This window comes from Gekko japonicus, unplaced genomic scaffold, assembly GCF_001447785.1.
Source record: "Gekko japonicus isolate JY-2015 unplaced genomic scaffold, Gekko_japonicus_V1.1 scaffold1793, whole genome shotgun sequence".
NCBI classification, from domain to species: domain Eukaryota; kingdom Metazoa; phylum Chordata; class Lepidosauria; order Squamata; family Gekkonidae; genus Gekko; species Gekko japonicus.
Genome location: NW_015165874.1, coordinates 208,820 through 262,114, shown reverse-complemented (window position 1 = coordinate 262,114; position 53,295 = coordinate 208,820). Strand labels below are relative to the sequence as shown.

Below are 53,295 nucleotides of genomic sequence, written 5' to 3'. Positions count from 1 at the left end.
GAGCGACAGCTTACTTTGCCAGGCTCTCTCAATTGCACTGCAGAGCTACTGTGCCAAGCTTCTCTTCCCTCCATTGGCTAAGGCTCCTCCCTCTTCTCATCCCCTAGGGAGGAAGAGAGGGGGAGGGAAGGAAAGAGCAAGAGCTTGCTTTGCCCAGTTCCCTCAATTGCACGGGAGAGATACAAAGCACCTTTACGACTAACAAAGTTTTATTCAAGGTATGAGTGTTTTGTTGGCTCATTATGCCAGGGCTCTCCTGCTGCAACTGGGTTCCCCTCTCCTTTTTCACTGTATTCATGCCCTCATGATCCAGCCTTTCTCAGCAGGAAAGCCATGTGAACTATTTAGATGAGGAATAACAACAAGCCAGTGAGGTGAATTAGGTTTAGTGTGTGTGTCCAGACGAAGTTCAGCCAGCACATTTCCTTCGTAGGCTGGGGATTTTGAACTTAGACTTCCCAGATAGTAGGCTGATACTGACCACTATACATTGCTGTCTCTCTGTTCTTGCAGTGCCTCATAGGAGTTGTAGTTATTTCTCTGGGGAAGACTATAGTTTTGTAGACAAACACATAGCCTTCAGTCTGTGTCATAGTGCCTTTCACATGTTCTTGACCAGCACACAAAGCAACTTATGTACAAAAGCTCTCAATGCCCAGCCATTGCATGTTTTCCCTTGGATCTTAGGCTCAGAGCATTGACCGTGAGATTTCTGTCAATAAATTAAAAGTAGGTTTTCCACTTGTAGATACACACCTGAACAATACCTATACATCATACTGCTACAGCACATTGTCTCCAGATTTTGATGCAATAATTCAGAACAAATGGTGTCAATTATCATTTATTTGTTTATTATTTATTTATTCATTTGATTTGTCCCCCGCCCTCCCTGCAAAGCAGGCTCAGGGCGGCTGAATCAGTCAAAGGCTGAATCAGAGACTGTTAAATAAACAAAATATTGCAAGAGTTATAATGTTTTAAGCATGTTTTATTTTTAGTTTTAAAAATATTTAATTGTGTTTGTCTGTGTCCTTTATAAAGTTTATATCTCTGCTACCTGGCATTACATTTTATGACACACATGGCCTGGCCCGACAAGGTCTCATTTATGTCAGCTCTGGCCCTCATAACAAATAAGTTCGACACCCCGGTCTAGCCTTTGACTGATTCAGAAAACTCTTTTCTTAGTAAATTTAACTGTCACTTCTTAATTTTAGAAGACCTACAAAAGCAAGGGGATTCCCCTTCTCCTGTCCTGTGATAATTAAACTGCTTCTGTGAGCCTGTGGTGGTGATGATAGAAGACAGTGCATGGGTAGAAAAGGGAGTGGAAAGGAGCCTATAGAGTGGAAGTGGAGTATTTAAGAGGGGTAATAGGAACAAGAACAAAATGAGAATAATACAGGGTTTGGTTAATGCTGTAGACCACGTATGCCTGATTGCATGCGCACAAAGGTTCTTGGGGTTAATTCAAATCAGTAGGTGATCAGATCCAAAGGTGCCCCGGTGTGAAAAGAAGCAGTTATTATTCATTTATAACCCTACCTTTATCCCTTTATCAACTCAAATTGGCTTACATTCTTCTTCTCTCTTCTATTTATCTTCAGAACAACCCTGTGAGGTTTAACTTGAGCAAGGAGGGCATGCGATTTGTTTTAATTCCCCACTTAGGCTGCAGCCTTGGTTGATGTATCCCACAGTGTACTGCCACAGTGGCACGACTCAGCGAGTCAACTGAGAAGGCATATAAATGCCTTCTCAATTCACTTGTGACTTGTGCCGCTGCCATGGCAGCAGCACAGCTTGCAAAAACCATTTAAAGGGATCCCTTTAAATGGCTTTTGTAAACGGCTTGGAGATGACATTTAAAGAGACCGCGGTCTCTTTAGATGCCTTCTCCAAGCCCCGGCGCCAGCTTGTCTACCAACACTAACCACATGAACCCACCTGATTGGTTTGTGGGAGGTTCATGGGGCTCATGAGGGTGGGACGCCACTAACCAGGACTAGTTTGTGACGAACTTTGGTTTGTAATTTGGTTTGTGCCCATCCCTAGTGTGGACTAATAGTGTGGACAGATCCAAAAGGAACTGTAGAGGATGGGCAAGTGGGTATCAGCATGGCAAATGGGGTTCAGTGTGGCCAAGTGCAAAGTGATGCACATTGGAACCAAAAATCCTAACTATAAATACACATTGATGGGGTTCGAACTGGCAGAGACTGATCAAGAGAGAGATCTTGGAGTCGTAGTAGATAACTCACTGAAAACTCACTAGACAATGTGCGACTGCAATAAAAAAGGCCAATGCTATGCTGGGGATTATTAGGAAGGGAATTGAAAACAAATCAGCCAGTATCATAATGCCCCTGTATAAATCAATGGTGCGACCTCATTTGGAGTGCTGTGTACAGTTCTGGTCACCACACCTCAGAAAGGATATTATAGCATTGGAAAAAGTGCAGAAAAGGGCAACTAGAATGATAAAAGGGTTGGAACACTTCCCCTATGAAGCAACGTTAAAGCGCTTGGGGCTGTTTAGCTTGGAGAAACGACGGCTGAGGGGTGACATGATTGAGGTTTATAAGATTATGCATGGGATAGAGCAGGTAGAGAAAGAAGCACTTTTCTCCCTTTCTCACAGTACAAGAACTCGTGGGCACTCAATGAAATTGCTGAGCAGTCAGGCTAGAATGGATAAAAGGAAATACTTCTTCACCCAAAGAGTGATTAACACATGGAATTCACTGCCACAGAAGGTGGTGGCAGCTACAAGCATGGATGGCTTCAAGAGGGAATTAGATAAACATATGGAGCAGAGGTCCATCAGTGGCTATTAGCCACAAGGTATAGATAGGAACTCTCAGTCTGGGTTAAGTGATGCACTGTATTCTTGGTGCTTGGGGGGGGGGCAACAGTGGGAGAGCTTCTAGTGTCCTGTCCCCACTGCTGGACCGCCTGATGGCACCTGGTATTTTTGGCCAGTGTGACAGAGTATTGGACTGGATGGGCCATTGGCCTGATCCAAAATTGGCTTCTCTTATGTTCTTATTTTCTTATGTTAACACACGGTTTGGGAACTTTGCTGACAGAAGAGGGAAATTTTGCCTGTTTCCCTCTGCAGCCATCTGAACAACATGGTTATTAGTCCATTTGAGTGGGGAATCAAACCCGGTTCTCCCAGATTAGAGTCCGCACACTTAACCACTACACCAAACTGGCTCTGAAGTAAATTGTAAACTGAAGTAAGTTGTAAATACTCTGTTCCGTTTGATGATTTCAGTTTTTCTTTTTAGGTTATTGCAATTAAGAATGAACATTGAAGATAAGCTGGGAGGATTGTTTCTCAAATGTGGTAGCATAGAACAAATGCATTCATCCAGGGATATGGTTGGAATGGGTGCCTCATCCGACCAGTCAGCCATTTCTGGGGAACGGCAAGAAGCAGTGCTTCAAGACCGGGCAATGGCACACCAAGACATTCTTTCTGCAGATGAAGTGTTACAAGAAAGTGAGCTTCGACAACAAGAAATGATACCACATGACGAACTCATGGTGCATGAGGAGACAGTGAAAAATGATGAGGAGATGGAGGCACAAGACCGACTTCCTCAAGGGCTTCAGTATGCAGTTAATGTCCCTGTAAGCATTTTCTGTAATTTGCTGTACACCTGCAGTCGAGGACATCCTATCATTAACTTCTACCAAAGTATGAATCCTTAGAGTATGGCAGGAACAACAAATGAAGACTAAAGTAATATATTTTTTTACAGTGCAATCAAGAATGCTTTCATGGGAGTAAGCCCCATTTTGAAGAGCTAAGTAGGATTCTTAGTAGATTTGCTCAGGATTGCTCTTTTTACAGTGCAGTCCTAAGACAGAGAGGAGCTGCGGTGGCTCAAGTGGTTAAGACGCTGAACTACAGGCTGTGGAAGGTCGGTAGTTCAGCAGTTCGAGACCCGGGTGCTGCATGACGGAGTGAGCTCCCGTCTCTGGTTCCAGCTCCTGCCAACCTAGCAGTTTGACAGCAAGAAATCGCAAGTAGATAAATAGGTACCCCTTCGGTGGGAAGGTAACAGCGTCCCGTGCACCTTGGTGTTTAGTCATGCCGGCCACATGACCACAGAAACGTCTTCGGACAGCGCTGGCTCTTTGGCTTTGAAACGGAGATGAGCCCCGCAACCCTAGAGTCGGATTCGACTGGCTTTCGAGCAAGGGAACCTTTACCTTTTACCTATGACCACTAAAGTCAGTGGGCTTAGAAGGGCATTACTCTGCTTACTATCGCACTGTGTGTTACTTTGCAAAGCTTTTTTTTGGGGGGGGGGGCTTTAAAGTCCTTTAATCTGTTAAATTTCTGATATTGTCTTATGTGATTGAGAATCACATAATCAGAGATTGATCCATACTATAATGGAAAAATTAATGGCGCATAGTGACCTATTCCATCTTCTACAGTGATGATCAATGACAGATCGCATTTCAGAATCTCATTTTTTTTTAGTGACCATCAACAAGGAGAGGTGGGAGAGGATGAGTGCTGTGTTACAAGAAAATGAACGTCAACATTTAATTATTTTTCCTAATAATAATGATCATGTCTAATGTTGCAGAATAAGGCTAAGAAACATTTTCTAATAGCAAATATATATACTTTGTAGACATTGCTTATTTGATTTTGAGTGTCTGCATTCATCCTCCACTTTGAGCAGTGATAACCACTATGAAAGGTTGTGGTTCTGTTTAGAAATACTGTAGGGATGAGGTTCCCGAACTTTTAAAACATTTTAAAGTGCATTTAAAAGTAGTAGAGTTCACAAAGGTAATTATAGACATGCAAGAAGATAATTATACACATGCTTCTTGGACTGTGAGTGAATTAAAATACTGTTTACATCAAAAAGGCTTTACTATAAAAATCTTTACAAACTATAGATAGGTAAATGCAGTGCTTTAAAACTAGTAACATTACAACCTAAATTCTCAGTGTAATTGAAGAAATTCAAGATTTGACAGTAGATATAATTTTTTTTGCCAAATTATTAATCATGTTCCAGTTGGGAAATGTAGAACAAAAGTAGATATCCTGGCACCAATTCTTTGCACTCCAAACATGTAGAAAGAGGAGGCTGAATGGTATGTCTTATTTTAACAAGTAGGCACATGGATGAGTAGTGTAAACCTTCCACCCCCTTCCACTGATATACCTCCCCATGGCTGTTTTTCCCAAGCATTTTGTCCCTAGAAATGTTCCAGTGTTCTCAACTACAGGTGGATGAAGGATTTGGTGGTGCTTACCCTTTTACCACTTTGCTGTAAAATCAGACCCTTTCTTGAATTTCTTCAATCACTATTTCTATGTGATTAGGGCAGTTCCACGCTTCCGTCCCATTTTCTTTGGTCTTTAAATCTATTTGAAATTATTATGTTACACAGTGCTTCCTAAGCTGTCATTCTGTATGCTAGCTCACCTGTGATCTTAGGTGTCACCTATTCCTTGACTCAGTTACCACTGTAAAATGGGAATAGCATTGTTGACGTCAGAGGTATGAATGAGATGATTATTAAGTGCCTCGTGTGGTGAAAGTTCTATTTTAAATGTTTAATTACATAGTAACAAAAGAGCATCTTTGTTGAAAGGTATTAGAAAGACGAGTGCATCAAGGTAACACTCTAGAAACAGGAAATTTATAGCAGTAGTTTCCCCCACAAAAACAGCATTAAATAAGTCAATTATTTTAAAAGCTTCCCAAAATGTCTCTCATATGTAATTAATATGTTATCTGATGTTGGCACTTGGTATCTTAGCAGATAAGCGTAAAACAAGAAATTACCTTTACTGACGTAGCAGAACAGCAAAAAAGGGACAAAAAACTACTACGGGAGGGGCTAGATTTGCAAAAAAAGAAGAAAAGGAAACAGCGGTCACCAGCAAAGGTAAGACAGTGATAGGTGGAAATCAGCCTCAAGGGCAGCCTGGTAATCTACCAGGATTTTTTAGTATTTGGAAATAATAGTATTTGGAAACCATGTAACCATATAACTGCAATCCCAAAGTACTGCCACAGATATTTATAGTGTGTTTCTTTGAACTTTTTACAAGTTGACTATTCAGCATACTTTTAATATCAGCCTTCTTAGGCAGTTTCTTTTACAAATATTTTGTGCCATTTTATTGATGAAAACTGTGTTAAATGAATAATAACACAGCTTTTGTAGGCACTCTGATATTAGGATTAATCAGATAAGAAAGTGGTTCTGATAACTCTTGTTTTTGATCAGACTTGCATTAGTGCTGAACTTAATTATTGTGTACATTTGAAATTAAGTGATTGCCTTACATCCATGGGCATTTCATTTGAAAAGAATATATAACAATTTTTAAAAGTGCAAAACTCGATTTTCAAGGTTTTCTTGAGTTTCTTCTGGTGAAACTCAACAAGTGCACACCTCTGAATGTATTAGCAAAACTTGAATTTTTGCAGCATGACATTACTTTGATTTGTTTTAGGTTTCGTGTTGTGCAACTAACATTTGTAAATTCAGGCTCAGATTTGTTGTCTTCATTGGTTTCCACTGAGAAATGCAGCTTTGGTATCACAGATTTAGTAAATATCTAGCAGCCTATGAATTCCAGTGGTGTTCCTATTAGCCATGCCTGAAGTAAGCAAATTATATGCAGCAATAATCAGCAACTGTTTCCATATGGCTGGATCGTTCATATTTTGAGACTGATGCAGAAACCTGCTCTCCTATTTGTGACGTTGTCCTTCAAATCTTCCTAATAGTGTATAGAAAAAGAGGTTACAACATGGACAAGGAGCAGGTTGGGTACTGAAGAGACATTTTCTGGTATTGGGTTTGCAACTTCACCTAACTGGAGCATAAAAATTTATATACATTCCACTGCATAAGGAAACTCTGTAAAGTTGTTGAGGGTGTATTTATTGTCTGTATGAGAAATAAGGCAGAAGTCATATTGATAGCTGACTTTCAAAACAGACTAGATTGCTTCTAGAGGCAACGATCACTAATGATGCAGTTTTTCTGCTGCTAAGTGTACGACTCTGAAAACATTATGTGTTAGTTAAATTGCAAATTGTTACATGTAATTAAGACTGAAACATTATTTATTTATTTATTTATTTATTTATTTATTTATAATTTACTTCCAATTTATACCCCGCCTTGCCGGTACAAACTGGCTCAAGGCAGCTTACACAAGTTAAAATACAATAAGATCAATAAATGCCATAAAATTCATAATAAAACAATTCCATAAAGTGCTAGTACAAACAGTGCAAACAGATGGCGGCGGTTTCCTATACATGATCCAGTAAGAAAAGACCATCCAACGTTATAACAGGCCTGTGGCATGTTCAACTTACGATGGTACATCTTATCTTAAGGTTGTCAACGGAAAGCACAGCTGATAAAAGTACACATTTGTCATTGCATAACCACATATATAATTCTGGTCACCAACATCCGTTTACAAAAAAACCCCTCATTGTTTCAGTTTTGAGGTAATAAATAGATAAAACATGTCTTCTAAATTTCATTGTCTCTGTAGAGTTCTGCTCTTTTCTATGACCATTTGAGTAAAAACTCCCTTCAGGACATAATTGTATATGAGATGTTATGGTCCTTCTATAATGGAAGGATGGCAAGTTACCGGAGCCTGAACAGTATTCTAAACCATTTTCTCCTCAGGATAAGCATTTTATTTTTAGTGTGATATTTTTCATATTCATCCACGTGTTTCAGATTTATGCAAATCTGAAAAAGATAATGTTGAGAAGCGTCACTTGAGGAAATAGTCACCTGAGATTATGTCAACAGCATCTCTCTGCTATTTGGCATTGTGGCTTGTTTTTCTCAGTCATGAGGTCATTTAGATCTGATGAAATCCTTCAGAGGGTAATGTAAGACTAAATGTTGCCCTTTTCAAAATAGATCCTTACAATAAATGAGGATGGATCACTGGGTCTGAAAACTACCAAATCTCACATTTGTGACCATTGCAACGCTGCCTTTAGAACCAACTACCATTTACAGAGGCATGTCTTCATTCATACAGGTACTGCTTGAATTCATGTTGTCTTTTCTGTTACCTGAAGAACGACTGAGTCTTAAACAATGCACTGAGCAATGGATATTAATGTATATTTTATATTCCAAAGTGCAGGAAACCTGGCATCTTATCTTAAGTATTCCATGCACCAAAGTGTCAAAAATACCAGGAAAGAAGTAATGTTACAATTAATTTCAGAATCACTTTCTGTACACAGTATGCTCACAAATAGCACAGTTTCTAGTGTTTCCTTGTTTATCAGATAGGCTCTTTATTCTTATTTGGCCAATGAGAGTCTGGATAACTGGAAGAGATGTTTAATAGTATACTAAATGTTATGTCATATTCCAGCATTTTGCAATGCTGATTTTCTTCTGAGTGTTATTTTTCTGTCAGCATTACAGGCTCACAGGATTTGTAGTATTTACCATTTTTAGGTAAGCTTTTCTGTGCTAAAATAGTTTGGAATCCACTCACATGCTGGATTGCAATAAGCAACTGTCTTATTCCTCAACAGTATTTGTTAGAAACAAATGTTTTTAGCTTTTAACTTACAGATGTGGAATTATATTGTTTAAGGTGAAAAACCATTTCAGTGCAGTCAATGCGACATGCGTTTCATACAGAAGTACCTGCTACAGAGACATGAGAAGATTCATACTGGTGAGTATAGCTCCTTGAGTATCTTTACTGGTGTGCATAAACAACTTTTCCTAAACACAACCAAGTAGTAGGAGATGAATATGCAGCTTTTATTTTGATGTATGCAGTGCAGACCTCCTGTCAAAGAGAAACTTAGACTTCTGTGTACTGCGGCTTTGCTTCTCTTTCCATCTCTCTCTTTCTTTTGCTTTTTTGTTGCTGGGTTACTGTTAACTGAAATGTGCAAAGCTTCTAAGATAATATATTTTCTATTGGATAAATAGTTAGAAGAACATTTTCAGAACTACAATGGCCAAAATGCCTAACCCCCTAGGTATTGTTTTGCATCCCACTTTAAAAATCACTTCCAGAAAATTATACTAGAGAGGTTGAGCAAGACAAATAGAAGAAATGTTAAAGCAAAAATAGTTCCTTTGTATTGGTTTATTTTAAAATTCTCCTTTTGCAAAACCACATTCTATAAACAGGCTTGGCTTCAATGGGTTTTTGGCATTTTGGTGCATGGCCTTTCATTACCACTGTAAATATTTACAACTACAACCTTTTGAGCTGGATGCCAATTTTCAGCCTCCTTTTCAGAAAAACAGAGTTTGCAAATGCTGTGTGTTGCTTGGTGAAAACTTTCATATCTGCTAATTACTAATGGTTAGTACTTTGTGTGTGTATGTGAACCACAAGAAAGCAAAATTACAATATGTCTTCACAGCAATGCATAGTAATTTATAGTCACAATTATTTGGTACCCACATAATATTTATGTCTTTTCTTACTATTGCACTGGTTTGGGGCAGTGTTTGGACTCACTTTGGTAATACCAGACTCCTGCATTCCTTCAGAGCCATGCTTTCCTCTTTAAGTCCGGATTTCTTTCTGCTGCATATAAATGTTGGGTCTTTTTTACAAGTGATACTAATATATTTTTCACTTCGTGAATTGCATCTCAAGTGAGATAACATTTGACATAGAAACAGTTATTTTCCAGTGCATTAAGAACACTCAGAGGTTTGGTGTGTTCTTGGTTAAAACGTGTTCTTAATGTCATTTGAGGAAAAATACCTTAAATGTACTCAGATTAATTAAATAAATTTCTTTAAAAATGGCATACACTGATTTATTTTGTTGTTTTCTGATGATGGTGCATAAAGGGGGAAAAGAAATCCATGTGGTAAAATCAGTATTTTAAAGAGAGACGTTAGGAATAATGATATTGAAAAAATAAGCTTTGCTGTGACCTTAAAAGGACAGCAAAAGGTTAGAAGGCTTTTTTTTTAAAAAAAAAGAAAGATAAAATTTTCATACTCTGCTGGCCAAACTGTGTGCTATTTAGTGTTCTGTGTGATTTACCTCAATTTTCTAGTCAAAAGTAACCACTGGAGAATGCAGTCAGAAGTAGAAAAAAGGCACAGGCATAATGGCAATATTGCATGGCAGGATCCCTGCACTACTGTGTTTATAGCATGTACCATCATCAATCACAGCTGGCTCCATCCACCATATTGTATGTTTTTCGTTCTGTATTTGCTGCTAAAAACAGGGCTGATCCTGCCCAGCAGGTGGATTAGGCAACAGTCAATGAATTTCCCATACCAAACTAGAAACACAGAAGTGTTTGTTACTGGAGTATAGAAATAGAAATACTAGTTTCCACACTGTGCATCCAAGCACTGCTCCAGACCTCAAACCTGACTCTCATTGGTGTTAGCCAAGTCAGTAGGTGTGGACATTGGTACCTTCTCCGAAGGAACTATATGTCCTTTTTTGTTCGTAAGCCACAATGCAGCAGAAAGCTTTTGTAGCACACCACCTACTTAAGTAGCTAGTCTATGCCCATGGAAGAATGTGGGGGAGGGGGAGAGTTTCTTGACTCCCTTCCTAGGTCCCTGCCACACGAGGGGAAAAAAGGATGGGCAAAGTGCAGCTTTTAAAAGCCGCACCAAAATAGGCACGCGGTGGTGGGATCATACAGATCCCGTGAGCCGCCGTGCAATTGCTCCCCAGCACGATCAGATGCCGGGGAGACCAGGAAGGAAGCCACAGGAGGCTGCCGAACTGCGCATGTCTGAGCATGCGCAGTTCGGCCAGGAGCCAGGGATGCGCCGGCGGAAGAACGCGCCGGCGATCCCACGGCCGGCTTTGATGCGGCCGTTCAGAAAGAACCACCTCGGTAGGTGGTTCTTTTTTGCTGCGGATTATCGTCAGAAGAGCCGGATCGGGGATGGGCGCGCAACTCTTCCCAGATGTTGCGGTGGGATCGCGCCCGTTTGCTCCGCCCCCGATCCGTCCCTCTCCCTGCCCAAATCCTCTCGTGTGACCGGGGCCCTATTCTATTAATTATTATGCTCAAAATTGCCCCTCAGGCTGTGAAAACGTATCTTTTATACTCCAGGGAAAAACTTATCTTTTATCACTCCAGGGAAAAGCAGCTGGGATGGGAAATTTGAGAAGAAAAACGGCCAGCAGGCAACTAGGGTCCTATACTTCTTCCCCATCCTATTTCCTCTTGGTTGCAGCTGTTAGTGACTACATTTCTTTAGAGCAACAAGAACTTACTGGGAAACTAACATGTAGTTTGGCTCTGTTTCAAACAGGGTCCCCAGAGAATTTTAAACTAACCACATTGCTTACATGGAAGCAGCATTTTATCCTATTCCCTGCTTTCCAGCAGTTTCGTATATATCAGCAGTGTTCTCTGTGAATGGCGGACAGGTTATATCAGAGGTTGTCTCATTTTAATACGTTAAGTAACTACAAATCCCAATGTAGTAATTGTGTTTCTTTGAGCCTGTTCAGTTTTTAGATTCTCAGGAGAACTCTCATTTTAGAAATATGCTGAGGCTTGAACTTTTGTAATTCTTCAAGGAGTAGGATTTGCATAATAATGGTGTGGTAACCAAGGCTGCCTGTCTAGACTTAGAAAACAGGTGAGATAATGGGAAAGTTGTATTCTCAGTTCATCTTTGAGATCATGATATTAAGAGATATGCAGAACATTGCTCTCTTCCTCACTGTAGAAATTTAGATGGCAAACCTCTTGGGGCAAGGATTTAGATTTTGAGGGTGGTCAGCAAGGGACCATGGGAATTGTATGGTTTTAAAATGGACTTTGGTATAGTTGTCCCTTTTCTTTGTATTTTATCTGATTTATGCTTTAAAACGTGTATGTGTGCTTTACAATGGTGCTGAAATGTTGTAGTTATTACTACCAACTGATAAGCAATATAATTTCATTAAACAAAATAAAAATGTGAGCATTCTGTTATATCTCGTAACCTGGAGTATTGCTGTGGGAGTTACATTACCCAGTAGTTATACAGTCTTTTTGTACAGAATCAGAAGAATTTACAGAGTGTACCTATAGATAGTGAATGCGTCAGTGTTGATCCATCTAACTGGGTTATTTCCCCAGACACAACCATTGTGGGATTTGAGGGTTGTTAGGGAACAGTGTACTACTAGATAAGGATATTCGTCTTGGGTACAAAAGCTCTCCTGAAAGAATGCAGATTTCCTTGTTAATCCAGTCTGGTTCTTGCAGCTGCTTATATGCCTTGAATTTGCTAGGGTTGTGTTTACTTATTCTGCTTTGAGTCCTGGAAATCTATACCCTCTGAACACTAGTAATCAGAAAAACCACCAAGTATAGCAAGTTTAAGAACAGTAACTGGCTTGATTCATAGTAATGACAAATACTAAGCTAAGTATTGCCTGTTGCAGGACTGGGAATATAACTTTATTTATTTATTTATTTATTATAAGAGTTATACCCTGCCCTCCCGGCCAAAGCCGGCTCAGGGCGGCTTACAAAGGAATAAAAACAATGAACAGACAGTTTAAATGATCCTAAAACCATATTAAACAATCCAATATTAAAAGTTGCTAACATTATAATGCTAATAATTATCAAATTATTCACTGAAGTAAAAGATGGCGGCCAACCTTCAGTACTCTATCCTAGCGGTCAGCCCATAGATCTGATCTTTATTCAGCTAGCACAGGCTGTTCCGATGTCTTCAGGAAGCAGGGTTCTTTGTTGGGGGCGGCTCCTAATTGAAAGCCTGGTGGGAGAACTCCATCTTGCAGACCCTGTGGAACTGCATAAGGTCCGCAGGGCTCTGATCTCTTCCGGGAGCTCATTCCACCAGAGAGGAGCCGCCACCGAGAAAGCCCTGGCCCTGGTTATAGTCAGCCTGGCATCCTTGGGTCCGGGGAGGGGTCAGTCGGTTTTGGGACCCTGATCGCAGTGCTCTCTGGGGAACATGTGGGGAAAGGTATGTAGGTCCCTGATCATGAAGGGCTTTAAATGTATTCATTTATTTAAACATTTCCTCTTTGTTCAAGGCAGCTTACAATGACAGTTAAAACATCCATAGCTAAAAAGAAAGATAAAATAGCAAACCCAAAGTCCCTGCCCCCTTAAAAGATGCTTGCCAGTCCTGACCTTGTCACATCTCGGAAGCTAAGCAGGGCCGACCCTGGCAAGTATTTGGATGGGAGACCTCCAGAGAATCCCAGGGCTGAGCGGCCAGAGGCAGGCTATCAAGCCACTTCTCTGAATGTCCTCTGTGCCCCAGTAGGAGTTGCCAGAGTCGCCATGACTTCTAGGCATGGGCACATAGACTCACACACACAGAGGGCTTTTTTTGTAAAAGAAGCCCAGCAGGAACTCATTAGTATAACAGGCCACACCCACCAGCACAAACTTATTAGCATATTAGGTCACACCCCCATGCCTTCCCTTGGCCGGGCCCCCGGCGGGCGGAGGGCGCCAAAAAAAAGCCAGCCCTTGGACAGACTGAGGAAGGCATGGGGATCCTTCCAGGCCCCCCCTGGCCAGCCCGCCTCAGAGTCACTGGGGGGGTCGCTCTCCAGGCCTTCCCTTTGTAGCCACGCACTTAGAGGTTTTGGCTGTAGTGGACGTGGCCAACTCTGAAGCCGTTCCTGTGCGTTCCTGCCCAAAAATAGCCCTGCACACACACATGCACAAAGTACAACCCCCCCCCCCAAATGCCTGTCATTTAAACCCCTTCAAAAGCCCTGCAAGCAGGGAGGCCATACAGTACCATGTGAAAATCTCTACACAGGGCCCCCATCACCTCTTCAGGGAGCCCATTCCACAGAGCTGGAACCTTGACGGAAAAGGCCTGGGCTCTGGTTAATGCCAGACAGGGGGGAAGTAAACATTTTAATTGTGCTGTGATTTTAATCTTTATGTATTAGTTGTCCCAGGTGTATTTTAACCTTGCTGGTCTCAACCGTAATAAATTTGATTTGATTTGAATGCCAGACAGGCTACCCTAGGTGGTGGGATAATCAACAGATTGGCACACAGAGACACATCGAAGGAGACAGTCCTTCAAATATGTGGGCCCCAAGTTCATGCAGGGCGTTAAAGGTAATAACCAGCACCCTGAATTGAACTTGGCCAGAGTAAACCATAATTCAGCTGTAGGATGGCAACATTATTTTAGAACATTTTCTGGGATGGTTTGTTTGGTATGATCTAGGCCTAAGCACATTAACATAACATAAAAAGAGATTATTGGATCAGACCAGTGGTCCATCTAGTCCAGCATCCATTTTCACCGTTGGCCAGTCAGTAGCTCTGGAGGGCAAACAGGGTATAGAGGCTAAGGCCCTCCCCTGCTGCTGCCTGACAGCACTGGTATTCAGAGGTTTGCTGCCTCTGAATATGGAAGCTCCCTTCAGTCGCCATGGCTAGTATCCATTTATGGACCTCTTCTCAATGAACCTCTTCAGCCCCTTTTGAAAGCTTTATATACTTGTGGCCATAACTGCCTCCCTGGAAGTGAATTCCACAGTTTGTTGAGTAAATAAGTATTTCCTATTGGCTGTTCTGAACCTATTTCCCAAAAATTTTGTTGGATGCCTCTGAGTTCTAGTATTATGGGCAGGGGTCATTTCCTGCAGGAGCGCACAGGAGCGGAGCTCCGGCAGTAAAGAGCCCAGGGGGTGGGCACATGCAACAAGCCCCACCCCCTGCTCCCAGCAGCCCTCAGTCAGAGCAAGAAGCAGCCAGGTAAATTGCAGAGCCGGCCCCGGCCCCCGCCCCCCAAGTCCAAAACAGTCCAGTGGCACCTTTAAGACCAAGTTTTATTCAGGTATAAGCTCTCCCTCCTCTGCGAGGACAGATCTGCACATCCCCCCCCCGCCCCCCCAATAGCTAGCAATCCAAAACAGTCCAGTGGAGCCTGAGTGGTGGGTGTTGCCTTCTGACACACTTCCGGTGATGTCAGGGGGTGTGGCATATGCAAATAAGTTATGCTAATGAGCTCCTGCACCTCTTTTTCTACGAAATGACCCCTGATTATGGGAGAGGGAGAAAAAGCTCCCCATATCCACTTTCTCTGCCCCATGCATAATTTTATAAACCTTTCATGGTTTCCCCTTACCTGTTTTTTCCAGACTCTCCAGCTTTCCCTCATAGGAAAGGTGCACCAAAACTCCCAATCATCTTGGCTGCTCTCCTTTGTATTTTTTCCCAGTTCTGCAATGTCCTTTTTGAGATATAGCAGCCAGAACTACACACAGTATTCCAAATGAAGGCACACCACAGCTTTATAGAAGGACACTATAATATTAGCTGTTTTGCTTTCAATTCCTTTCTTGATAATTCCTAGCATGGAGTTTGCGTTTTTCACTGCTGCTGCACACCTTTGCATTGCTCTTCCCACAATAACCCCAAGATCTCTCTCAATCTCAGTCTTAGCCAGTTCAGAACCCATCAGCATATATTAAAACTGGGATTTTTATTTTTTTTGGTCAAGGATGTGTCACCTTATACTTACCCACGTTGAACTTCATTTGCCACATGGTTGTCTACTCACCCAGTCTTCACAATCTGCCTTAGATTTCACCAACTTGAATAAAATGGTATCATCTGCAAATCTAGCTACTGCACTGCTCACCCCCAGTTCCAAATCATTTATGAATAAACTAAATAGCATTGGTCTCAAAACCAATCTTTATGGGACCCTACTGCTCACTTCCGTCCATTGTGAGAACTGTCCATTTATTCCTCTCTCTGCTTCCTAACATTTAAGCTATTTATAATCCATGACTGCTAAATTACTCAGGAATCTTTGGTGGGCTATTTTGTCAAAAGCCTGATGATCGTCCCAAGTATATGGTGGCTACCAGATTGCCCTTATCCACATGCTTGTTAACCTACTTAGAGAACTCCAAGAGATTGGTGAGGCAGGACTTAACCTTTGTAGAAGCCATGTCGATTTTCTGTCAACAGTCATTGTTCCTCGATGTGCTAACCAGTTTCTGAACATGTGGACAAGGGGGATCCAATAGATATTATTTACCTTGACTTCCAGAAAGCTTTTGATAAAGTTCCTCATCAAAGGCTCCTAAGTAAGCTCAAAAATCATGGGATAGAAGGACAAGTCCTTTTATGGATCAAAAACTGGCTAGTTCATAGAAAACAGAGAGTGAGTGTAGGTGGGCAATTTTCTCAGTGGAGGGTGGTAAGCAGTGGGGTACCGCAGGGATCAGTACTTGGTCCACTGCTTTTTAACTTGTTCATTAATGATTTGGAGATGGGAGTAAGCAGTGAAGTGGCTAAATTTGCGGATGATACAAAGTTGTTCGGGGTGGTGAAAACCAGTGAGGATTGTGAGGCACTCCAAAGGGATCTGTCAAAGTTGGGCGAGTGGGCGTCAACATGGCAAATGGGGTTCAATGTGGCCAAGTGCAAGGTGATGCACATTGGAGCCAAAAATCCTAAATATAAATACACGTTGATGGGGTCTGAACTGGCAGAGACTGATCAAGAGAGAGATCTTGGAGTTGTAGTAGATGTCGAGACAGTGTGTGACTGCAATAAAGAAGGCCAATGCTATGCTGGGGATTATTAGGAAGGGTATTGTAAACAGATCAGCCAATATCATAATGCCGCTATATAAATCAATGGTGCGACCTCATTTGGAATACTGTGTGCAGTTCTGGTCACCACACCTTAAAAAGGATATTATAGCTTTGGAAAAAGTGCAGAAAAGGGCAACTCGAATGATAAAAGGGTTGGAACACTTTCCCTATGAGGAAAGGTTAAGGCGCTTAGGGCTCTTTAGCTTGGAGAAACGACGACTGAGGGGTGACATGATTGAGGTTTATAAGATTATGCATGGGATAGAGCAGGTAGAGAAAGAGGTAGTTTTCTCCCTTTCTCACAATACAAGAACTCGTGGGCACTCAATGAAATTGCTGAGCGGTCGGGTTAGAACGGAAGGAAGTACTTCTTCACCCAAAGAGTGATTAACACATGGAATTCACTGCCACAGGAAGTGGTGGCGGCTACAAGCATGGAAGGCTTCAAAAGGGAATTAGATAACCATATGGAGCAGAGGTCGATCAGTGGCTATTAGCCACAAGGTATAGATAGGGGCTTTGGGGCAAGTGATGCTCTGTCTTCTTGGTGCTTGGGGGGGGGGTCAACAGTGGGAGGGCTTCTTATGTCCTGGCCCCACTGGTGGACCTCCTGATGGCACCTGGTATTTTTGGCCACTGTGTTGACAGAGTGTTGGACTGGATGGGCCTTTGGCCTGATCCAACATTGGCGTCTCTTATGTTCTTATGGTTCCCTTTTGGGGCCCTTTTTAAAAATTGGTGTGACATTTGCTACTTTGGAGTCATCCTTGCCTGTCTGTGCATCACAACCCTGGTATTCTTTGGTGGTCTCTCATCCAAATACTAAGGGAGACCCTGCTTAGCTTTTGAGAGCGGTCAGGCCAGCCAAGGCTGTATGGGCCAGCGCATTTGCTATTTTGCAGTCATCCAGTACATAGGCTGAATGTATTACTTTTATTCATTAGTAGATCAACAATTTCATATTTGAGTTTTTAAAGAACCATTGAGTATGCCATCTGGACCTGCAGACTTACCGGTTTTCAGTTTGTTTAGTAACCCTAGAACTTCGGCTCTCATCACTTCAATTTGACTCAGCTCTTGTGCCCACCAGACACAGTATTGTGGCTTACTAGATGCTTTTTGTAAACCTCTGCAGGAAACAGATGCAGGTGATTTATTGTCATTCTCCCCACCACCACTTTGATTAGATTTAGTGGATTACAAATCGTCCCAGCTAGGAAGGAGACACGTCGCGTCGGAATTTGTACATGAAGGACTGTCGCCTGCCATATAAACCGATGTGCTACTTAAAATAATCAAACCAACCACTTTTCAGCTATTCTGCCACCAGATCTTGGACCTTTCCGGTTTTACTTCTCACTCTGTGAAATGGAATGCCAGAGGTTTGCTACTAGCAGATTTTTGAAAAGAAGTAGAAGGTGGTGTTGTTTTCCAGAGCTTTTAATTATTTTATTTTTTAAAATTTATTTAAAATTTCTGAGCTGCCTTTCCATTTCAAACATTTAAAAAGCATTTTAAATATATATATTTAAAACATACACAAAAGCACCCGAAAATGGAGGATGGCTAATACAAATTAGTGAAGGAACACCAAACAAACAGAAGTCTTCACTGGCTGGTGGAAGACAATGATAGAGGAACACATTGTTGGGGAAGGAGTTCCAGAATTATCAGTGCCACAGTTGAGAAGGCCCTTTCTTGGATTGCTATCTATCTCGTCTCAGATTGGTGGGGCACCCAAAGCAGGGCCATTGATGATGACCAGAGCGGTTGTGTATGTTAATATGGAAGTAGGTGGTCCTTCAGGTATGCTCGCTCCAAGCCATATAAAGCTTTAATGGCCAACACCAGCACCTTAAATTGGACCCAGAAGCCCAGTGTAGATGGAACAAGACTGGAGTGATATGGTCCTTATGATCCACTCCAGTCAGCACTATGGCTGCGCATTCTCTTGGTTTTGTTGAATTGTATTTTGGGGAGTATTAACCTGAATGTAGGTTTTTTTGAGGGGGGGTCTTTGGTTTTTATTTGTTTTTAGTGTGTATATTTAGAATCTTTTGCTTTATACCCCCTGGGGGTTATAAACATAACACTGAAAAATTAACAAAATTGTACATGTGCTGAATCAGATATTAAGGAAAACAAAAGCGAGCAAGAAACGTAATGTGAAAGGGGGGTTGGAATCAGATAAGAGCTAGCCCCACTGTGAATTAAATCATTCTCTGGCAATGATGTGCTTACATTCTTGGGGAAGACATTTCTCAGGGCTGGTGTTCCCAGTCTTAAAAAAACGGGATAAAGGTTTCTGGGCTATCTTAAATAAACTTTTCAGTTATTATATACTGTACTATGTGTGTGTGTTAACTAACAAACCTGGCTTGATTCATTTTTATGAATTATCTGCTTTGTCTAAATGTATAAATTCCTAATCCATCATTTAATATTAAACATTAGCCATGTGATTCTATGCAAGTTTATTCAAAAGTAAGACTTTATTCAGTAGAACTTATTTCTGAGTAAATTTGCATAACTATGGGCTGTAAGGCTGCAATGGAAGGGAAGAGGGGGCCATTTCACCCTCCTTCTTGTGGTCTCCCAACCGAAGTAGCTTTTTGCCCATGTGAATATGGGTCCAGCACTCTGATGCAAACCCATGAATTAAAGTCCATGCGGTCACTTTCAAATCAATGGGACCACCTGGCTTCAATGCAAGGAATTTCATCTTAATGTATAATGGGTTGGAATAAGACAGTATCATGATTTTATGCAAAGGAAAACAATCGCTTCACAGCTTTATGGCTAAAGTCAGGTATGGTTATTTGTTCTGATATGGTTTTGATTCAAGAGTTGCAGATTTAATTGATTTTTTTAAGATGGAGAGATGATCTGGGGAGCTTGCTTTACTTCCCCCATAAATCATGTTGGTATTACAGTACTTCCAGAGATGGTGCATTTCCCTGCTTATCCCTCCCCCGACTAGGGTTGCCAAGTGTAAATTCCTTCCGAGCAGGGGACTCCCGTCCGGCGTCTGGAACACGCGTGCCACACACACGTTACCCGGAAGTGACGTGACGCTGCCGGGCACGCTGGGGGCGGGGCCACGACCATCTGAGGGAAAACCATAGAGTTTTCCCTCGGATGATCATGGCCCCACCCTCAGCGTGCCCGGCATGGTTGCGTCACTTCCGGGTGACACGCACGTCGGGGTGGGGTTCCCCCCGGGGGTCTTGGCAACCCTACTCCCGACAAAGAACACAAATTGAATAACTCATAACTTGCTTCAGAAATATGTTTTATTTAAATAAAATGTGAAGGGAAATGAGAAAATGAAAATTATAACAAATGAAGATTACATTGAAAACTAATCTTTAAAGCAACTTGCCTTTAAAAATAACAGCAAGCTAGGATATTTAGTAACAAATGTATGTATTTGTAAAGATTTTTGTAAGAATGAAAAAGATTCCACTTGCCAGCCTGAATTTTAATTAGCTGTTTTTAGCATTAGTCTTTAAAAGGGAAACTTCATTGAATGTTCTCTAGTGCAATAATGAAAAGCCTATTAAGAATGTTACCTTTGAATATAAAACCAAAGTAATGTTGTAATCAGTAATGCGTACGGTTATTTATTTTGTGTATTTAATTTTTTGCCCAGTCAGACTATTTCTCTTCCCAGTGTGAAAGGAAAGTAAGTCTTGGGTTCACTGATCTTACCCTGTCCTGGAATAACTTATTTCCCCCCTCCCCGATCCCTGGGTTCATTATCTTCCTTTTAGTCCCGGAATAGAAAGAGGATTGGTAGACTACTGTGCCAAGTTGGATGACACCTTCGGGTGGGGAGGGGCATGCATAGACCCAAGATTCTCTTTCTTTTCATAGTGGATAAATAAATGAATGTATGAATAGGGACTTCATTGCCATCAGGTCAGCAAAGTTATCTTCTTTTTCATTAATGGCTCAAGTTACAGTACATTCTGCGTTTTTTAATTACCAAGTAACAATATTTAGCAAAATTGCGTGAGATGTATGTAACTAGCCCTTGAGATCTTGTGAAAAGTCTCCTCTGTGTCTGCCTTCACCTGCAGATGTGAAATGGGTCGTTACCAGGGGTAGGTAGGGCCTTCTCATCTCTATGCTGGCCCCTCATCTCTGGCTTTGTCTCCCTATATTGATCTGCCTGGTGCTGAATCTACTCTTAATTGAGTTTTTGTTGTTGTTTCATTTGACTCCACCCTTTTTTTGTCTTCTGCTATTACTGTTGGTTTTACTATCTGTTAGAGAGTTATGTCTGATTTTGCTAAGCTGCTCACTATTGCCTTCTTGTTCATGTTTTCTGATATTTGGTATTTTTATTACATGGTTTTCGGCTTTGTTTTAACTTAAGATGCACATAAAGTCTGAAACTTTTAGCATGGAAATTATAATATAGTAGAGAAACTTTTATGCCATCTTTCCCTCTTTAGAAATAGCAAGGTATATATTGCATCTCAGAATTAAAATGGATACTATTCCATTTCCCCATCCCACCCCCCACCCCCATTATTTCCATTGTGAATATTGCACTCTTCTGTTTTTATGTTGTCATTTGTCTTTTGTTTGATATTTGATTCCTACCTGTATATATATCTTTTGGGATGATGAGCCATACTCGTGTTGAGAACAGACCCGTAGCTTATTTTCTTGCTTGTAGATCACAGCATCCTGTTGTAAGTTTGTTTTTAATGGTAAGAGTTACTAATATAAACATTATGGTGATCTGTATGCTGTTGGGCTCTTTGCTCATTTTATTTAAACAATATATTGTCTTGTTAATTTTTGTTCTTAGGTGAAAAACCATTTCGATGTGACGAATGTGGCATGAGATTCATACAGAAGTATCACATGGAAAGGCACAAGAGGACTCATAGCGGAGAGAAGCCTTACCAGTGTGAATATTGCTTGCAGGTAATTAAAGGGAAAAATGTTTCATAAATATGATTTTGAGTGCCCCAGGTGAATATTAAGCTTTACGATTCGATGCGTTGATTTGGTCAGTATTACATGCTTGTCTTCTGAATGTCACTCATTTTGTTGTGGATATTTCTAAAAATAATCTTGTTCTCATATTTGAAAATAATTGTGATTCATCAATATAACAAACAGACTGGGGCCATGAGGCACTTTTGGGAATTTACCCTCTGGTCATATGCACCTCAGTGTGCCTCTCTCCAGGTCTGTATAAACTGTTAGGGGTTTCACCAGGCTAATTTCCCCTCCCTTCTGTTTATCCCACTTCCAATTTAACTGACTTTTAACTGCTGTCAGCATTCCTTACTGCCTGAGGTATTCTAATAAGTCTATTTCTTTTTCTTCTGGTTAATTTACAAAGTCATATTAGTCCTCTAAGTACATAGGAATCTTTGTGTTGTCTCAGGTTGCTTTAAACATTCACACAGAGACCAGCCAGTTTACTACTATGTATAATCTACTATGGCTGCGGTCACACGTAACAGAAGCCACACAAGTGAGACGGAAGACAGCCGGAGTTTCCGGGCGCGATCTCACCAGCACATCTGGGAAGCGTAGCACTCCCGTGGCTCAACCGAGGCTTCCAGCCGAAACTGCGTGGCAAAAAACTAGTACCTTGGAGGTACTAGTTTCCGGAAACTGCGGGGCAAGGGCGGGTGTCTGATCGCGTTTCCGGTGGCATCCGGCGCCCGCCCATGTCCCCTTGCAAATAAGGTGTGTTTTTTTTGTCCAAGTCTCTGTGGATGCGCATGCGCACCCAACGGAGCATGCGCATTTGTCATGTACACAAAAATAAAAAAAAATTTGCCGCGGCGCGCGCTTCTTCGTTGTGCGCTGGCTTGTCCTGTGATCGGCACCTCTCCCTTGCCATGGAACCTCCATGGAACCTCCACGGTACCTCCACAGGAGGTCTGATCACGTAACTGCGCAGTAGTTTGCCCCAGAGCAAACAGCCACGCTTCTCCTCTGCAGTTTCCTGCCCGTGTGACCGGGGCCTATGTATATCTATCTAGATATATCTATCTAGATAGCTATATCTATTATGTATTATCTAGGAGCTGCGGTGGCTTAAGTGCTTTACACGCTGAACTGCAGGCTGTGGAAGGTCGGTAGTTCAGCAGTTCGAGACCCGAGTGTGCTGCATGACGGAGTGAGCTCCCGTCTCTAGTTCCAACTCCTGCCAACCTAGCAGTTTGAAAGCAAGAAATTGCAAGTAGATAAATAGGTACCACTTAAGTGGGAAGGTAACAGCGTTCCGTGCACCTTGGTGTTTAGTCATGCCGGCCACATGACATGGAAATGTCTTTGGACAGCGCTGGCTCTTTGGCTTTGAAACGGAGATGAGCACTGCAACCCTAGAGTCGGACTCAACTGGCTTTCGAGCAAGGGAACCTTTACCTTTATAATGTTATGTAATGTTATCTAATGTTACATTTCAACCGTGCTCTTCCTCCAAATGCTCAGGGCAGCTTTCCTGATTCTTATAGTAGCCTCAGTTTGATGACAACAACCCATTGAGGTAACTTGGTTGAATGTGAAGCATGACTGGCCCAAGGACACCCAATGAATGTCATGACAGACTGGGGATTTGAACTCAGAGCTTCTCATTCCTAGTTCCACACTCTAAGCACTATATAACGTAGTGTTCTGCATTTCAGTCCAGAAACAAAATGTATATCTTTCTCTACAACATAGTAAAGAAAGACACAAAGAACAAATATTTCTGGTTGGATGGAATCTTATGGGTCTGGTGCTCTCCTTTCTCGGACGTTTCAGAAAACTGTTGTATCAGTGAATAAGCAGAAAGGACACCTGTGCATTTTATTAATATTGACCTGTTAACATCGACATAAAGGGCTAGATGTCAAGACTGAAACTGTTTGAATTTGACAACTAATTTGCACATCTTTTGACATGGTAACTGGGTGCAGATCATTCTCTAGGGATTTGAGGAGGGTTCTTCCCTCCCTACTGAACTCCCCTTCAACCAAGCTTGATAACCCATATCTCTAATTTTGATTACCTGTTTTTCCATTGAAAAAGAAATAAGTCACCAAATATTTGCCAAAAATGCAATATGGTTTGCATTTATTTAAAAGATTTTATGTGTTTCTGTGTAATATGACCTATTTGATATCAAAGGGAAGGTCTGTGTGGAAAAGCATTCAGTCACACTCACTGACATCAGAAGTCATCGTTCATTTTATTACTTAATATTTTCAGAGGTTTTTTTACAATAACCCAAACAGCATTGCTCCAGTGATTCACTCTGCTTAACCCGCCGTAGTGAGGCTGACTGGTGCTTTCAAAAAAATTTTTTTTTAAATACATTAAAATGAAACGTGGTCAGTTATGTCCGCATTTCTAATTTTATCTATGTCAGGTTAATTATATGTGATGACCAATGTTCCCTCTAAGCTGTGGAGTCTTGTGAGCAAAAATTCTAGTTAGTGAGCTACTGGCAATAAAGTTGTGAGCGAGGGATTTGGCTACTACATAAATTAGTTTGCTCTGGAGCCACCCTTCCTGAGCTAAGACACAAATGTGTGAATCAGAGGCTAAAAAACTATGAGCTGACTCACACTAACTCAGCTTAGAGGGAACACTGGTGATGACCCCCCCAAAGCAGCCACCACCTTATGTTCCATCTCTCCCACCATCAAACCTCAATGGCAATTCTATAACCACTTAGCCATCTTTACTTCTTGCCACACTATTCTCTGGAGACAACCTCCATTCCCTCACCTAAACAGTTTCCTTAATTCCACCTCTCCGGCTTTAATGCAGTATACCTCCACCCCCAGCGCGGTCCTCCTTTTCCTTCCCTGTTGTAGTAGTTTCCCTGTGGCCTATCCTGGGTTCTAAAATAGAGATAAAATGAGTGGCTGGAAGACTGCCGTGTTGCGCTTTCTTCTCAGCTCTACTCGGGAGAGAAGAGGAGCCAGAACAGCCAACTGGGGCATAGGGCTTTTGGCAAGTCCCAAACTGGGGAGGGGGGAGTTAATGGGTCCATCTGACCAGGGCTTTAGGAGCCTGAAGGATGCTGAAGCTGAGCTGGTATAAGCCCATTTCCATGAGGGGAAGACTGAAACAAAATTGTAGGATACTGTGCAAACTATGTACATATGGTATGTCTAGATCTTATTACGTTTACTGGGATTAAACAGAAGCCGTGTTAGACCACACTGAACAAAGAGCATTCTAAATACAGCTGCTGGTAGTACAGGTCCTCCCCATCGCAGATATTCTAGGCCAAAGAGCCTAGGTCTGGGAACAGGCTGTTAGTTGGTAAATTTATAGTTTCTGGAGGTGACACTCTCCCTGCCCGCCGCCCAGTGTACACATTTGTACTTGGCCTGTGAAACAGAGGATTAGATTTTCCAGTATATTCCATAGATCCTACATGGCAGAAGCCAGTTTTTCAATTGAGGTGCAGATCCCCCCCCCCCATTTTTGCTTTCCTGTATCTCTTCATTTCTCCCTGTAGAAGTTAAACTGTTTTCTCTCTCCACCCCCATGTATTTTTCTCTTCCAGGTGTTAAAATGTGGTCCCCCCTCAGTGTTGCCTTACTCTTCCCCACAAAGTGTTTTCATCTCCTCCTTCCCCCTCCCCCCCCCCCAATTGTGAGGAGCTGCTTCTCAAGCTTTTCCTCTGTCTGTATCCTGCTCCGCATTATGGCTTTATTGCCTCTAATCCCATGCGGAAACATGGTGTTGTATATTACAAGTCCAAAAAGTTGCTAATGAGGACTTCATCATGTTACAATATAACGTGTGAATAAGCTGCTGATTTTTTTTCTAACTCAAAAATATCCTCTGCAGTTTTTCTCAAGGACGGACCGCGTACTGAAACACAAACGCATGTGCCATGAAAACCGTGACAAGAAACCCAACAGAAGTGCCACCAAAGTTGGCCTTTTGACATCTGATGAAGATCAAGGCTTCCCTATGCCTTTGAAAGACAGCTCTTTGCCAAAGAAGAAAAGGCAAAAAATTGAGAAATCAAAGTCTTCAGGGCCGGACAAGGAAAGTGGGACAGATAAATCCGAGCACAAGAAAGATAAGAATGATTTCTTGCCTTTGTATGCTGCCAGTGCTAAGATAAAGGATGAATACATGGTAGCTGAGTATGCAGTTGAGCTACCGCATTCTTCTGTCAGCGGAGGGCACTTGCAAGAACCAAACTCTGGCGAAATACACCCGCCTAAATTGGTGCTCAAGAAAGTTAACAGTAAGAGAAATCTGAAACAGTCCCTAGAGCAAAGTCAGACCATTTCATCATTAGCCTCTTATGAAGACAGCAAGGTTTCAAAGTATGCCTTCGATCTTGTGGATAAACAAAGCCTGTTGGGCTCTGAAGGCAATGCTGACATTGACCAAGTTGACACTTTACAGGAAGGCCCCAGTAAACCCGTACACAGTAGCACAAACTATGACGATGCAATGCAGTTTTTAAAGAAAAGAAGGTATCTCCAGGCAGCTAATAGTAATAGCAGAGAGTATGCCTTGAATGTCGGCACCATAGCCTCCCAGCCCTCAGTCACACAGGCTGCTGTCGCGAGTGTGATAGATGAAGGCAGCACAACATCCATATTGGACACAGCAGGTTTGAATGTGGAGATTAAAAATAACCATGACAAAAACGTCATTCCGGATGAGGTACTTCAAACTCTGTTGGACCATTATTCCCATAAAGCGAATGGCCAGCATGAAATCGCTTTCAACGTGGCTGATGCGGAAGTGACCTCCAGTATATCAATTAATTCTTCTGAAGTATCAGAGGTCACACAAACGGAGACTGTTGCATCAAGCTCTCAAGCTTCCTCATCTGATAAAGCCAGTATGTTACAGGAATATTCCAAGTTTCTTCAGCAAGCTTTGGACAGAACTAGCCAAAACGATGCCTATTTGAACAACCCAAGCCTTAATTTTGTGAGTGACAACCAGACTCTTACAGGGCAACCAGCATTCTCCTCTATAGACAAACAGGTCTATGCTTCTATACCTGTCAACAGTTTTCGGTCAGGAATGAACTCTCCGTTAAGAACAACTCCAGACAAGTCTCATTTTGGACTTATGGTTGGTGATTCCCAGCACTCTTTTTCCTTTTCAGGTGATGAGCCAAATCATTCTTCTTCTTCCTCTACCCAGGACTTCTTGGATCAGGTGACTTCTCAGAAGAAAGCAGAGGCCCAGCCTGTTCATCAAGCTTATCAGATAGGCTCCTTTGAACAGCCATTCAGAGCTCAGTACCATGGAACAAGAGCTGGAATATCATCTCAGTTTAACACTGCTAATGGACAAGTGAACCTGCGGGGACCAGGGACAAGTGCTGAATTCCCAGAGTTCCCCTTGGTGAATGTAAATGATGCTCGAGCTGGGATGAACTCTTCACCAGATGCCACAACTGGCCAGACATTTGGCTAAAAGAATCAGTAGAAATAAGATTGGCACTTTAGCACAGGTCTGTCAGAAATGAGTGTGTTCTGCGGAATCCTATACACATTTAAGGCCTTGTGTTATAACAAAAAAGTGAGCTGGTACAGCAAGTATTGGTTATTGTATTCGTTTGGTTACTCGCCATTCTTTTAAAATTGCCTTAGATGTGGGCATCCACTGAAAAGGCAGGTGGTTATTTGCTTATTTGAGATCAGGAACTTGCTACATTGAGATTTAACACAAGACAAAACAAGCCAAAAAACAACAAAAAAACTCACATAAGATTTCTTTCCTATAATCATTTCCTAGTTTGGTATCACTGAATATTTTTGGGAGAATGATAATTATGAGATTATTCGTATTGGGATTTCCTAGTTAGTCTAGCCATTGCACTTCAGCAGGGAATATGAATAGACTGTGTAGACAAAATAAACTTAAAAGTTTAAATGTTAGGATAATTATGGCTAGACAAATGTAGTGCATTCTGGAAAACAGATACAATTCTGTCACCGCTCTTAAAAATAGTTCACAAGATTCCTTTCGTTGTTCTCTTTGCATTTCCTTTTACTACACCTTGGGAAAGGTGACAATGCTTGCTAGACTCACTCCCCTATTTAAATGTCAGATTTAATTAAAAAATACTTAAAGGCAAAATACCTATTATTAATACTTCCTTATTGAAGTATTGTAAATTTCTTTGTATGTGAACATAACTTTTTGTCCTCCCCCCCCCCCCCAAGCTGGCAGGTATCATGATTGTTAGGTTTTAGTTAAAATGCTTTGTAGTCTACATTCCCAGTTTCATAATGCTTATATGAATGGTGAACTCCATGATTTAGAAGTTTAATTGTATTTCATCCTACAGATCTGCAATAATTAACATTAGAGCACTTAGATTATTTTCAATATTTTTCTGCTTTTCTCAAAAAATAAAATAAAACTATTTTAGACTTTTAGGTTTGATGTGGCTGCATCATTATGATCTCTTATAACAACAGAAGATTTTATAAACAAAAAAAAAATGAATGGAATGCCTTTACCACAAAAAGTGTATTTTCTCTTTGAAAATGTTGGCAATTCAATTTGCTTGCATTTTATGGTAAACTGCCCCAGAAAGTAAAGGAAATAGACATTCTCACTGTGTATTACCTTTATGAACTGTGGTGTTGCATTTTTGCCAACCATAGCTGCTGACTAATGACATTGACCAAAAGATGAATGGTCAAACTTTTATTGCATTTCACACATAAATAAAATGTAAACTTTATCCTTCTCCCATGAAAATGTTTTAATAGTAGTTTGTCTTGAGTTATACAGTGTGGTGCAACAATTAGTTCAATATTCAGTTTTAAAATGGTGTGGTTTGACTTAACATAAATGTTGGGATAATTTAACCATTTTTAAAATTGAAACTTTATTTTCGGTCAGTTGTACATTCATTACTGGGATGTTTTGAGAAGACCTTTAGGCTGTTGTTTCACCTAAAGATTGAGTAACAGATAGGTAAATTGTTTTTCAAAAGGTGTTAAGCATCTAGATAAGGAAGAGGGATGCTCTAATTATTTTAGAACATTATACATGCCCACCATTTCTCAAATAACTCAGCTGGCTTGAATAGTATCTCTCCCACCCAAAGAATTTAGTTGTGGCAAAGATATTCTTTTAATGCCCAGAGAAATCTTTTTTTAACTAATTAGAATTCAGATTCTTTTTTCTTTCTTTCTTTGCTCTTTCAGTGAATTTTGGGTCTATCATATAATGCACATATTAAATTCATACACGGCTACTTAAGTTTCATGCCATGTAACTTAACGGGACATGCCATGACTAGCTTCTATATAGCTTCATAGCTCACAAAATGCATTCTCATTCTTACTAGACAAACAGGCTGTCTCTGTAGCTAGTTGGAATTTTATCTTATTGTTCATTGCAAATGGCCTGAAGATTTGATACATAGGCAAGTAAGTGAACACATTTGCAGTGTCAAGATAAAGTAGCTCTTTTACTAATTTATGAGTGCATAAAAACTTAAAATACAACAAATCATTGCTTCCAAACTTTTTTGGTTTTAGTTTGTCTCCTGCCCCACACCAAGAAAAAGAGCACGTATTGATTTAAATGGAATGACTTTAGCAGAATGTTCTAGTATTCTTCTGTGTTAATGTTAACATTGCTCCAGAAAAGTAGCAAGAATGGCATCTGATCACTAACATATTGCAAAATCAGTTCCTTATTAAGAAAAGCGAGATATGTATCCCCATTCAATAAGTGTAGGGAAACGGCTAAACATGGAATGTGCACATGGATGTGGCAAGAGCATGCCCGCTGATCAAAGTCAGTGCATTGAGTTGGGTTATGGTGCGAAGACATGGGAAGGTAATAGGAATTTATTTTATTTATTTATACATTTGGCTTATATACCGCCCTGACCCCGAAGGGTCTCTGGGCGATTTACATACAAAGTCTAAGTCTACTTTCCCTATCTACGGCCACATGGTACAGGGGCAGGGGCTGCCTACCGGCACCCAGGTGATAGGGCTTGCTGTTCTCCGGCTCGGCTCCTACTTCTTCTAGGAAGCAGTAGAAAGAACTGGCTAGGATCAACACGAGCCTTTGTGTGCAGTCAAGCACTTCCAAGGAAGCCATACAGGGCTGTCCATATTTAATATTCGGACAGAAACTTTTTTTTTTGTGCAGAATTGCAGATTGCTCCAGAAGGAACTTAAATTGCTGGAGGGGCTTACCAGGGGTGTGAGGGTCTATGGATGGAACGGGGAACAAGGAGCCCTGTAGCGTATATAGACTCTCCAAAGTCTGTGCAGAAGCTGTACCTGTGGCTTTTTGCTCTTGAAAAACCTGTACAACCCTACGAGAACCTGCTCCCGAATTGCTTTTTAACCAGAAGCAAATTAATCAAGTCATATTTTTATCCTTGTTGATTATCTTACACATTTATTTTGTGCACATTAGGAGATAGTACCAACAAAAATACTGCCTTATTTTGGTGGAGTAATGATTATTTAGGGCATCTTGGGCTACAGCTTCATTCAGCGCAATGGTATATCTGCCACTCAGCTGACACTGATGTCAGGTTTAATAGACGGTTTTTCTCTCAGTCTTTGACCAGTTATATTTTTTCAAGTACATTGAAACTAAGTGTCTGGTTTAACACTAATTTTTCTGTCCTTTTTTACTATGGCTATAAATGTGTTGATGAAGGAATTGGCTTTCTGGCTTACAGCTGAAGGAGTCACATTATCTTCTCTTGGTCTTACTAATTCAGGGTAAACGATTATCAGTGACAATTTATCTGGAGAGAAAAGTAGCATCACATACTGCAGTGCACTAAAGTTTTGACAGATATTTTAGTTTAAAAGGTCTTTTAAAAAAAAATTATTTGAATCACTGCTTACTGCCTCTCCTGAAATCAGTGTAAAACAATTATTGTATATTCCCAGGTATGACAGGTTGCCAGTGTTTTGGAAAAGGAAACAGTGCAGAGAAAATACAGTGAAAGCCTGAAAGTTTGCAGATTGCTAATGGGAATGCCTGATGATACCCACAGAGGACTATTTCTCCCTTGTTTTCTTCGATGGTGTAAAGCCATGTAATTGAAGTCTCACAATAGTATGACTAACCAAATACATTGCATAACATTTATTCATATACTATGAACTATAAATACTGCAAATTAAGCCACATGAAATGTCATATACTTGCTTTTGTTAGCCTGTTTTGTGATTTATTTTTTTAAATGGGTTTTTCAAGTCATTAATGAGAAATAATGAGATTTTAGTGTAGCTCTTGGGTTTCAACTCCTTGGTTTGGGGCTCTGAAAAATCTCCACATGGATACATAAAGCATATTCCATGCAAACTATTTATGTGCCTATCATGTTGCATAAATATTTGAAGAGAATCCAGTGTGGATCCAGGATCACTTTGCTTAAATATTTCAGTATTAACTTGCTTTGTACTTGTAAAACTTCTGCCTACAGTTTTGTTGGGTATATATTTAAGTTCCTTTGCAAATTGCAGGGGTATTGCTATTACAGTAGAGCTCAAAACTTCAGTGTGCTTGTAATCTGGATATTTCAGTTGGTAAAAACTCATGTAATTTCCTTTCCCAATTGACACAGTTAATAAATTAAAAACTATTTTTATGTTTTCTTTAGAAATTCTGCTCAACAGAAGCCTTGCAACTTTTGGAAATGCTTTCATTTTATGTTAGTGCATGTTTGTTAGGTATGTAGCAAATTCAAATACTCTTTGTTGCAAAGAACATATACTGAGAAAGTATTACAGTGAATGGAAAACATCATGTTAAAAATTAACTTTCATTATTTTAAAACTACTTTGTTTCAGGGAAATTTTCTAGTTGCTTTTGCTATATCTATATAAAATCATTGTTTCCTCTTTTGAATAATAATTTAACAAAGAGAGAATTTTTGGTAGTGAACACAAACTGAAACAAGCAAACCTTTCTCAGACTTGTTTCTTGCTTTCTTTATCCCAGTGGATGGAAAGGTAAAAATTGTGTAAACGTTATTTTATTTTTTTATGCAATATCGTTCTGTAAATATGAGTTATCAAATAAGGATGTACCTATGATTGAATCTCTGATTCTGCACAGTTAGAGTTTATATATAAAATATAAATGTGTTTTGACAATCAAGGACTTACTGTCAGTCTTCCTTTACGATGTTTTATTAATGTTATGCATTCCATTTGTTAGACTTGAGTACCAATGTGGGAATTTGTATTGTCTGTAAAGTATGTAATGTTTTTACAGCTTGTTTTAAAAAAGGAAAAAAGAACCTTGTAAATGTATATAAACAGAACACAGTACTGCTTTATATCAGGAGGCATATGATGTACTGTATGTAAGCAATAATGCCTAACAGTGCTAACTTTACAAGTAGCATAAAGATAGTTCCAAAAATTGTTTGGGGAAGATGATAGCTTTGTTTAAGTTAATGAATATTCTTAATTGTTTTTAATCAATAAATTCAACCATTTTCCCGTTGTAGTATACAATGTTGTTTACATGGTACAATCTAAGTGGCAGGGGAAGCAGTCTTTAAGAACTGTGACTACACCCGTAGACACACATTCATTATGAAACGAATGGCGTGACTGCACTTCTGCGAATTAAGGAAGACTGCAAGACTTATTCCATATCCTGGAAGGAAGGATAGGGTCTTCTTCTTCTGCACCAGTTGATTATTCTTTTCATTTAATTTGAAATCCTTAAGCCCCAATATGGATTCAGTATAAATCAGATTTGTATGCTATAAAAAGTGGTTCTGTTCATAATTCACATTACAATTGAACATGGTCATGGTTTATTTTTACTTAATTTTTTCCATCGGAATTGTCACTGCTGAAATGAGCTTTATTCAGTTCAAGCAAAAGACAGAATTAAACTTAAGTTGAGTTCGAACTGTGCTTTCAAGTCTGTACAGAGCAACAGAGCTATTTGAAAACTGTCATCATCGCTTTAGGGTTATGGGGGAAAGACCATTGGTTTATAAGTGTATATGACCTAAATTTTATAGGACAAAATGTTTTTAAATGCTAGTCATTTATATAATGTGCTTTGAAGGATTTGCTAGTTCACTTCTGTCACTTTTAGTACACTGGTATCTTTTTATATGTAATGTATGCTTTTTATTATTGTAGCAAAGCATTTCAGTAGAAGGAATTTTGCAACAGTGTTGAGGGAAATTTTATCGTTGGAAATTAATTATACTGGATTCTGTCTCTGTAGTTTTGTCTTACTTTAACAGTGTCTGGAAAGGACCTTGGTATGCAAATAAACCCAACGAGCTCCTTTTAAAAATACTGTGTGATCAGCTAATCAGTCCAGAGATAAGATGCATTTGAGGAAAAGTGCACAATTTAATGTGTAGCCCACTCAAATAGTAAAATGCTTCGGGCGGAGAAAGGGTACTGTATAAAAAGAATGCTGCTGGAATGCATTTTCTAATATAGTACTGTTTTCCCTGAAGTCCGTTATGCTTTGTTTGCCTTTTCAGCTCATAAAATCCCCTGTAATACTGGCAAAGGAGATTTATTTCAGTGATTATACAGTATTATTTTAACATGCAACGTCAGATCTGTCCATTTTACTGTGAGTGTTGATTTTTTTAAAAAAAATTGAATGACCCGTTCATCAGTTTAAAATGTGTAGAAGTAATACAGATGCTTTTGTATAAACCTGGAAAGTATGAATTTGTGTAATTATTTTGTATTTGAAATAAATTAGGTGATGCAGGATTCCCGAGAAATCAGGAATTCCGTGATAAAGTGTTCGTGTGGTGGTTGTGTGTAGTCATATATATTAGAAAACTGCATAGGTTTTATTAGATTATGCTAAAAAAATTACTATGTTTACATGTACTCTAGGTCTAAGGTTTTCAAAATATGAATTGATCTTTTAAATAAGGCAGTTGTTATTTCCTTGGGGAACTGCATAGACCTTTCTGCCACTAGCAGTCTATGATCACATCCACATATGGTTGCACATTATGCTGTTGTTATGCTACAGGAATCATTCACTGCCTGGATTGGCTTGCCTCACAAGAAAATCTACTTATGAATGACTGTTGCATCAAACGTTGTGTGAATATAGCCAAAGTCTGTCAGTGTCTTCTACCAAGAGTTCCCAATTCAACTAATGTGGCCTGTTGTTTGGATCCCCACTGGTCTTGGCTGAAAGTTGGGAGAACAAATGAAACACTCGCTATTTCTCAGAGACTGACTTCCCTCTGGAATGAACGGACATAACATTTCTGCTCATCTTCTCTTGTTTTTTTGAGGTAGCTCCATCTTGATGAAGGGAGTTTTGACTCTTGAAAGCTTATAGCCCCAAAATCTTGCTCTTAAGGTGCTTCTGGACTCAGATCTAGCTAGTCTAGATCAGGTGAGAACTATACTCCTCTGGTATAGTGCATCTCAGCAACAAGAATTAAAGTGGAGTGGCTGAAGTGGGGGGGGGTGAGTCCCCTGAAAAAGAAGTGGGGATTCACCCCCCCCCCCCCTTCTTTTTCAGGAACAACAGTTTGAAAATATTCAGCATGCATTCTCAGGGTTGCCAGAGCAGATAACATCAAGGATCGGTCCTCTGTTCACACTTCTCCAACCAGTTATAGAAGTCACTAGAAATAAGGCCCGTTGTGGAAATAAATACAACGAGAGCTAGAAAGAGGCTCTGGGAGAGTGCTCTGGCTTTGGGCAAACAGTGTCAGTCTGCTTTTAAAACATGAACCTGGGACCTGCACACCACCAGAATACAGCAGGTTCCATATGCAACTGACATTCCAACTGCCTTGCGGGGGGGGGGGGAGTTTGAGGTGTGGAATGGAGTGAAGTCCAATCAGCTTCCATATGCAAAAGACCAGGTTGTCGCAGCAGTTGTGGTGTGGGCGGGACCCGGGCTTTGCCTTCTGATTGGTGGCGATATATGCTGAGGAGCAGTGCCATCAGCCATACACTAAGGGAGTGCATTTTAGAATTAGAACTTTGGCACCCACTACTCAATTATATATAAGGAGAGATAGGCAAAATATAGACCATATACAGCCACCAGTAACATAACTTTTTGTGCAACTTGCATGCTTTTGTTAGAATGGCAAGAATCTGGCGTATCTATTTTATTGTGTTAGTGGGTTTCCTGCTTTCTTTAATTATTCCTTATGGTTAACTTATTTGGATTTCAAAATATTTTTTAAAATGTATTATGTTTTTTTTTTATACCAGTGAACTTGATCATCCCATCTCTCAAGACAGGGAAAGGTAGAGATTTCTGCAATGCTTGGAAGATTCCCCATCTACAGGGAGAAATACAGGATTGTAATTTTAAAAAATAGACTCCAAAAAGAATGACCAAGCATTCTCATTAACTCCCCCCCGGAAGCCACAGAATGTTGAAAATGAGTTGGGAAAGTAAAAAAGAAAAAGAAAGGCAAATAGAGGCCCTGGTCACACGGGCCGGATATCGCGGGGGGGAGGCGTGGCTAATTGCCCCGGCGCAGTTTGAGCCGCGATTACGCGATCAGATGCACCGGTGGCACACCACGGGTCCTTCCCTCGGCGCCAGCGGGTAAACGAGGGTGGCGATCACACGATGATCCAGCAGCGCAGCAAAGAAGCAGTGCGGCGTGATCACACCAACAATGGCTACACGCTGCTGCCGTGACAAACGGGGTCATTTTTTTTTTTAAAGCCGAAATGGCACTTTCGCTTTCCTCTTTGTGCGCATGCGCCATTGGGTGCTTGTGCGCATCTTGTGGAGACTTGGGGGGGGAAACCTGTTTGCAAAGGGACATGGGCGGGTGCCGGATGCCACCACCGGAAACGCGATCAGACACCAGCCCTTGCCCCGCGGTTTCCAGAAACTAGTACCTCGGAGGTACTAGTTTTTAATTCCGCATCTTTGGCGGGAAGCCTCGGGTTTGCCACGGGAGCTCTACACTTCCCAGATGTTGCTGTGTGATCGCGCCCGGAAAATCCGCCTATCTTCCATCTCTGTAGCGTGGCTAATGCTCCGTGTGACCGCAGCCAGAAACTGGCTTGCTGGCATCATTCCCTCTAAGCTGTGGAGTCTCGTAAGCGAAAAATTCTACTTTGTAAGCGTCTGGCATTAAAGTTGTGAGCGAGCGATTTGGCTGCTGCATAAATTAGTTTGCTCTGGAGCCATCCTCCGTGAGCTAAGGCAAAAATGTGTGAACGGGAGGCTAAAAACCTGTGAGCTAGCTCACACTAACTCAGCTTAGAGGGAACACTGCTTGCTGGAACACAACACACAGCACTGTGCAGAAAAGGATATTTACATTGGAGCAGCATAGTCCGGTGTCCCCATCGTGGTGCCTTTGGATGCCATGGCACCCATTGACAACCTTTTCTGATGCCCACCAAGTGTTTTTAGAAAGTGGGTGGGGCTAGGTAGGGCTTTTGCTCAGTAAGGCTTCTGATTGGCCATTGGAGTTTTGATTGGCTGTGTAGATTTCTTAGAAACATTGCTTTAGCAGCAGCCGCCACCACAGCACAAGGATCTTCTCTGTGTGACTGAAGTCATGCAGTGGGCAGTCGTTCTGTGGCTAGCCCTGCCTCCTGCAGCGGCCATTCTGTTGCTGCACTCACCGCAATGTGTCAGAATTCCAAAGGTGTCCACAGGCTCAAAAAAGTTGGGAACCCTTGATGTAGTAATTTCCCAAACAACTCTACAGAGCCCTTAAATCATTAAAGGCTCTCACTACTTAAAACATAAGCATCCTTGAGGAGGATTTATTAGGATCGAAGGAAGCTTTCAGCTACAAAATGGGCAATACTCCTACATGCTTAAAAGTTTTCTGGGACATTAAGTGAAAATAGGGATAGAAAAATGTGTGCCTGAGGCCAACATCCCCGAAATTGAATTCTCTCTCCCTCAGTTTTGTCATATAGTACAGGGCAGGGATAGTTTCAAAAGTGCACTAATTAGGTTAGGTTACTGTTGAAATTCCAGGAATCTGGGAGTAAAGTCCAGTACTTTGAGGACTGTGTCCATTACTCATTTTTATCCACCCCTGGTCATACCTCTCTCCAGCTTGCTTTGCAGAGGTTAGAACTCTGTGGCTGCTCATTTTTTTTATAAATTAAAGATTGCAAGAGAGATTTTTTGGGTGATAATTTACCTACAGGTTGTTTTTTTTAAAGAACAAACAACTTTCTCATGTAGAAGAAAACTCAAAAGGTTATTAAACTGATAATCAGTCTTTGTGTATTCATTCATTCGTTTATTTATTTTGTACCCTGCCTTTCTCCTGAACAGGGACTCAAAGTGGCTTACACCATTCTCTTCTCCATTTTATCCTCACAACAACCCTGTGAGGTAGGTTGGGCTGAGAAGGTTTGACTGCCCAAGGTCACCCAGCAAGCTTCTAGGGCATGAGTGGAGATTCGAATCTGGATCTCTCAGATACTACTATAATGGTCTTAACTACTATATCACTCAAGATTTTATATATAATATGAATTTAGATGGATGGATGGATGGATGGATAGATGGATAGATAGATAGATAGATAGATAGATAGATAGATAGATAGCCCGGGACTGGCAGCAAGGCCATGGGAGGAGAACGCACTGTGTACCAGTGGCTGTGGTCCTGCCAACTACCTCCCTGGACCACCTATGCCTGACCCTCAGGTGACCCCACCAACCCTGGAGAAGGACAGCGATGGCTGGGACAAGGCACCGAACGCTGGCAGAGGCAACACAGTCGGCGGGAATGGAGGACTCGCAGTCAGCAGCAGGGCCAGGTGCAGAGTTTGCCTGGTGGTGGCAGATGACGAGAGAGGAAGTCGGTCAACCCCGAGTCTCCCTAAAACAGGAAGCAGGAGGGGAGGCCAGGAAGAGAGTGGGTCAGCCCGAGGACTGGCCGCAGCGCTGGAAGTGGCACCACACCACCCTCTGTCAGCCAGGATGCTGCCGGGGATGGAGGACTCCTGGCATGGGGAAGGAGGCAGGAAGGCGGAGCCCTCTCTTACCTGAGAGGTAGCCCTGGCCAGTGAGAAAGGCCTGAGGATGATGGGCAGGTACTGGCCCCACTGCGGGGGGTGTGTGTGAGTCAGGCTCACAAGAGGGAGGAGGGGGGGATAAAAGGAGGCTCTAATGAAGAGACCAGGGATGAAAAATGCTGGACACCAACATTGTGGCAGAGGGTGTTACGGCTGGGAGGAGGAAAAGCCAGGTGAGTAGTTAACCCCCTTCCGTCCCATTCTGAGGCCTCTGTGGGGCACAACCTAATGTCAGGAGCATGACGGCAGAAGGCAGCCTTCTCCTCGGGGCAGACGGGTGTGACAACGTGGTACAGAATGTGGGCACTGCCCTGCCGGGTGCCCTTTGCCCCGCCTGCCAGCACCCTTGGGCTGGATGAGCAGCCGGCCCCTGCTGCGGCCACCCATACTCGTTCCCCTGAGACAGGTGGTTGGGCCCACCATGATAGAAGAGGACCTTGCAAAGCCAGAGGCAGGTGAGCGCACCGAGAAGATGGATTTTACGCATTTTGGCCAATGGTTGGCAGATCATCAAGCTCAGCTTCTACAGGAGGTGACTCAGCAACAGCATGAGGCACAGGCCGCCCTTATGAGGGAATTTCTGCAGGTTCTGGAAGCTGCTCATCCCCCTGGCACAGGGGCTGCTAGGGGAAGTGGAAGTGGTCCCTTTGGGGCCACAGGCAGGGCCACCTAGTTCCCCCTGGCCAAGCTGGGGCCAGAAGACAAGGTAGAGACCTTTCTGGAAACATTTGAGTGCACCGCTGAGGCGGCCCAGTGGCCACATGCTCAATGGCCCTTTATCCTAAGGCCCTACCTCACCAAGGAGGCTCAGGCAGCCCTGAAGGCATTAGAAAAGGATGGGGCAGCATATTATAAGAAACTGAAAGCAGCCATCTTAGATCGATACGAGGTCACCACTGATAGCGACCGCCAGAAGCTCTACTCCCTGGCATATCAGCCAACTAGTCGGCCCCAGGCTCTAATTGTTGTGCTAAGGGATGCTGGTACCCACTGGCTGCAGCCAACCATGGATGATGGGAGACAGAATATTGACCAAATTGTCCTTGAACAGCTCCAGCACAGCCGGAGAGCAAGATAACAGCCACTGAAGGGAGCTCCAATGAATGTGGTCTGTGCTTCACCCATGGACAGTGGGGGCACTATAAGAAAAAGAGTCCCCTCATGGAGTGCGATGTTGGCTGGGAGATGGCCATGCAAGTGGTGACCCTTGATGCCCAGTCACAACTATTGATAATAGAGGTGCAGATAGCTGGACGTAGCCTGGCAACAATGATGGATAGGGGGAGCTCCATTTCAATTAACAGATCCCAGTTACTCCCGCCTTAGCTCCCCATAGTTAGAACGGCAGCTTCCACAGGCATGTAGAACAATGCCCAATAGTCAAGTGACCTTCTAGGGCTTGGCTCAGAAAATCAATCTCGCCTGGCTAAAAGAACTCCCATATCCACTATTACTGGGACGAGATGCCCCTGACTTCGCATCAGCATTACATGATCTGACAGCCCCGACCAGTGAGATGGCCACCCCAGCCTGAGACACTGGAGAAGGGCCCCCAGACCCAGATGCCGAGTCAGCTGGGGATGACCCAGCTGTGCAGTGGCAGTGAGATCCCCTCTTCTTGGAGGCACAGGCAGAGAACCAGATGTTGGACAGCCTGAAGCTCATCGTGGTAGTAAGTGAGGAGGTGGTAACAGAGAGACAGCAAAGCCAACAGCTCCCCAGGTAGTCCAGAAGTCAGGGGTGTGGTTCCAACCAACTGGCTCAAGCAAGTGCTAGAATCCATCGGCAGTTCTTGGTACCCACCTGGTATTGGCCAGAAATGTTAGCGGTAGCCCACGACCACCAAGGAACCCTGAATACCCTTCTTTGTGTGCTTGCAAAGTTCTTCTGGCCTACAGTGGCCGGAGACCTACAGGACTTTTGTAAGACATACGAAGTGTGCCAGAGTGTGTTGGGACACCCAGCCCCTCACACCCTCCTCTCCCCCTTCTGATTATCCAGGTACCTTTCAAATTGATTGCCATGGACTTTGTGGGGCCATTGTCACTGACTCCCCGAGGCACTTGGTACTGTCTGGTCCTGATGGAATACGCTACACATCACCTGGAAGCAGGAATAGCCCATACCCTGATGCACTACTTCACCCATGTCAGCCTACCATAAGAGTTCCTGAGAGCCGGGAACTCCCTTCATAGCGACGCTGATGAGGCAAGTATGCCAGGTTCTCCAAATATGGCAGATCTTCACGTTAATCCAAACCAGATGGTGAAGACTATGCTCCGCAGGCTGGCCCACAATCAACCCAATGCCTGGGACCTCTGTGCAAACTCCCTAATTATTGCAATCAGATAAACCCTGCAGGCTTCCGCAGGCTTTGTACCCTTCGAACTCTACGGGCAAATGTCATAGGGGTCCTAGGCTTGGTGAGCAACCAGTGGGTGACTGAGCCACCAGCTTTGGGAGCCCCCCCTGAGGAGTACATCTGGAACCTGAGGTAACAGCTAGAGAGAGCATGGGAAAGGCTCTGGTACAAGTCCAACAGTCCCAGAAACAGCACTATGATAGGGATACATGGAAACAGTCATTCCAGCCAGGGTATTGGTCAACTGGGAAACATTGGTCCTCACCAAGGGCAACCTGTGGCAGGGTCCTTTCTCTGTCAGTTGTGTTCTGCAGCCTCTCTTGTACAAGAGAATGCAGTGTGGCCTGCATCTGAGACTGTGATGGCATCTCTACATCAGTGACCTAAAATAATGGCTCCCTCATGGCAAGGGTACTCCCTGTCACCTGGCTGACACCCCAGGTGAGGTAACTGTCTGGGAAACGCCCTGGGGTAACCCCAGATCTGAGGAAGATGAACCACACCTCAATCCAGACCTGTTCCTGGAACAGCATGAAGAAATCCAGCAGCCGGTGAATCAGGTACCAGGAGTTTTCTCCCATCATCCAGGGTGTACCAGTCTTACCTCCCACCGTGTTACCATGCCACCAGGCAAGGTGGTCCAAGTCTGGTGGCGTCCCATACCCCAGAAACAGTGGGATATGGTCAGCCGTGAGGTCGATGAAATGCTCAACCTCGGCATGATTGAGCCCTCCCAAAGCTCATAGAGGAGCCCCATTTTGCTCATGCTGAAGCCAGACAGTAGTGTGTAATTTTGTGTGGACTACTGTGAAGTTAACAAGCTCGTCTAATTTGACACTTACCCCATGCCAAGGGCCGACATGCTAATAGATCAACTAGGGACCACCCAGTAGCTGACAGCTCTCGACCTCACAAAGGGGTACTGGTAAGTGCTCATACATCCAGCTGACTGGGAAAACACTGCCGTTGCTACCCCCTGAGGCTTCTTCCAATTCCGCGCGATCCCCATTGGACTACATGGAGCGGCGGCAACTTTTCAGTGATTGGTCAACCAGGCATTGGCCCAGTGTGTGGGTATATTAATGATATCATTGTCTGTAGTCCTGATTGGCCCACCTACATCCAGCAACTCAAGCAGGTCTTGCAGACAATGGATCAGGCTGGCCTGCAGGCCAAGTGAAAGAAAAGCCGGGTGGGGTTCTGAGAGTTGTAGCTTTTTGGTGAGAAAAGGACAACTCCGGCCAATACCTGATAAAGTGACCACCTTGGAGCAAAGCCCTTTGGTCCATGAAGAAGTGTCACATGAGATGCTTCCATGGCTTGGTGGGATATTATAGCAGATTCATACCCCACTTTGCCACCTTGGCTAGCCCCCAGGTGGAAAGCCTGCACAAGGGGCAGCCCAACCTGATCAAATGGGACCCACCCGGACTGAAAGCCTTTGACATCCTCTGATCCAGCTTGTCCCACAGCCACAGTGGGAAAAGAGGCCCTGGCTATCAAGTGGGCAATCAGGGCTCTCCAGTACCTCCTGGTCAACCTTGGTGGTCTGCCATGCACCATTACTATGGATGGCGCAGATGAAAAACCACAATCCCCTCATGCTAAGGTAGTATCTGTCTCTGCTTCCTTTCAGCTACACCGTATGACACTGCCCAGGCAAGACCTCAATGCAGATTACATATCCCACCTCTTTGAAGACGCACCCCTGAATGCTGGGCTGGGGCTGGCAGCAAGGCCATGGGAGAACACACTGTGCACTGTGGCCCCAGCAGATCCGGTCCCCCGGACCACCTGCACCCAACCCCTGGATGAGCCCGCTAGCCCTGACAAGAAAACTTACAAGGGAGGCAAGAAACAACGATAGCTGGGACAAGGCAGCGAAGTCCAGCAGAGGTGATACAGCCAGTGGGAGTAGAGGACTCACCATCAACGGTAGGGCCGGGCACAGAGTTTGCCCAGTGGCAGTGGATGACGAGAGAGAGGGAGTCGGTCAGCCCCGAGGCTCCCAAAACCAGGAAGCAGGAGGGGAGGCCAGAAGCAGGAGGGGAGTGGGTCAGCCCTAGGACTGGCTGCAGCGCTGGAAGTAGCACCGCACCACCCTCTGTCAGCCAGGATGCTGCCGGGGATGGAGAACTCCTGGCATGGGGGAGGAGGCAGGAAGGCGGAGCCCTCTCTCACCTGAGAGGCGGCCCTGGCCAGTGAGAAAGGCCTGAGAATGATGGGCAGGTACCGGCCCCACTGAGGGAGGGTGAGTCAGGCCCACAAGAGGGAGGAGGGGGGATAAAATGAAGAGGCCGGGTATGAAAAATGCTGGGTGCCAACGTTGTGGCAGAGGGTGTTCCAGCTGGGAGGAGGGGGAGCCAGGTGAGTAGTTAACCCCCTTCCATCCCATTCTGAGGCCTCTGAGAGGCGCAACCTAGTCAGGAGCGTAATGGCTTAAGGCGGCCTTCACTTTGATGAGGCTTGACAATATATGGAAGTATATAATTTAGAAATGACTATGTTAATCTTTTCTGTTGATATTTTGAATTTTGAACTGTAACGTTAACTCTGGTGCATCTCCTTAAGGAGGGAATTGCAGACTCTGATGCTGAAACTGAAACTGACCATTTTAACGTCCTGTGTCCCAGGAAGATGCACTCTGAACCATGGCTTAACCTGTACTACTTTTTTAATTTTATTTTTTTAATTGACTATATCAGTCAAAACACCTATATTCATTATTCATCTTATTGATATACTCATTTTCCATTTTTAACAATCTTGAAACAAACAAACAAAACAAAATAATCCATCTGAGGTTACTATTACAACAACCAAATTTTTCTCTCTCTTTTAGTCCCTCTTCTTTTCCTATGCCCCTAGCCTACCCGTTTATGAATCCCCTCCAACTTCCCCATAACTTATAATTAATCATAGTACCACTCAAATACTACAGTTCATTCTAACTCACATACTACTATTTTCCTTCATCTTCTGTACCTTGAAAGGGTTGCCTCCGATTATGATTGCTATAGAGAATCACTCTACAGCGAGAGGGGAGACCCCCCTCTCTCCCTATATACGGAGGTGTTGGGGGGAGCACACTCTTCTCCTCCTGCTACACCCATTTATGACAATCAAAGCTCTAAACTTCAAATTAAACAATTCTCCCAAATGCCTATTCTGTTTAAACATGTTTGAAGATACAGTCTACTCTTATACTAATACATCTTGCTTTCATGTGTTTCCTCTTACTTACACTATAGCCTAACTATCAATACCAGAATATATTTTTCCCTTCACAGTTCCCCCTCCTTCAGTTTTATAACAGCCTCTACAAGTTTTTCCCCTGTCTTCTCATTATGTGCTGTGAATATCTTATTGTTTATATTAACAGACAAATGTCCAAGTGCTAACCATCGATATGGTATTTCCTTTTCTCTCAATGTTTTGGCCGTTTCCCACAGACTTTGTCTTGCAGTCAGCACCTCTGGGATGACGTCAGCATACAAAAACACGCATGTGTCTTCAAGGAGCAAACCCTGTTTTTCTCGAGCTATTTTAAAATTTATTTCTCATATTAAGCTCTTTAAATTCGATTATAATATCCTGCGGAACTCCTGGGGGGGCTCTCTTTGAAATGTTGATTCGGAAAGCCGAGGTTATTATCTCTTCAGAAGTCTCTGTTACACCCTCCGACCTCAGCGTCTGTAGAAGCCACTTATTTAATTCCTCCTTAAGATGCCCTGTTGCACAAACGTTGGAGGAACCCCCCCCACCTGTAGTTTCGCTTTTCTTTCCCTTAGTCTCGTCTCCTAAAGGATAATTCTGTTCCTGGCCCATTTTTCAAACATTTGTACCTCTGATAAATCATCCGAAACTTTTCTAGCAGTCTGAAGTGCCGATTCTGCTTTCTCCTCGTTTTTACAGCTGAAGCAAGTTCGTCTAGTTTCTGATTTATCGGGTCAATAACACACTTGAGCTGGGCAAATTCCTTCCTTAATTGTTCCACACCAGAAGACAAAGCCTTTATCTCACTTTTAATCTCCTCCTTTATTTCTTTTAACGCCTGTGCAATTGCAGCCTGGTAAATTATGTTTGTCCTGCCAACCTAGCAGTTCGAAAGCAAGAAATTGCAAGTAAATAAATAGGTACCACTTCGCTGGGAAGGTAACAGCGTTCCGTGTGCCTTGGTGTTTAGTCATGCCGGCCACATGACCACGGAAACGTCTTCGGACAGCGCTGGCTCTTCGGCTTTGAAACGGAGATGAGCACCGCAACCCTAGAGTCGGATTCGACTGGCTTTCGAGCAAGGGAACCTTTACCTATACCTTTAAATTACGTTTGACTCCCCTCCAGCTGCAGCCATTTCCTCGAGCAAAGAAAGGTCTCGCTCTGATTCTTCGGAGTCAGTAGCTTCCTTCATTAATAGTTTAAAAGGTGAATTTTTCACACCTTTTTTGCCTCGAGCTCTTCCCTTAGCTGGCATTGATAGTTTTTGTTGTTATCTTGTTTTTTGAAGAGTATACGTTGTTTTTCCGTTGGGGGTAGCAGGAGAGCCAGAAGAACTGCAGCCGACCAGAAGGACTGCTGCCACCCCCCACCCCCCAACCTGTACTTCTCAAAGTGTTGTATGCGGTGGACCTTTGGAAGAAGACAACTGTGATACAATGAACCGAAGCCCACACATAGGACTTTGCAGTCAATTGCAGATCATGGATTTGTTCTCAAAAACAGCACTGCAGAGAAATGGGAACTTAGGAGGGGGGTAAAAAGTGGGAACCCTGGTCACCCTAAGGACTCATGGAGTCAGACAAGTCATGTGATATTTTCATAAGGCAGGGCCCACATGGGGGATCCAGGGGGCTCATGGTGGTTCTTGCTACCCCTTCCCAGAAGATAACGGTTAGTCAATACAACCTACACTGCCAAACTTCCTTGGGATGTCTATCTACTACTGTTATGGGGGCAGCAGTGTTTCAAAGATATTTCCTTATAAATGACATTGTAGCAATTTTAGAAGTAGTAAAGAAAAGGAATAGATTAAACTCCAGTGATTACCTTTAGAGATAAGAAGTGTCTTCAGCCTTTACATATATCTTTTGGTATAGTGGACATGTTAAATTTTAAAAAAAACAACAGTTTTCTCTAGGACTATTTTACGATGATGGTCTGAAGAATGATGTTGAGGTCTAAAGAATTTAGGCAAGCATTGAATTACAGGATGTCATTGTGATTCAGGTACCTTATATGTTATGTAGATTAGTGGCTAGAGATTATTTTAGTAAATTATTTTAGTGTTTCGTGGTAGTTTCAATAAGTATTATCCTGCTATAATGGTGGTACAACTTGCAGTTCCTTCTCAAAAGCATCACAGCATCAAAAACTGGATTCAAAATAGCCCTTCTGCTCATGCATAGGAGGTGTTTCCAGGGGTCATTTCCTGCAGGAGTGCACAGGAGCGGAGCTCTGGCAGTAAAGAGCCCAGGGAGCGGGCACATGCAACAAGTCCCACCCCCTGCTCCCAGCAGCCCTCAGTCAGAGCAAGAAGCAGCAGAGCTCCCCCTGTCCCCTCGGTCCAAGACAGCTCAGTGGCACCTTTAAGACCAAGTTTTATTCAGGTACAAGCTCTCCCTCCTCTGTGAGGGCAGATCTCCACGTCCCCCCCCCCAATAGCTAGCAATCCAAAACAGTCCAGTGGAGCCTGAGCGGTGGGTGTTGCCTTCTGACACACTTCCGGTGATGTCACGGGGTGTGGCATATGAAAATAAATTATGCTAATGAGCTCCTGCACCTCTTTTTCTACGAAATGACCCCTGGGTGTTTCCAATCATGGCCATGATTGGAGTGGATACAGCCCTTCAGCTGCAGCGCCCTGTGTCTTCGACCCTCAGGAATAGCTTTTCAGTTTCAGGTGGCAGTGGACAGGTGAAAGAAGTCACGGAATATCTGTTGCACAAACACTTGCAGTTTTTGGATCTAGTCCATGGATTTACAAGACCATTCCAAACAGGTACATAATTAGTCTGGATTCCCCCCCCCCCCTTTTTGGTCCCTATTTGGAGCTGTGGACTTGTAAGCAGATATCAAAGTATCTGTTCCCCGCGTGTTGCAGTCTTCCTAGTTATGTGCTGTGAATAAAGCTACAATGGGATATGCAACAATCCTGAGTAGCCGGGCTGTTTAATTTGGTTTCGTTTGTATCTTGCCCCTTCCGGTAAAGTTTTGCATTTCCCACAACATATGAGGTAACCATTGTAAGTCTACCATGAATGGAGAGAAATCTCAGTGTAATTAAAATCACTCAAAACAACATGTGTTCCATTTCACACAGCTGGCTGGTCCAAAAGAGACATGTTCCTGTCAGCCACCATGGCACCAGGATTATGTGTGGAGTAGAATGTGTCTTAGTGACTCTTCAGGCAAAGCCATAACAATAAACATATCTGCAATAATTGTAACGTGTATCATCACCACCCTCTCAAAGAAAGGGCCCGACAACAGACAAGTATATAGCTTACAACTAATTCTGTAAAAGAAGGTTCTTAAGTTACCAAAAATTATTTAATGCAAAATGTTATACGATTATCTTTTTAAAAGGTTTCTGAAGTAATTTTTACAGCTGTACTGAGCACTTCCCCATTACCAGCACTTTTCCCAAATTCTAAAATTATCTTAATTCAGATCGATATTTTAAAATGGTGAGCCCTTTCCCGAAGCTTGTATCCCAGTGTGTGCTTGTCTGCATGACAACAGATACATTTGGCATACCAGAATTCTCATTCACCTGTATTGTCTCTCTCTAGTCCTACTAAGCCAGTTCTTTGAGCTGAGTGCAGTTTCACTGATTTGGAGAAGGTACAAAATAAGGATTTCCTCTTTGCGAGTGCTCCATATCAGCATCTCAGTGTTGTCATCTGCCATCCCAGATACATAGCTACAACTGTAAGGCACTCATTTCTCCACCCTTGCTGCAGGGAGGCTGTCAAAGGACTACAATCCAAAACCAGACCCACAAGCAAGATAACATTTCTCCTTACATTGTTCTCGCCTTTTTTTTTTGGCCAACTTATCCTTCCTAACAGTTCTAACAGAATTCTACAAGGCACATTCAAATCCCATTCAGTTAAAAAAAATATTGCACTCATCACCCCAACACCATTGCCTCATGCTTCTCTCTGTCCTGGAGTAAACTAAAAACGATTCCATCTCTTGCTTGGCAAAAGATACCTTGGCACATTTCCACTGAAATCTTAAAAAGATGTTGCCGTTATCTTTTGGTGAACGCTATGACCTCCCTTGTTTTACGGCCATCTCTCCTCACAACTGCTGTCAACTCTGCTAAGCATCATCCTTTTTCTTCTTTTTGTTACTACTTTAGTTCCTGGCCCACTTTGACTTGTCCTGAGCCAAAGTGTTTGTTTTAAAACCTGCAACCCCCCCCCCCTTTATTCAGAGGTATATGGTTTCAAACAAAAAGTGTTCATCCAGCAGCTGTTAGTAAGTTCTGTTTCTTCATCATCCCAGTCACTGATAGTCTGACTGTGATCTCAAACAGGCATTGAGGTATCCTTCCCCCCCCCTTCCTCTACAATCTGCACATTTCTAAATTACTCTTACTCAGGGGTCATTTCCTGTGGGAGCGCACAGGAGTGGAGCTCTGGCAGTAAGGAGCCCAGTGGGCGGGCACATGCAACAAGCCCCGCCCCCTGCTCCAAGCAGCCCTCAGTTGGGCCACGAGGAGCAAGAAGCAGCCAGGTAAGTTGCAGAGCCTCCACCCCCCGACGGCCCGCCTTCAGGTACAAGGTCTCCGTCCTCTGTGAGGGCAGATCTGTGTGTCCACCCCCCATAGCTAGCAATCCAAAACAGTCCAGTGGCACTTTTAAGACCAAGTTTTATTCAGGTACAAGCTCTCCCTCCTCTGCAAGGACAGATCTGCACGTTGCTGCCACCCCAATAGCTAGCAATCCAAAACAGTCCAGTGGAGCCAGTGCCTTCAGGAGGTCCACCAGTGGGGCCAGGACATTAGAAGCCCTCCCACTGTTGACCCCCCCAAAAAACTCTCTGGAGTTGTTGTTCTGTCTCTTAATTATTTTTCTCCTGAATCGTAGCAAGGTATGCATTACGATGTGAACCCAGTGAAATGGCAGGGAGGGCAAGGGCTACTATTACTTAATCTAATTCAGTTCCCAGTGCCCCACCAATCAAAAATTTCTGGCTATGCCCCTGCTTGTACAGCCTGGGACCAACATACCTTAAGGACTGCCTCCTCCTATACAAATCTACCTGAACACTCCAGTCATCTTCAGAGGCCCTGCTTCAACTGAATCTAAACAGGCGGCAACCCGAGAAAGGGCCTCCTCAGTTGTGGCACCAAAACTTTGGAATGCCCTCTGCAGGGTGATCTCCACCAGCAGGTGAAGACTTTTTTTTGTTTCATTTGGCATACCCCTAATAGCATTTTTATGTGTTTTAACTGAATTATTGTATAATTTTAACTATATTTCAATTTGTTGCCGAAGGCTTTCACGGCCGGAGTTCATTAGTTGCTGTAGATTTTCCAGGTTGTGTGGCCGTGGTCTTGGCACTGTAGAATCTGACATTTTGCCAGTAGCTGTGACTGGCATCCTCAGAGGTATAACACAGAAAGATGGAGTACTCTCTGTGTCAGGGTGAGAAGAAAAATGGTAGGCAGGTAATTTATATCTACTCCAGAAGGTGGGGTAGGGCCGAGTCATTATCTTGTAGGAGTTCCCCCGGCTGTGAACATGCTAATGGAGGAGCTTTCCTGAGGAGGTTATTTTGTATATCAATTGTTTCCTGAGGAGGTTCTTTTGTATGTGGATTGGCTGTTGAAATTCTAATCTTATCTGTAGTGCTATTGTCAGATGTAGAGCCTTTTGTGTTTTTCAGGACAGGAAAGCGTGCCCTATTTATTTTTAAACTCTCTTCTTTCCTGTTGAAATTGTGCTTATGTTTATGAATTTAAATGGCTTCCCTTTTTATTTTATATGTTTTTATATATATATATATATATTGCTCAAAAGTTTAATTTTTTTTAATGTCAGAGCCTCGGTGGACCCTGATAAGGTGGAAAGTTGGCACCAAATTGTTTTAAATAGATAAATTCCAAGAGGACTCCAGGGCCCCACCCCCAAGGCTGGCAACCCTACAGGAAGCTCACTGGGTGTTCCAGGTTCAAATCCTCCCTCTGCTGTGAGGCTAGCAGATAAGCTTGGGCCATTCCCTGCCTTGCAGCCTCATCCTCTTCAGAGTTGCCGGGAGGATAAAATGGGGAAGGGAGAGTCGTGTATGTCGTCCTGAGCCCTTCAAAGGAAGAGCGAGATCTGAGTCCAGCAGCAGCACCTTGAAGACCCACAAGATCTCCAGGGCATGAGCCTTCCCCAGTCAAAACTCCCCTTTTCTTTATTTCACAAAGGGAGCTTTTTGGCTCTCAAAAGCTTATGCCCTGGAAATCTTGTTGCTCCCTTCTATCACTGGCCAATGCAGCTACCCACCCGAAACTATCTTTACAGAAAGGGTGGGATAAAGATGTCCTTAATAAGTAATAACAATGATCTATGAGGCTGGTTTGTAATAGGGTTGATTCAGACCAACCAGGCTTTTGAGTTGTCTGGAATTCTTTTTTCAGGCTAGGACAGGGGTGGCCAAACTGTGGTTTGGGAGCTAGGTGCGCAGGCCCGTAGCTACATTGAAGCATTCTGCCCCGCCCCCCGACTTCCTACCAAGGCCCCACAACTTCCCCACCTGTCAGCAGCCCCACAGGCTCCATCCTAGGCTGGCGGCCGAATAGGGCAGAATCAATTTCGGCCGGCAGAAAGACTCCCGCTTGTTCATTTCGGCAGTACAAGCAGATTGGGAAGTCTTAATGCCAGCCAAATGTCAATTTCAGTTCCATTATATCCTATGGGCCATTGAAGTCAATGGTGGAAACATAAGGTATATTCTGGGGGCTGGAGGGGAGGTGGTTTGAGGGAGAGGCTCCAAACTCACAGGGTAGCTGCTGGAGCCTCTCCCCAAGATACCCACCACGTTTCAAGAACATTGGACCAGGGGGTCCAATTCTATGGGCCCCCAAACAGGTTGCTACCATCTCCATTGTTCTCTATGGTGGGAAAAAACACTGGTGGGTGGGGGTGTGACCGAGGCAAAGTCACCGTGGAAGCACGAAGTCAGACAGGAAGAAAGAAATAAGGAACCGAACAGGAGCCCGCCACTTTCGCCGTAGTTCCCTGCACTCCACACAGCCAATGTGGGTGCGGGGGGGGGGGGAATGAGAGGAGGAGGGGATCCTCCTCAGGTTACTCGGAGTCAGTGACTGACTTCCACTTACACCCACCCTCCACAATAGGAGAAATTACCCTGCTTCTGCCTGCGAGTGTGAGTTTATTTTATTTTATCAGTGCCCCCTGATTTATTTAAAGGCCCCCTGAATTAAGAAATCCAGGCTATGGGCCTGCAGGTGCCCTTCCCCAGTTAGTAGTCCCCTCCCTGGGTAGGCTTGAGGTGTGTGTATGGGGGGGGGGGGACCAGAGAAAGACAGCAACTTATGTATTCTCAAAGCACCCCCCCCCCTTGGAGAAGGCAAATAAATATAATTATCAATAACTGTTTTTACCCCCTTTTGTTTTTATTTTTGGCAGTCTCATTTAATGTTAATAAAAAGCAGCTGTGCACTTTTTTAAATAAAAACGTGTGGGTAATATTTGTTCATGTCTTGTGGCTCGCAAACACTTGATGTGTATTCTGTGGCTCTTACGTTAGGCAGGTTTGACCACCCCTGCACTAGGTGTGCCAAAACAAAAAAGGGAGGGGGGAGGAAAGATATTCCTCCTTTGTTTTTAACATGGTGAAGAGTTTTATGCAACTCAAAAGCCTGCACACTGTTTTGCATTATTTGGTTGGTCTTAATCAAAGGCATTCATCCTGGCCAGTGTTCCCACTAAGCTGAGTTAGTGTATGCCAACTCACAGTTTTTTAGCCTCCGGCTCACACATTTTTGTCTGAGCGCAGGAAGGATGGCTCCAGAGCAACCTAATTTCTGAAGTAGCCAAATTGCTCACTCACAACTTTAATGCCAGTAGCTCACAAAGGAGAATTTTTGCTCACAGAACTCCACAGATTAGAGAGAACATTGATCATGGCTACGGTTTTTGCTATGTGCCAACAACGTACTATTTATTCATTTGTTCTACTTATTTATTTTATTCTGTTTACTCTACTCTGTTCAGCACCTGTCAACTCTCCTGACTCGAGAGTTTCAAGTAACTGCTCCCCTCCTCAGCAAAAAGAAATGAGATCGAAGCAACCCTCGCTTTTAAAATACAAGTGCCTAGTTTACAGAAATCCTCGCAGGAGAAAGACTGGCCGCAAATTTAACCCCATTTAATGGCAAGGTATGTTATCGAGTTACCAATCACAGGGAATTGCTGGCGGCCGTGTCCCTCCCTCTCCTGCAAACACCTTCGACATAAAGCAGGCCTTCCTGGACGGGAAGAAAGCCACCCCCCAGCCCAGCCCGGCCCACGTGGCAATCAAGTGTCCGGCCGCCCCGGGAGGCACGCGGGGCTGAGGGACTGCCGACCGGGAGCCTGGGGTCGGCGAGGCTACGGCGCGTGGTGGAGAAGAGGCGCCGCCTCTTTTCCGAGAGGAGCCTGGTGAGCTGGAGCAATCCTCGGCCTGGATTGGGGTGGGTGGATGTGTGTGTGTGAGTGTCAGTGGGCGAAAATCCCCCTCCCGCAGTCGATGGCGGGCTGGGGCAATACTCCATATATAGGGGGTATTGGCTGGGGGGCGCCGCTCGAAGAGCACGTGGTCCTGAGCCAGTGTTCCCTCTAAGCTGAGTTGGTGTGAGCTAGCTCACAATTTTTTAGCCTCCGGCTCACACTTTTTTTGTCTCCGCTCAGGAAGGAGGGCTCCAGAGCAAACTAATCCATGCAACAGCAAATTGCTCGCTCACAACCAGTGTTCCCTCTAAGCTGCGTGAGTGTGAGCTAGCTCACAATTTTTTAGCCTCCGGCTCACACTTTTTTGTCTCCGCTCAGGAAGGAGGGCTCCAGAGCAAACTGATTAATGCAACAGCAAATTGCTCTCTCTGCAATGTTCCCTCTAAGCTGCGTGAGTGTGAGCTAGCTCACAATTTTTGAGCCGCCGGCTCACACTTTTTTGTCTCCGCTCAGGAAGGAGGGCTCCAGAGCAAACTAATTCATGCAACAGCAAATTGCTCTCTCTGCAATGTTCCCTCTAAGCTGAGTGAGTGTGAGCTAGCTCACATTTTTTTAGCCTCCGGCTCACACTTTTTTTGTCTCCGCTCAGGAAGGAGGGCTCCAGAGCAAACTCCTTATGCAGCTCGCTCACAACTTTAGCGCCAGTGGCTCACCAAGTAGAAATGTTGCTCGCAAGACTCCACGGCTTAGAGGGAGCGTTGGTCCTGAGCGCCTCGCCGAGTTCCAGCAGCCTGGCCGCTCACCCTGGAGCGGGGGCATGACGGAGCTCGCCGGTCTCTAAGGTGCCGCGGAGCTCCTGCTTGGACTCTGCCACGACAGGCTGGACGCCCGGGACTTTGCAACCGCAGACGCCTCCAGTCGCCCTGGAATTCCCTGTCCTGCTGAGTTACTTACCAGGCTCTGCGCTGGCGTGTGCGGGAGGCGGCGCGGAGGGGCAGGGAGGCCGGGGAGCGGCAGCGGCAGCAGGTGGCTGCCGGATCCAGGAAACTCTTGCAGCGCGGGCGTCGTCGGACGGGCTGGCCCGGCTCCAGGTCAAGCCTCGTCAGCGGTCGGAGGAAGCCCGCCCGCATCCTGGAAGGCCTTCTTGCCTGTGGCCGAGGGAGAAGCCCTCGCCCGTGCTTAGGAAGAGCTTTCTTTGGAGAGCTGAAGTGGAAAATACTGAGCGAAAGGGAGTGACTCCGGATAAGGGGACTTCGTGGGTTCCAATGTTCCTTCTAAGCTGTGGAGTCTTGTGAGCCAAAATTCTACTTTGTGAGCTATTGGCATCAAAGTTATGAGCAAGCGATTTGGCTGCTGCATACATTAGTTTGCTCTGGAAGTCATCCTTCCTGAGCTAAGACAAAAATCTGTGAGCTAGTGGCTAAAAAACTGTGAGCTAGCTCACACTAACTCAGCTTAGAGGGAACACTGAATTGTGTTCACGAACAGGCCTCGCACGGCACACGCCTGTTTTGCCTGGGTCGACCTGCAGCCCAGATGGAATCGGACGCGGTGCGAGTTTTTGCCTCAGCCCGTGCCAGGCCTTCCTCCAGCGATCAGTGAGCCGGGCTTCCCCCCCCAGATGTTC

At 43.5% G+C, this 53,295-nt stretch overlaps 1 protein-coding gene across 3 annotated transcripts; it reads left to right on the top strand.

Annotated features, from left to right (window-relative positions):
* The first annotated feature begins 3,312 nt into the window (after nucleotides 1–3,312).
* ZNF148 (zinc finger protein 148) lies at nucleotides 3,313–27,341 on the top strand. Of its 3 annotated transcripts, none has more exons than XM_015411268.1 (6): nucleotides 3,313–3,642; nucleotides 5,812–5,937; nucleotides 7,957–8,080; nucleotides 8,654–8,737; nucleotides 21,453–21,571; nucleotides 25,457–27,341. In XM_015411268.1, the coding sequence occupies exons 1-6, from the start codon at nucleotides 3,313–3,315 to the stop codon at nucleotides 27,059–27,061; spliced, it is 2,388 nt and encodes a 795-aa protein (XP_015266754.1). In that variant the 3' UTR covers nucleotides 27,062–27,341. The 3 variants fall into 3 exon arrangements, with proteins under 3 accessions (XP_015266754.1, XP_015266753.1, XP_015266755.1); XM_015411267.1 differs by having other exon boundaries at nucleotides 5,809–5,937; XM_015411269.1 differs by lacking the exon at nucleotides 8,654–8,737 and having other exon boundaries at nucleotides 3,343–3,642; nucleotides 5,809–5,937.
* The last annotated feature ends 25,954 nt before the right edge of the window (nucleotides 27,342–53,295 follow it).

Coding starts and splice junctions, on each gene's coding strand:
- ZNF148 (XM_015411267.1), top strand. CDS start 3,313: ATGAACATTGAAGATAAGCTGGGAGGATTGTTTCTCAAATGTGGTAGC. Junction 5,938..7,956: donor AACAGCGGTCACCAGCAAAG/GTAAGACAGTGA, acceptor TTTTCAAAATAG/ATCCTTACAATAAATGAGGA. Junction 8,738..21,452: donor ACATGAGAAGATTCATACTG/GTGAGTATAGCT, acceptor TTTTGTTCTTAG/GTGAAAAACCATTTCGATGT.